General features: G+C 39.0%; 1 protein-coding gene across 1 annotated transcript; it reads left to right on the top strand.

Annotated features, from left to right (window-relative positions):
- The first annotated feature begins 7,236 nt into the window (after window positions 1-7,236).
- On the top strand, window positions 7,237-51,594 carry sorcs3b (sortilin related VPS10 domain containing receptor 3b). The gene is made up of 27 exons (XM_067610317.1): window positions 7,237-8,076; window positions 26,150-26,217; window positions 29,621-29,720; window positions 29,890-30,048; window positions 30,229-30,302; window positions 31,181-31,245; window positions 31,876-31,994; window positions 33,798-33,887; window positions 34,170-34,349; window positions 34,762-34,908; window positions 35,617-35,719; window positions 36,141-36,217; window positions 36,342-36,433; window positions 37,232-37,339; window positions 37,615-37,732; window positions 37,917-38,050; window positions 38,613-38,726; window positions 39,346-39,517; window positions 43,143-43,329; window positions 43,644-43,777; window positions 44,163-44,286; window positions 44,599-44,711; window positions 45,038-45,172; window positions 45,796-45,895; window positions 46,827-46,932; window positions 47,054-47,214; window positions 50,828-51,594. The coding sequence occupies exons 1-27, from the start codon at window positions 7,369-7,371 to the stop codon at window positions 50,890-50,892; spliced, it is 3,753 nt and encodes a 1,250-aa protein (XP_067466418.1). The 5' UTR covers window positions 7,237-7,368; the 3' UTR covers window positions 50,893-51,594.
- The last annotated feature ends 1,464 nt before the right edge of the window (window positions 51,595-53,058 follow it).

A 53,058-nucleotide genomic window follows, 5' to 3' on the forward strand; every position in this document is an offset into this window, starting at 1 on the left:
AGAATGAGAGGGAGACAAAAAGGAAAAGTGTGTGTATGGGTGTGTGGGCATGTGTGGTGAGAGGTAAAGGGGCTGTTGGTGGTAAGCAACTGCCTGCCAATAGACCCCAAAAGGTGGTGGAGCAGAGAACACACCACCTTTGGCCAAGTTCTTAAGTGCTCATTTAAAAAATCTCAGGAAAGTTGCAGAGGGTTTTAAGCAGTATTGACTTTGCTTTCAGTCTGTGAGGAAAGCCTAAAGGAAACCCACAGAAAGTCCCAGTTAACCCAAACAGACGAAATGTGGGACAAAATCCATAACACTGAAGACGTTTCTTTCCTCTGGCTTCTCTCTTGTCAGCGTAAAATATAACACAACGGTAAACTGATACAACCATTACTTGTTTATGATGTTGGAGAAGGGAAGACAGGGAAGGGGAGCTTTTTTTTTCAGTTTTCATTCCAAACACGTACTGGTGCCTTTTAATTTGCTATGTTACACTGGTATAAATCTGCCCCAGCATCATACTAAAGCTAACAAGGAGAGAAGGGATTTGGATGAACTCTGTCATGCTGTTTTTTTTTATTTTTTTTTTTACCATTTTTCTAATCTAATCTTTTTCTGTTGTTGTTTGCCATCCAATCCTGCTTGAACTAACTTAAATAAGAACACCACTCAGTTTTTTAAATCTATGTATGCATATATTACTCCCACAACATGGTCTGACATTCTAAGCAGTGTGTGTGTGAACATGCATGTCCTAAAGCTATAGTAGAAACCAGAGAATCAAGATTGCGTCCATAATGTAGCATGATGACTTACTGATAGCCAGCGGATAACTGAAAACAGAGCTCACTTTGTAGATTCAGGGAATGTTTGCCTTAACTTAAACATTAAAAAATGAGATTTATATTAGAATTAAATGAGCTGCACCAGCAATGTACTGTAGCAATTGTTCAGAAAAGTCATCTTTATACTGTAGGAACTGGCACCAAATTAGCATAGCTACCTTGTTTCTGCTCACCAATCCCCTCCTAATTTCACTCTCCAACATACTGTAATGCAATTATGCATAAGTATAGCTTCACTGTGTATGAATGGCTTCATTATACATAAGTATGGCTTTACAGATTTCAACTGATTCTCACTTCCTTTGTCTGCCTGACAATGAGAGACATTAACTGTAAGTTCTATTCAGATGATGAAATGTGCACAAAAGTGTGCATGGATGTCTCCCATGGGGGAAAAAAAGTTAGTGGCATTATGCTAACAATTGGGCTAAGGTTCAAGAGAGATGAAATGTGCATATATACAAGTCAAACTGCCTGTGTGCATGAAATTGCTTGTATTTCCCTTTAAGAGACAGATCTGGTATTTTCAAAGTGGGTCAAAGAATTTCTGTTTGATAGCAGATGGTGTTCGCTCTCCAGTGGCAATAAACAAACGTGTTCATTAGAAATTAACAGACTAGCTTCATAATTACGTTATTGTATCTGTTGGTCATAATTACTGGCCAGAGTGTGGTGGTATATTGGAGGAAAAAGGGTTTCAGAAATGTTATTTGGAGTCAAAAATGTTCACATGGACATATTCTGTCAGAGGTGGTTAAATAGATGAAAGAATTCATTCATTAATTTTTCCTTAACCCTACTCAGTGTTTTGGAGGACTGCTGCTTTTCCAATCATAAGTTTGGCTCAAGACGGGAAACCAGCCTGCGAAAGTTGTCAGTCCATCACATGGTTGACAGTCACACACATTCCTGGCAAGGCTTGTAAATTTTGAGTTTGCATTTCATCCAACAAGTAGGATGGAGTAGGACTGAGAGAACATTCAGAGTACTATATATATATTAGAAACAAGCCAACAACCCTGTAAAGGCACGGTGCCATCCTGGGTTAAAGAATAATTTTGTTTTTTTTACAACTTGGATCTCATTTGTGTAGTTTTCGCCATCAATCCTGTTGGTGATATCAAAATTGTACTCACTAAGTTAATTGCTGAACGTTTCCTCTCTAAATGTAATCGCTGCCTGGATCATGTTTCCTGGCAACACTTTTTTTTCTAGTGTGGAAAATGCCATAGTTACTGTATGTACCTCATGTTTGTCATAGGATGTGGACGGTGGGTATACAAAAAACAGGACTTGGGGCTCATATCCTGAGTCCTGTGTGTGTTGATATTTAAAGCACTTTGGTTAGGGAGAGACTGCAGTTTCAGTTAAATATTAATACAGTACACATGTGTCTTTTACTCTACCTTTTTCAATATTAAACCAATACCATGATCTTCCCCTCACCTTAACCAAGTGTCCTGAGTATCCAAATATTATCATAAATAACACCTATCATGCTTTAGTTTCTACCATAGCTTGTACAAATGGACATAGTGACATGACCCATTGGTTTGCATTGGAGCCAGTTGGAAGCCCAGAGTTGTAGTTTATGGTCAGTGCCATGGAAACAGGTTGGCACCAAAGCAAACGTGAGCTTACTGGGAGCACTGGGCACAGGTCCGTGATATTTTTTTGTTCCTAGGATGGCGAAGTCATGACCTGCCCTAATCTGCCTCTAATTGGCTTACGCTGATATTCTTACCCTAACCCTAACAAATCTCACTCTTCATGCCTAAACCTAAACAACCCTACCGATGAAGGCAACAAGTAATAGCCAATCAGAGGCTGAGTAGGGCGGGTCATGACTTCTCCCTTTTTTAGGGAAAAAAAATTGGCGAGCAGTGCACAATTGGGGCAGTGTTGCTAACTTAGTGACTTTTTCACTAGATATGGCGACTTTTAGGACACCTATAGCATTTCCCCCCCCCCAGAAAGTGGCAAGCGACATAGCTAGCCACTTTTTGGACAGAATTTAGCTCCTCTCCTCGAAGGGAGTCGCCAATACTTCTCAGTGAATGAGCGCTAATGTGGCTCTACACTTTCTCAGTTCTCACAGTGGACCAATCATCAGCCAGAGACATGAATGAGCTGTGAATGTACATACCTAATAACCAATTACTGATCCCCATTGTTTTTATTTTAGATAATTTAACTTTACTATCTAAGTTTGATTTTGTTGTTTGTCAAAATAGACAGAGTTAACAATAGTGAATTTATGGGTAGATTTAGATGCACATCGAGGATCTGCTTGAAAAAAATAGCTAATGATATAGCTAGTTACAGTCAGTTTAGCTTAACTTAATTTTCTTTAGATTTGCAAAAATGTTGTATGTATGTATATATAATTATGTCATGATGTCATATGTATGCAAATTAGCATGTGACATCTAGATGTCATCAAGACATCTAGCGGCTTTTCCTGCAGGCTTTATCTACTTTCCACTGAAAATAGTTAGCAACAGGGTTAAAATTAGCTACTTTTGCTAAGTTGTGATAACAGGGTAGGTATCATAATCAAGTAACATTAAACTTACTTAAATATTGTGACAATAGTTCCAGAGAGCAGCAGGTGAGCAAACTATCAATCGCAGCTGTCAATCAACACCCACACATCAGGCAGACATTAAAGCCTATTAAAGGTCTTCACCTCTCATTAACAGAGCAATAATTTCCAAAATGACCACTGGTATAATTATTAGAGGGCTTGAATTTAGCAATTGGGACCATAATGACTAACTGAAAAAAATGAGTGACTTAGTATTTCTTGAGAGAAGTTGACGCTTTTTAAATGAGAGTCTATTTGAGGCAGCATCTTGCGGCCGTCGATAGCGTTGCACTTTAAGCGAAAAATGTTCAAAATCAACATTTTGTGACTTAGCAGATATGTTCATTTTCTAATTTTGTTGATACAAAATGTAATTTGGGTGGCATCACATTTCCTATAAAATGTATTTGCTGTTGCAATTAACAGTTTATAAAAGTGATTTTTAGATGACAGGGTTGCAATGAGCGATTATTATATTTTGGATGTGCTCCCTTTGTTTTACCTCCAAAAAAATGGTTTAGATTATGTAGCTAAACTGTTGGCTTAGCACCTGTCTGATCTGACTACTTGTGTTTTTGCCCCATCTGACTATTGTAATGACGTGCTGCATTCCCAGATCTCAGTAATTACTTTGGTGAGCACTGACAGACACAATGGCCAAGTTGTAATAAACTGGAAAAATCCAAGAATGTTGAATGTTAAATCAAAGGATTTAACATTTTAAAGAATATGGATGAAGGAACAAAAACTGTAATTGACCCAGCACATCTGAGAATCTTCTGCAAAATGCCGCATTACAGCTGTGGGAAAGATGAGCTGCAGCTGTGGGAGATCAAGTAAATTATATTGATATCTTGACAGGCTCGTCCCTCTGTTCATCATGTACAGGAAAAGGCTTGAGAACAAAGACATCAAAGAGATTATAGTAATACACTGATTCACAAATGAGGAGAGTTGTATTTTCAGTGACAAGGCCAGTTTATTGCAGTGGCAAACTGTCCTAAACTACTCCTCCCGCTGTGATTTTAAAATGCCTTTCTTTCATCTAGACGATGAAGGAGAACAAAATAAGTGTTTTGCCATCTGCAATAAAAGAAAGTTTCTCTTTTTAATGGCATGGGTATTGCCGAGTTGGGAGTGCACCTTGCTGTTCATCTCCCGCATGCGAGTGTGAGCTGTCTGGGTGATGGCCATTATGGTTCCTGCTACTGCCTGTGCGTCTGCTCCACCGGGATCACTGAAGTGTTGGAACTAACAAGCTTGGGATGCAGACAGTGGATGCACAAATGGGATTTTGTCCTGAAAGCTTTAGAGTTGGCTCCCTGTCTTCAGTAGAAACAGGGGAAAGGATAGTGCCGTTTGCAGGGACTGTCTGAGTTATGCGCCACTAGAATGAGATGATTACATCTGATAATCTTGCTAATGATCTACACTGGGGAGGAGAGCACATAAAATTGAATGAGCTACACCGATGTACACAGTTTTCAGTCTCGTCCTCTCATCTCTCTTTTTTTCTTATTCTCTTTTGCTGTGGCTCAGATTTTATGCAGAATTTGAGATGTTCTCCACCCAGGAAGATATGCAATATTCCTTGTCATAGTTTAAGCACACCCAGGATGTAGGACACAAGCACGCACACACGTGCACGTGCCAACACACACAGACACATTAAAACAATCCCCCCAGATATTTTTTCACACATAAACATCCCTTTCTCTTTCTTTCTCTCTCTGTCACACACACATATATCCGCACGCCTAGAAAGAGACAAACTCACCAAAATCCGCACAATGCTCTCCCAGCCCAAGGTTAGTACAGATTAAAAGATGTCTTATTGACGGAGGAGGCTCCTCCTCTTTCCACGGCCTGTCAGAGTGTATTTGGGAGCAACCCACTTCATTTTAGCAGCATAATGGGTAAACAGAGTGTGATCAGTCCAATTACCCCCTCATTGCAGAGGCGTTCTGGCGGGAATGGCCTGTAGAGAGAGTGAGCTGTCTGGCGTGAGGCGGAGTTGCAACAGTAGCACCTGCTGCCCGGAGCTCTCACTTGTATGAATCTCAATTTGTTTGTACAGCCATGCCAAAAATGGTGACCAAAAAGTGAGCCCTCTGAGGACGATGGTACTGGCTAGCCTTCTGATGCTGTTTTCACTGCACTGTCTGTGGATCTGTGTAAGATCAGAGGGTGCTGTTCTCAGCATTGAACTCATGTCAATGTCAGTCCTTCCAGTAGATTGTTTTGTGCTTGCTTCTTGCTGTGCAGCTTTCAAGGACGATGAATTTCCTTATTCCCCCTCTACGCTATGTTTACAGCACAGTAGATGCATGCTTTTGCAGCTGAGAGTTCATCCACAGAACAGTTACAAGCTGTACGCTTAAATGTGCATTCTGAGAATGTCTGTGATATGGTTTTACCTGTTTTCAGATCCTGTGTTCACAACAAATGAATAGTGAGTAAGTGTGTGAGAATGAGTAATAGTGAGAATGAGTAAGAATACAGGAGAGTTGGCAGCACAGCAATATTCCCTCTTCAATTTTTGCAGTTCGTCTCATAACTAACAGTCACTGCCTGACATGTTCATGCAAGTGTGGAAGTTTGCGCTGCGTATCTTCAGGTCCTGGATTGGTTTAACCTTGACGGAAAGAAGTAATTGCTCTCAAGTTATCCTAGAATATGTGTAATTTCTGCCCTCACATTACAAGGACATATCTGGTTATATTCTTTATCCTGTTCTTATGATCTGAAGTTGTGCTTTTCGTCCTTGAAGGAGATGGAAATCCTTCTCTTCATGGTTTCTCCCTTGGGCAGCTGTCTGGCAGCTGATGCAAATGTATCTAACTTGTGTTTTAGCTCCTTATCACCAGGCATCATAATAAGTTCTCAAAGTAAAAAACATCCTTTTTTTTAAAAAAGACTGACGGACAGTTTCTGCAACAACTGAGAGAGCTCTGTCAGCAGGAAATAGGAATTGCCTTTCAGGATTTATTTGGCTCCACTAATTGAAACTAATACCTTTCAAATAGCATATTGATTTGGAGAAGGTGCCGTTTTTCCAAATGCACACTCTAAAATAAATTAATACTATGAAATGTGAAGGTGCTAAGATTAAAACAGAGTTGTTGGAGGCTGTGTGGCACCACAAGTGATGAAGATAACAGAAAACATATTATAGAATGACTTCAAAAGCTTCTTTCCACGGCTATTGTGCAGTAGAGGGCCTGAGGCGAGCTGTATTAGTGGTCTAAAAAGTCTTACAATGTCACCAGAAATATCAGGTGGAAAATGCTGCACCTCTGCAGCCCTGCACATCAGGAGGATATCAGTATCAGTCTGGAGCTCTATCAGGAAGTCCATCTGATTTCCCAAAAATGTTCCCTCACACACGTGCGCACGCGCGTGCACACAGTTGACAGATGAATCCGATGTTGATTGCTGCAAGAAAATGATTTTCTTTCTCCTGTCGTATCATGGGGGAAAAAAATGTTGCCACAGTGTGTACACAACACTGTTCTGCAAAACACAAATTACTTTTGCTGTCAACCGCTCCGAGTTAATCAAGTGCTGTTTTGGATAACTTTTATGGGTTTCCATAGACTAAGATGTTACTGAATAAAAACTCTGCCATCCCAGACGACAGTTAAATCGTGGAATAATTTCAAAATGTTTATGTCTGATTTCAGCATTTTAACCCCCCTTTTTTTCCCCCACAAACATCCTCATGAACAATGAGCTCTATCGGTTCCTGCAGTCACTCTCCGTCGGCGCGTTTGCCTGATGCGCAGCGCCTCCCCAACTGGTCCCTCACTTTGACAAATTCCTGGACGTGAGCGGGTCTGCTGAATGGCTTCTTGCTCGTACAGATGATACCTTGAATATCTTAGAAGTTGAATAGCTCCGCCACGCTATTTTTTTCTCCCTGCTGATAGACTATCAGTTAGGAAGGACAGAATGGGACTGTGGTCATTTTTGAGTTTCTCTCTTTTGGCTTTGGTGTTGCTGTACCCCTTTCACCCCAAGTTTGTGGCTCAAGCGGAAATAAGTTCTCCTACAACAGATAACAGATTTTATCGCCTGGAGATAACGCCGCTGGAGGCACGCGTAACCCGAAAATCAACGGAGGTCGAAGTCTCATTCAAAGTCGACAATAGCTCAAAAGTTTTAAGCGATTCTGAGACGGAATCGGTCGGTGTTGGTGCTTTAAATCTGAACAATGGCAACCAAGTGGGAAATGACATACAGAGTGGACTTGGAAATGAGTCACGAATCGGCATCAAAACGGTACCAAACTACCCCAGCCGTCTGAAAATACCTGTTAAAAAGTATGATAACATTTCCGAGGACAACCAAAGGCGACCTACAGCGAATATAATGTTAGAAAGCACATTTCCTGACACAAGAAAGAGGGCAAAACGGAGTGTGGGTGCAACATACACTGAAAATGTGGATAGGAGTGTAAGTGGAGAAGCGCAGCAGAGGTTTGTGGAGACTGTCCAAGGTATTTCCAACTCCAGAGCCGAGTACCGGCGCACTGGGGAGGAAGCCAAAGGGTCTAACCCGAGGCAAAGTGAGCCGCACCTGGACACTTCTACTTTTGCTCTGTCGGGAGACTCAGCACACAACCAGGCGATGGTGCATTGGTCCGGACACAACAGCAGCGTGAGTTTCAGTTCTGCAAAAACACATTTCACCATATTATAAAGGTTGTAGAGAACGTGAAAATACCCCCACACTGATTATAATGCAAAATATTATTTTTAAGTCTAAAATGCAAACTGAATATCTTTAATATATATACATGTATCTGTCACAATTTTACGCACACCTATCTCGGCGCGCAGGAGGGGATTTCACTCCAGCAAATGAATTATTCTAACAGTTCTATCAGTCTAACATAGTCTTGAATTGAACAATTTTTATATTCATCATTACATTTTCCGTTGTTGTCCATAGAAAGGTTATAACTGTGCGCATTGCGCGCCTGATTTTGTGGACGCCTGATGGTTATGACTGTGCACTTGCAGGATTCCCTCTCGCTTTTAAAACTACAGTAGAATCATTTATTTCAACAAATTATGTGTCACCTGAACTTTAAATCAACATTTAACCCCGCAGGTAAATTTATGGTGACACTGAGCAATGGGAAGGCGCAGGTAGTTTGGCAGCAATCACAACACATTAATTATTTATGAAATAATCAAGTAATGTCTCTCAGGAAGGTGCAAGCTACAATTAAAAGGGACTGTGACCAATCTGGCCCTTGATGTGACGCTGATGAGACACTGCCTGACCTTTTGGCAAATGAACCATGCCTTTGTCATTGACATTTGACTCACACCTAGTTGGTAGTTGTCTAATTGCCTGGACGAATACAGCATTGCAATATGTTTGTTGAAGAAATGGCGCCAAGCTTTGCACTTCAGAACAGATTGATGGGAATGCGCACAACTTAAATGGATGACAAGACATTGCAGCAACCACCCAGATCAGCACCCCCCCCCCCACCCCCACCCCCATTACACACACACACACACACACACACACACTACAGCTGCACGCACACGTGTGTGTGCCCTTTGTGATTGCACAACATTCACCCTCACCGAGACAAAGACATGGCGATTTTATCTCTTACTTTACATGTACAGCATGCAAAAGTGTTTGCAAGCTGCAGTATTTATCAGGCACAGTGATCTTAAAACTACAAACAGCCTTGTACAAAAGAAAGGAGCCACTCTGCCTTTTTTCTTCAGGTATGATCACCTTAATTTGCTGGGCACAAGGGTGTATGGCAGCAACTTAATCTGGGACCACATCTGGAGATTTGTGTGTCCCAGAAACACTTCATACATTATCCAAAAAGGTAGATATATTTTGCTCAATGGTTATATCATTCAACTTGTATTTCTCATCTGTTACAGTTTATTTTTGTAATCAATGTCATAAGGTTAGGGGCATCCCTGTCTTTTTTATTTTTATTTTATTTTTTTAATTTTACACAAACAGAAAATGCATATACAGTACTTACACACAAAAAAAAACCATATACCTTACATTGCAAACACAAACATAACTTTACAAATTACAACGGACATACCACATATATACATATATATATACACCTATATAAACATACCACATATATACATACATTTACACCTATACAAACATACGTACATACATGTACATAAATGTCAAGTACTTTAAGTATTTGTACAAATCAGCAATACAGGAATTCAAATTAAATACTTCATTCTATAGCAGCAACTAAATGAAAAAGCCAGATAATATTAAATTATGATATCATAGAATAATCACAACTCTGTTTTCCAAGGCATCCCAATCTTTGCCCATGTTGATGCATCATTATAGATTGTTTCTACAGGAATAAACTAGAAATGCACCAAGTAAAATCTGATTTGTGGGATACGTCTTGCTGTTGGTCTGAGATGTCTTCACCAAAGATTGTCTTTTGTACTGTAGCTCACTGTTCACTGGATCATCACTGATGAGCTTGTCACTGTGGCCAGTCAACATTTGAGATTTATACATCCTGAACTCTTTCTGTGGTCCCAAAAGTACAGCTGAAACTGCAGGAAGTAAATTGATAGCGTTTTATGACTAGATGTTAGAGCTCAGGCTATATTAGATTTTTTTATTAGATGTAAATGACTGATAATAAATCTAATCTAAAAGGGACATTTGAAGGAAAATTACTTCATTCCAATGGTCTAGGGTAGTTCTATCAAATATTCTCCTTAAGACTTTGCCTATGATCTGACCAAGATGTAAAATCCTACAGGGAGTGAAATGAGAAAGATGTGCAAGGTGATGGTGAAAGCGCCAGAGGGGATCTCCAGAGTTCAGATTTGATCAAGAATTTCATTGTATAAAACCTCAAATCTTTTCACAAATCAGTTTCCCAACTATTATTCGATTTCTGTGATTGTCTGAGACATCAAAGCCTGGAGTCATAGCTCTCTGGTCTGTGACTTTAAAAGAGATAACATTGATTGGACTCGACCATGGGAATAAAACATATACTAGATGAATTCCCTTTTAAATTCAAGCTTCTTAACTACATGTAGTATTGATTGACTGCATGTTTCTTGCTTCTTAAATCTGTCCTGAATGTGAATGGGGTTGAAGATATTAAGATTCATGATTTATGATGATGTGTGCCACAAATATGGGCAAAAATAGAAATTAAACTCATTAAAAAATACTACACACACTTGGCGACGGATGTCCTGTATGGCAAATCAATATTTCAGTCATTTGCCTCACATGGGTGTTCAAGCTGTGTTATGACTGTGTGGGTAATCTTTTTAAACAGCACAGGCAGCACATCCCACACTTAAGGGATGCAGAGACCCCCTCCCGCCCCCCTGAAGGCAAAAGTCTTAGTGTGCAAGCCAGCTGACTGTTTGTTGATCGGGGAGTTATTGGCAGCCAAATGATTTGAGGCTCCTCATTGACCATTTATGCAAGTGTGTGTTTCTCCTCAAAGACAGCTGACCAAACTGGGACACTGCGATGAAGCTAAGGACAGCTAATGAACGTCTTTATTGACATTACATCCCCCCGAGCTTCTGCTGCTGAAATAATACTGTATGTTGGTGTAAATAATGTCCATGTACCTTGAGAATAAGGGTCTGGTTATCTTCATTGGCTTGCTATTTGACTCATGTTGTGGGAACACTGATGAGGCCAGCTGTTCCTCATGGCCGTGGAGTAAAATCTCTGTTTTTTTAATGTTATGTTTCATCTTGGAGGTGGCGAGAGTCAAACCAATCTGTCAGCTCCGTCACATCGTCTTTTTCGCTGCCACTGGGAATCAGACAGGCCTCTCGGGCCGCGTCGCACGCATACTTAATCAGAATGAGGTGGTTATTGTTGCACATAATCTCATTGGTATAAATAGACAATAAAAAAGAGGAAATGGCATGGCCCCGGGGGACACCTGTGTTTAAAACCGGTTCATTAGATAGACAGCCATTCCATTTAACATGCCAGAGCTGGTTGCATAGAAACTCCTTGATCCATAAAATCAAATGGAATAGGTTCCCAGTTCACAGAGGCATTTGACCAGAGTTTGTGGGTGTTACAGGATGATGAAAAGTGCATTAGAAAGCTGCCACTGTTGAGGTGTTCAGATACAACAGAGGGATTTGTCATTGCATTTTCCTGGTTTTGCAGTTATAGTTTGATTTAATAAAAAAAAGCATATGATGCTTAGTCTAAGGGGCTGATATGTGACCTTGTAGAATCTTTTATTCATGCACTTTTTGTCATCCTCTGGTCCCTTGGTCTCTAGCTAAAGGGATTTTTGATCCGTGCATACAACATTTGATGAAAATCAAAAGGGGTTCACGTTTTAACATTTCAGTACAAATTGTTTCCCTCCTGTGGTACTTTGTATTAGAATATTTTGCAGCTCCTCAGCGGCTGGAAATTTCCAGTATACACAAAACCTTTCCAGAGTTTTTGTGTATATTAATATTAATAAACTATCAGACATTACTGATGCTCAGTTTGGATATTTATGTTTCAGATTTCTTTCTTAATATGGATTTTAAAGTGGTAGCTGATGAAAAAATAAAAAATAAAAAAAATAAAACAAATCAAGATAATTTCTTTTCCACCAGACATTTTCCCTCTACCTGCTTGTCCCTCAGGGTGTCAGCACCATACGTCTGTTCATTAATCCTGCTGGTCTCAAGCCTTTAGGGGTGCAATGTCCAATGATGTGATTGTAAGATGCTGATGGAAATTGCAGCAATCCTACGTGCTATGTAAGAGGTAGACTGCTGGTTACTACAGCAAAAGCAATTGCTCAGGAGCCTGGATGTGCAATTTTTAAACATTAGCTGAGGAAAAGAAAACATTTCTCATTGTTCTTTTGGCTACGGTTTTATTTTATGGCACACAAGATACAAGTTTCACCCTCTCTGTAGTAATAATTCAGTGAAATCCCAGTTTTTACTCCTCAAATGACATGCATGTGTGCCCTTTTTTCCATGAATCATTTGTGCTCAGGGACCATAATGCATCGCATCAACATAGGCTCTCAGCACTTCCTCAGCACTTAGACTGTAGTTTTGCCTCACAAAGTGCATTTTAAGTGGCAAATAAAGGCCTGCCTTCAGTTGTATGTTCAAGCACACTGTCATTGTTTGATTTCTTTCTGCTTCCCAATCTGTCCCAGTCTCTCTCTCTGTTTAACACACACACACACATGCACGCATACACCCAGCTTTTATGTTTCAATTTTAATCAAAGTGACAAAGCGGGTGCAGAATCATATTTGACAGGTTTGCATGTGATTAATTAGTTTAATAACTGTCACCGTGTGGTAGACACATACTATAGCTGTGATTAGGTTATGAAAACAAATTTATGCATTTTCTGATTGGGAAAATCATAAAATTGAAATTCAAATTGGGAGGTGACTTCTTTATTAATTATCATGGAGACAAAATGTGCTTCTTTATGGAAGAAGTTTTTATGCGTGATTGTCACGGCTGATTTTGTTGTCTTTAGTTTCACCACTTCTAAAATCAGGCAAACCAAGTGACCCTGGTTTGGTAACATTATGTGTTGAGACTCTCTGGGCCTTGAAGCAGTGTATTTCCTGAAGCAACATAGCAGTTACTATCATGTTTAAAGATGACTGGGATTGCTCAGGTGGCAGTCAGCTTAAATAATGGTTTGACTTGGCAGTTTACAGTGACAGGAATGTATTAGTTGCAGGGGAAATGGTTTTTCCTATCTAGTGAGATACAAAAGACCCAACATAAAGCACTACACACACACACACACAGACACACACACACACCGCGCAATCAGTAGAGATGATGGAAAACTTCCAAACACAAAATGACACATTTAGAAAATAGAATACTCACTCAATGGCTTTCCTGGAACAAATCCTTTAAAATGACTGGTTTGCTTTTGCTTTGAACAAAAAACATAGTTGAGTTATAGTCAAAATCAAATGAGCAAATAAATATGGATCTAAATGATGGCAGTTATTCAGAAATTATGACAAAATATTCATCAAAATCTTTGCAGAGGTAAGACTTGACAGACACTACATATCATTTGCATGAGCTAATGATTATATTGGAGTAAATAATAAGAGTGCCATGAGACTATAAATTATTTAAACAACTAAACATTGAATTTGAAATAACATCAAATTGTATTCTAGTTTTACTGCTGCTCCCATTTCATACGCCATCTAAAGCTGAATCCAGTAAGATTTAATTCTTGCTTTCATGCTTTTCCATCTTATCATTTTTATGTTTCTTTGCTGTATACTGCAGCAATTTCATTCAGTGGCTCAATTTTCCACATAGAGGTAATTGAAATTTCATATTATCAGATGATGTATTTGGTTGTGCTTCTGTTGCCTTCAGTTGCCCGAACATGTCCCTTTCTGACACGGAGATGCTCTGGAATAATTTTTGACCCACTGCAACCAAAAAAAAAAAAAAAAATGAAATGAAACTTTATGTGACAAATAGGGATCTATCAGTCCCTGGAACTGATATAATTGAAAAGTGGTGGTCCACATTTAATGTCAAGATTATACATTCTTAAATTTAATTTAATTTAATAGCTCAAAATGTCACACACACGATTCAGGTTAAAGGGCATCTGTCCAGAAAATCACTGAGTAGCATAACATTTTCATGAACATGTAATCAAATAAGCCTTATATCATAACCAAAAAAGCTAATATTAAACTGGTGTGACACACATTATCAACCCTGTCTCCTAGAAATAAAATTCATATTACTAATTTGCAACAGCAAATTCATTTTGAAGGAAACTTAATGATGCCCTTAATGACGTTTTCTATCAACAAAATGAGGAAATGTTGTTAATGAACATATCTGGCAAGTCGCAAAATGTTCAATAACAATAACATTTCATTTGTTTTCTTACAATATACAATCTTGCAATAGAGCTGCAACAATTAGTTAATTAGTCGATCAACAGAAAATGAATTGGCATCCATTTTAATAATCAATTAATTGTGTGAGTCATTTTTCAAGCCTCTCAAATGGGAGGACTGGCTGCTTTTCCTTGTCTTGCGTTATTCATGTAGTAATTTCAATACATTTGGGTTTTGCTAGGACAAAACAGAACATTTGATGATGTTATTTACATTTTTTCAGTGGTGTTCACAGGCATTTTTCATTGATTAACTGAGAAAATAATGGCGAAAAATAATAAATAATACTTTTTCATGTTAGGCAGTCAAAGCAAATGGAATAATTGTGGTGCCTGAAAATCATTCAATTCAAACTGGGAGACGACTTCCTTAATAATTATCATAAAGGCAGTGTTAACACAAACTGTGCTACTTTATGAAAAAAGTCTTGTAGATGTAAATGCACATACTAATTTTGTTTGTGATTTCACAGGACTAAGGTTAGGGAAAGATTGTGGTCTTGGTTAAATACTGAAAAAGCCAACACTGATGTGAAGCATGAGTCATGATGTATTTACTGTATCAACATTTAACCAAAAACGAAAGTGCTGTTGTTGCCTTAAATCTAATACACAGGATGTAAACCTTGGTTTCTGATGTAAAGAGACCTGTGTTTACTTTGAACACCTACCAGTGTCCTTAGATTTGCAATACAACACTCAGCATTTTTTGGTAATAACAATGTAACATACAAGGTTTGTCCTTCAGTGAGAGTGATTTTGGCCCCTGTTTTGCTCTGTGGCTGAATACAGTACAAATGCAGGATGAAAAATAAATAATTCATTTTGATGAACCTTCGGGTCCCTGTTTTATTAGTATGATTAGGCAAAGCCAAAACCACAGGTAAAGAAATTAAAAATAATCTACACTCTGTCTTTTAGATCACAGCGCTATGACTTTGTAACGGAATAATTATTTGAATAGTAGAAAAAAGCTTCAGCCTATATGAAATGAAATGACATTTGATTTTACCGATCATCAATTATCAGTCACTCCATGTCGAGCCTGAACTCAGTGCCCAGTCAGTCACAATAATAATACCTGGAGAGGAAAAGGAGCCAATTCACTGAACAGTATCTGTTACTGTCTAGATGGTACCAAAAGTAGTAAACAAATTGATGAAAATTGCCCAATCTGGCAACACTGATGCCCACTCTCCTCTTTGACCACCTCTGTATGACTTCAGATCATTACAAGAACATAGCATTTATGTTCCCTGGAGAAAAACTAAACTAAATCTGCCCACTAAACATAATCCTAAAAGATTTTATGTTTCCTTCAAAACATAACTGACAAAAAAAAAATATGTAGCCTAGTATAAAAGTGTGATTTCTAGGAGTCAGGGTTGACATCATTCACTTCCGGATACTTACAGTAGTTCATCAAAACCGATGTTAACTAAATCTGTAAGAGTAGCCAATTTCCTCCTCAACACATTATGAAAAATGCAAATAAGTGGGGCACATTCAACTCATGATCTGAGTCTCACAGCATATTTGGCAGCAAGGGGGTCATTTTAGGTGGAGGACTTTCCTCTTCCAAAATCTCGATTTGGACCCACTACTGCCTTTGGCTCCAGCTCACAGCCCCCCGGGCAGAAGCCGAGCCATTAGGAGCCAAAGCTGTGAAAGAACAGAAGAGAATGGAAGAAATGCCTGAATGGTGTTATATTGCTTAAAGTTATCCAAAATGCTAACTACTTTTCAAACTTATCAAAAAATAGTTCATATTTCCAAGATTTTATATTATCATAAATTCACTCTGGTAAATTTCCAATCTTTGTTATAGACAATGGCTTAGTGAATAACAGAATTACACACCAACATTACAACTGGAACAAGGATGAATAAATGTAGTCATGCTACTTCAACCTCTGAACACTAAATACGAGCAAACAAGAGAGCCACAGAACAAGAGACCTGTATGGGTAGAATGCTAATGCTGTATTTTTGGCTCTCCACACTGCTTACAATGCATAAAATTAATTTTAAATTGCATGGGATGTGACTAAAACTTTGTCAAATGTGTCGAAACATTTAAATGACTTCTAAAATTGCCATCACATTTGTCCTTGTATTCCGCTTCCCTTGTTTTTCACCTTTTGTGCAAACCACATGCATTGTGCTGAAACATCGACATCAAGACACAGAAGAAAAAATATGGACCAGTCTATGTGTATGTTTCAATACGCAGTCTATTAAACATTTCTCTGACTCTTGGCCTTTCTTTAAAGAAATGAAGCAGACCAATTGCAATGTTTTATCCCACTAATGGCAACATTTTATTGTACATTGTTGTATGCCCACAAAATCTCTTCACAATAGAGCTTTATTTGTGGTGAAACCCTTTTACATTCAGTCCATTTCATTAATTTCCCCCCATTATGGACTGAATTGATTGCTGAAACCTCTCAAGCTCAAAGCATCAGGGCTATATGACCAAAGCTCAGGAGTCAAGAGGATAAGCAAACATACAGACAGCAGACTAATGCAAAAGGGACATTTCACTGGGGTTTACTTGATGAAAGCTGTATCCTCGGAGTATGTTTTCACCTGCAAAAGAACAAACAATCAATTTGGTCCACAGATAAGATGAGGACAGAGTAAGGCCTCTCTTCGACTGCACCATTTCTCTTAAAAGACGTTTGTCTTTCTTGTTAAGTGCTCTACTTCGGAGTTGTCCTCAAAGAGCCACAATCAGGATGTTGTGTTTTTATCCCTCCGCCCACTTGCAGTGTATCTTGATTTTGCCCTTGCTTCTCTTAAGCCTTAAAGAAATGTATGCAAATTTGCAACCAATACTGTATTTCTTTTCTCTGCAGGTGTTTGCATCAGATAATTTCTAATGGATGCACGAATATATTAATCCTTAATCATATGGGGAGAAAAAAATAAGCTGCAAAATACTTCTACAATGTCGGATGTATTGTGACACTTTTCAGCGACAGTATTTTCATCATTTTGATGTACAGACTTCTCTCTACATCTACACTTGTAGTCTACATTTTAAGCACGTTTTTCTAGATGCCATTGGCTCAATAAAGGAGTCAAAACAATCCTGTTTCCTGTGCTTGGCGGTTGATTTTTTAGCACAAGATTTTCTTGTAGCACAAGAAATGAAAATTAAAAGTGGCAGCGCTACAACAGACCTGAAATGTTCTCAGTGTGAGTAGGGGATCTAGGACATTAATTAGCTAGTTGACTTTAAGAAAACACAGTGTTTGTCAAATTACTCAAACGACTGTTTTGCCCTTGGCATCTGTCTTCCTTCCTTTAATGAAGTTGAGATTGTAATGAGCTTAACAACAAATGAAACAGGTTTTATTTTTGTGTCCTTAGGATTGCATCTGCATGAACAGTCCAATGAAATGCAGTGTAGTGAGGTGAACAATGGAGTACGAGCTTGCTTTTTTCATATTGCCTGGCCAGCTTTTGGTGTCTGAGCCACTATTCTAGATTTTTCACCCCGCTTCCTCTTCCAAACCACTTGCTGCTTTCTATTCAAATGAGTAATGGCAGAGAGTCAGTTTTTACACTGTGACACAAGTATGAAAATTTATGTAAAAGCTGGGCATCACCCTCATCTGGTCTACTAGAGACACCATTTGCTCTCAAAAATCATTTTTCATAGTTTAGAGGTGAGCCCATCTTGCTGTTTCTGTTTCTAGACGTGTTTTATTCTGTAGAAAATTTAGGATATATTGTTACGATTAGTCACATTAAATATTATACACGATGTATAAAAAATATACATGAAGTATAATTTCATGCCATTGGCAAGATGGTGCTGCTTGAGGACACACAAACAACCTTGCTGAATTTGCCAAACTCACCTTTCTACAAAAACCCAGTTTGTGTTTCAAACATATACACAAAACCAATACATTGCATTGTTAGATTGCTTCTGGTGTTGCTCAAAGAGCCGCCTACTGTGCGCTGCAGCCATACAAATCAACCTTCAATAATGTACCACTCTCAATACATGGAGTCAACATGCAACGTGCTCTTCTAAATAATGGCCAAGCTCCTTTGCCAATGAGGACAAGTTTCAAGGGGAGAGAGAGATCAAGTCGACCATACTGAGAGATCCTCTACTTGATGACAACCTTCCTGTTGGCTGGTGATATCCAACTAAACCCAGGGCCTCACGTGATCACCAGTGGCGAACTGCTATCCTCTCCGGGCGTACTGGACTCCCACTCTGCTGTGACCCTGTCTTCTTCTTCTTGTTCTGTTTTGTTTTACAGTGTTTGGCATCCACAAATGTTGCATTACCACCATCTGCTGGAATGTAAAAACTTCGTAGTGCAAACTATTTACAGTGTCCACCCATTCACGACATTGTCTATTCTATAACCAAGACCTAATTGCCTGAGTTGATGCAAATCCTTCCCACAGTGTAACATTTAGATCTTCTCCAAATATGTCTATAACATTCAAGTATCTCCTGGCAGTGTCCAGCTCCATCTTGATTCTTTCTGACTTCCCCTGTATTCAGCAGTGCAATTTATGACCATGGCAATGAATGCCAAAAATCTTTTCTCCTCTGCTTTCCATGCAGATATTATAATCAGCTCCATTCCTTTTTTGCTCCGGTTCTTTTTGCACTTCCACCATCTTGTTATTTTTCTCCATTCTCTTAGCAGCTTTGACAATCCTGCTTCTCCTCTCATCTATTTCACTTTCCCTTCCTTAATTTTTCTTGGACACTGTGCTGACCCCACATTGTGATTTCCTCTGCAGTGCAGGCACTTTGCTTGTCCTTCTACTTTGCAGCTGTCCTTCCCACACCTCCCACATCTTCTGACTCCTCTACATACTGCAGCAACATGTCCATATTCCTAACAACAAAATCATCTGAGAGGAGCTCTGTCATATGGCCTCACCCTATAACACACATAATCAAGGTACACTCTTTCCAGCAATTCCCCTTGAAAACTCAAACACACAGAATTACTGTCCTCCCCTTCTTGGAATCTAGTCGTTCTGCTCGCCTCACACACACCTGCATCATCCCCAAATGATTCAGCCTCTACTGACAGTGGTGAACCACTTACCACTCCCTTCATCTTTGCTTCTAATCCAGGTGGGAAGCAATTCACACTGCTACCAACTTCAAATGCACAAATCTTAAGGGCTCTATATCTCTGGCGCTTTGAGACATAATCTATAATAACCATCCAACTTCTAGTTATCCTGATCAATCACACTGCTCCAAGTTTTTCCCCTACAAACTTTCCGACCACCCATAGGTCCATGAAAATCCCATCTGTGTTTGTCATGGCTGTCATCCCAACAAGATACATCTCTTCTTTTCTCATTATTATTATTATTATTATTATTATTATTATTATTGTTATTAATGATAAAATGATTATGCAGTAGAAGACATCTTCATGATGTGACCCTCTAGTTGTACAATAGTACCCAAGAAACACAAAACTACTTGAAAAATGTACACTCAGGCCCACTGTACCCGTGCATCTTGTATATATGCACAGCCCAGGTAAATAAAAGAACATCTGCGCTCAAGGCTTGTCAGATTTTGTTTAATTCAATCACTTGATGGATTCAAAACCCATCTATACTCCGTTTATTAAATCTGACAAGGTCACAGAAACTGACCTGCAGACAGCTGACATAGAAAGGTGGCATATTTTGGTTAAAATCAGCTTATAAAAGCTCAAACGTAAGAAATTATTTAATTAGTGTCGACACATTTCAGCGAGTTGTCAGACATTTTGATGTTTTGGTTAGAATGAGAGGAGGTAAATAGACAAAGGTTACTGCCGGGAGATGGCTCTCTGTATGGATGTGTTTACCCTACAGTACAATATGTAAAAGCGTATGTGTATTCATGAGAATGTAAATGTGTCTCATTTTAGCGGTGAACTTTTCAGAGGACACTAAAGGTAAATAAAATAGAGATATGTGTCAATCCTCTCTGAGAAGGAGCTGTTAGCCGTGTTCTTACAAAGAACCTTACATCATTCAGTGTTAGCAACTTGGGGGTCCCTTGGAAATTAATTTAGATCCTTCAGTTGTCCCCTCCAGTTAGGTTCAAAAACAGTGCCAGATCTACATGAAAGTGGTTGTATTTCTCACATTTCTAAAGATTTTTCCCTTCTTCCTGTGATGTGTTACTCCTGAGCAGAAAAGAAACAACAATCTAAAGGTGTGCTGTTTAGAGTAAGGGTCGCTTTTTTCCCTTGACTACCCAATTAGACAGAAATAATATTTGAGGGGTAATGTCTTAATGATGCTTTACTGGGGGCTGTAAAAGCAACAGGTTCAATTTGAATGAAACTGTGCTTATTTGCAGCTATTCCATTTTATTAATAGCCATATTGCAGTACAGTTCATAGCTAAATTGCAAGCTATGTAGACAATCTTCTGCCCACCAACATGGTGAGATGCCTCTTACGTCCATGGGAAGTACTTTTAAAATTTCCGCATTTCTCTTTAAAAAACCAGATTGATATGGAATTCTAAAGATTTGATTTGGCCCAACAGTCTGTTTCTGTGAATGTGCAGTACATGCATGTGCTGCATGCTTGAATGCTTGCAAGAGACATTTGCATGGAGCTGATACAGTATATCACAATGACATTATGGATGTAAGATGCCTTTTTCCACGGAGGCTGTCTATTCAACCATCTGAAAGAGTCAAAATCTTTGCATGGTCAAACAGCACCTGACTTTGACATGCCTGTAATGTTTTTGTTTTTAATTTTCGCTATGCACGGGTTCCTCATGAAATCGCTGGATGTAAAAAACAAGTATCTGGGGAGCCTGTTGACAGAGAAAAAGACAGAATGAAAGAATGAAAGAAAGAAAAAAGGAAGCAAATAAAGGAAAGAAGGTGACAAGAATAGAATGTTAGGATAAAAGGATGACTAAACCCAACTCCTCAGAGAGTGAGAGCCAATCTGAAAAATGATTGGTTGACTTTCCTGGGGCAAACTCTCTTTGCTCACATCAATAAAACATAAACATGAATAAATCCACCGCTTTTGGCCTTCCAGGGTCCTTACTTAATTTCATGTATGCAAGTGAGCGATGATATGCATGGAAAATTGTATTTACCTAGAAGGCTCAAAATAATTCTGGAAGCCATTTTGTGTTTGTTTGTGCCCGGTATTTACATAAATGCAAGGCTGCACCATAAACTCTTAGAATTTTGTGTTTAATGCAGCTTCATTTGTTGGGCTCTTGTGGTGCAAGTCATGCGTTCTCCCCGCTGGTCTCAGCATTTGCATGTATAGTAGTTGCTCCCTATTGACTTGAGCCACAGATGCACAGCCTATCAATAATGTTGAAGACGTGGGAACACATAGTCTCCAGTGATGTACTCTTGATGTATCCACTTAGGGACAAATCATCCAAACAGTCATCTGCCTCACTAGTCTATTGGTCCCTTAGGTAGATCTTCACTGACCCAATTCAATGGGTCAGCTTTTGTTAATGAGCCAACAGCACAAACACGTTGACGACAGAAAAGAGAGAGCTCCTAATGACAATTATAGCTTGGGTGCTTAGAGGCCTTTTGTTATTATGTTTTGTTGCTTGGGGCTATTTTTAGAGGTTGTTTTACATCCTCAAGTAAATTTGTGAATGTTTGATTAAATTGGATCTACGTGCAAAATGGCACAAGTGATTGAAACCCATCAAGCTGTGAACATTTATTCACTGTTCACTCAATTAATTTGCTGTGCTGGATATTTGCATCCCTTTGGTTGGGAATGAACTGCTCTAGTTTGACACTGATAAAATCAACTCCAGATTCAATTTACCTTGTAGTATTTATGACTTCCCATGACACAGAGTCATTGTTGTTAGCTAAAGAGAACCGAGGAGACAAATGATCAACAATTTGGTAGAGTTTTTCTCTCCTATCTATTTTTCAAAGTAGGCAATTAGGCCTAACATCACAGCCATTTAACTAAGTCTGTACACCAAATTGATTCAGACTCTAGCGTTGGACCTTGCAGACATTGTGCATTTAGTTATGCAAATGCTTATCTCTCTGTGTGATTGGTTAATTAACCTGTAATGCAGATAGTCCCAGCCATGCACAGTGGCCGTTTGATGGCTAAATTGTGGGTCAATTGGGTTTTTAACATTTTCAAAGCAGACTTAGAGGCATGTCTTTGTTCCTTCGAGTCTTGTGTGGCTTCTCTCAGTTTAATGACTCGTTCCGTGGGTCCCATAAGGTTAATGTGTTTAAACTCACTGTAATTGAGCTTTTGACCTATCTTTCAGGCTTTTTTAAAAAATTCATAATATGCCATGTTTCTGCTCCTTGATTGTTATTCCTTCTCCCTTCCTCCATGCCCTGCCCCAAACTCTCAACCCTACCCCCCCTTTCTATCCTGAGTTATGAGCATCCCCATGGGAAGTCATTTATAATGCCATTGGAGTGACAATAATGTGTTTGCACACCATTTCACTCTGCCCTCTCTGCATTGGCAGGCTTTTATGGACCACATTTTTGTTTCCCCAGAAACACATTGTCCAACCATCCTCGGAGAACATGCAAAAGCATTTAGCCCAAACTGGAACTGGACATCTTTCAATGAGAAAAATACATTATATAACACTTCATCTTTCATCAATATTCGAGATCAACATTTGTTTGTGCTTTTGCAACTAAAGTACTTCACTATTTTGAAGCTAAAAGCAAGACGGAGGTTAAAAGTTGGGGGGGTAAGAGAGGATGGTGCGGTGCAGCCACTGACTGCATTTCTTTTCACTGTTCACTGAACAATTATGTTCAGATTTTGCTGTCATGTAGGTATCATTCCACATGAGATACAGACACAACTCTTGACAGCCCACATGGATTTTTTCAGATCCTGCAACCAGCAGACTGACATCTCTTGACAACATGAGAATCACTTGTCATTGGGATAACATACCCATAGACATAAAACACTAGATGCGACGTGTCATAGTGACTTGCCATTCTGGGATGGAAACATATGGCAGCCATCTTACCTGGGTCAAGTTTTAAATTTGATTTAATTGGAAACTATGTTGAAAGAGGCTTATGTTGTATTTATAATCTTTGAGTATTATGGCCTATATTGGGAGGCAATTACAATCATATCTCTTCCTCTCTCTCTCTCACACACACACACACACACACACACACACACACACTAACTCACTAGGAAATACTTGCTGTTTTGCCGGGGTTTTTTTTGGTCAACCAGCATGGGGTTTGTTTTGATGATGAGAGGAGGGGTTAAAGGCCTTGCTAACTGTAAATGAGGAGGTATTTTTGTGGATAAAGCAAGTTTTGCCTTCAGCAGAACTCCTAATGGACTCATCACAATATCTTTTATTCTCATCACAAGGTATAGTCATTAAATTTACGTTGATAATGCAGAGAAATTGTGGGAATTTTGCAAAATTGCAAGCTTGACCGGAACTGCTGAAGTACAAATCTCCTTTCTCCAACTGGATTACTTTACCTAGATGTGGTGAACATGTACGTTAAGTGCCCCCCTCGGCCTCGAATGACAATATGTTGGCTGTTGGTTAGTGCTCCGTGTTGCTGTCAAGGATGTGGCTAACGTTACTGTTGTGTTGATTTCCCTGGGCTTCACTTTTTCAATTTCACCGGAAAAAAGTGCACTGCTAATGTCAGTTGGCAGCTAGATAGCTAATAAGCTGCTCAGCTGCAGCACATTAAACAGCATGTAATCATACCTGCAGATGTCACCTCGGATCCGCTAGATGCTGGTTTGGGCGTCATCAATTGTAAACAATACCCAGGTAAGATAGTGGATGGTTATCCTGTGATTTATGATGTAATGTCACATCTAATGTTCTATATATATATGAACATACCATACGTGGCTGATATTTAAGCAATATCACACGAGAAGGAGTGCTGTTGTACTGAATATCAACATGGCTGTGATTCGGTCGTAGGTACGAGGCTGCACATAATCACGGCTGTACTGATAGTCAGTACAACAGCACAACCTCAAGTATGATATTGCTTTTACACAATAGTTCTACAAGCGCCATTTATTAGTTAACAGTAATAATTGACAACAGATTATGATTTGTTTGTTTATTTAATCATTATTTGGCTCTGCCAACACAAATAGTTCAGCGACTGCACTGTTGCCAAGCAACGCACAAACAGTCACTTGACAGTTGCTTTGGTGGCATGTGTGGTTCCGATGAGTTAACAGCTTGGTCAGACAGTACGTCATTTCATGTTCTCCATGGATGAACTCCAATAACTTTTTAGTGAGCTTTCAGACCCGCAAGACAAACAAGTTTTTTGTTTACTGGTATATTTTTTATCTTCCACGTCTCATTATAAATCACAGTTCATATCGTAGTCTCCGTATGTTTATATAAAGCATCTCACCTATGCCCACTCACCATGATCTCCCTCGCCTCGAGTCCCGCATCAAACAGTTTCTGTATGGCAGTGGCTCACAGGCTGTAGTTGGTGTAAGACGTGTGTGTCCTTGCCACTTTGCACATCCTGGGTAACATCTGTGACAGCTGGTTTACTCACAGTGGAGTATACAAGAAACTGTCTGTCGGAGCTGTTACCCTCCTGGGCTGCAGATAGAGGGCTTTTGCACCAGGCGGAAGTTTGTTCAGGAATTTTTTGAGAGATGCTACCGGGCAGAGGTGATTTCCTCACTCCTCAAACATAGCGCCCCTCAGATTTTCTATGTCTTATCTCCAGTGGACCTTTATGAATTTTTGTTTCTTCATTGAATGTTACGGTGAAATACTTTGCTCCATTCTCGTCACGTTTTAGGATGAATGAGTCAGGTTTGAGATCCTGATTCCCCTCTTTGCCCCTGCACCCGAAGTGCAACTTAATATCGTACCAGACCTTGTTCAATAAACCTTTTGGATTGTCTGGAATTAGTGTTGCAGTATATTTTAAGATGTGCTGGTCTTCAGGTGAAATTGGGGGGTGGGGTGGCCTTTTAATCATTCTCTCTAATCTCACCTTTGAAAACATTATTAGCTGAAATGAATTCTGGGTCCTGCATTAAATACAATGAATGGCTAACAGGAGGCTAATTGATATAATGATTTAAACCAGCCTGAAGCCCAAGGTAGCTGCTGATGCTGTAGAGCTCACTTTAGTTGTCCGGATGGATCCATAAAACTGCCTCAAGACTGTAATCAGCTTGGTCTTCTTAACGGATTGAATGTCGATGTTTATATTTTTGAGACTAAGCCAAGTCTGAAAGCAGTTCAAAGCCATGTTGTTTGTCTTACAGTGTTAGCTTCATTTTTGCTGTTCTCTAATTTGTCTAGGTCGGCTGATGTCATATGAGAGGTTTAAACTGATGTATCTGGGCTTCTTTCCTTCCCTTCGTCCTCTTTTGACGACCATCCATAATTTAACTCAAATGTTGTTGGTGGAAATATGTTGATCTTTGCGGTGCAAAGTTTGTTACAATCTAAGCTAATAATGACTGCTAATGTAATTAATGGTTATTAGAACATCTGTGAACCAGAGTGATACATGTATAGTTAAAAGTCCCAGTGCTGTTGTTCTCTATATCAGCTCTCATGGAAGGCCTCTTGTTCAATCAAATTACTTATTAAAAGGATGTTGTATTCATTCCATGTCATTAAGTGTAGACAGGTAATGTATGCTGGTGAGGCGCTTACGTAAAGGGTTTTTAGTGCCGTCCTCACCATGTAATTAAATATGTCTGTCGGTGTTGTGTTATAGGTGATCCTGATCTTGACTAAGCTGTATGACTTCAACTTGGGGGCTGTTACTGAGAGTTCTCTGTGGAGGTAAGTTTCTTGTGTTGATTATTGTTATTTTCCCTTTTCCATCCAAATAGAAAGGTTATAGCATCATTGAAAGAATTTTATAAAAATGCAGAAGCATGGCCCTAAAAACAATAAGAATAATATATTCATAGAGGGTGCATTATACTGTAAGTATGATTTATAGTGCACTCCCTTGCTAGGATATGAACAATCAAGTTACTCTGGAAGCCAATATGAAGTATGTTTTAATAAAGCAATCTGAAGTAGTTCACAATGAAGCATGCTCCTCTTTACTTCCCGTGGTCCCATAAATAACACAACTAAGACTGCAGCAACCTTTTAGAAAAGGCCCGACCTGTTAACTGTCCATCATCTGCAAAGAAACTGTTTTTTGAAAGGCTGTTTTTGATAGATAAACTGGAAGAGTAATCTGAGGGATTCTTTGATTGAATCTGTGGTTCTTTTTCTCTGATGTAGAAACTTCCTGATGGAGTTTTTGATTGATTGTCATCTGTAACCTTTTGTTTCAGAAGCAATTGACATGCAATTGCTACTGTATAGCTATAGTAATTCCATTCAGTATGTATTGAGAGGTGAGTTACAGTGCCCTGTCAGGTCATAAATAAGAATAGAATTCATTAAGGATTATAACATAGAGCCCAATCCGGCCTCTGATAAGCCTTTTTTCTCACCTCTCACATAGCCTGCAGAGAACTCATTTCATTTTGAAATACACGTGAAAAAGAGACCATCAGTCTGCCAAGCATAGAGTTTGAAATTAATATCTGTTTCACCAGAGGGGCCGCTAAGATTTACACCCGACTTGACACGTTTTGAAATCCCATATTGTGTACAGGAGGTCTTCCATCATCAAGGTGTCTGCTTAACAATGGCACCACGAGTAAATTAGAGTATACCTCAGGGGGTGCATGAAGGCTCTTAGTATGGGTATTAGAAAAGCAGAGATTTGAATGTTATGAAAAGAAACAGGAGTAAATGATTCCTGTGATAACACAATAAATGATCTATGACTACAGCTCCAAGCCACTGTTGGTGGCAAAATGCAATGTGCAGATCAATGGGTGACTTGTGAAAGCTACCTTAACTCGCATCAAGCCCCTTTGTGTTTTGAGATGACTTCCCTTCTCTTCTAAAGAAACATTACAACCATTTAAGAGGCCTTCTTGCATAGTCACATTCAAAGGCCGATATCCCAAACTGAAAGGAGTACTTAAGCACAAATACAAATGTGTTTAGGGGAGAGTCTTTGAAAACAATGTCACCAGCAAATGGGACCATTCAGATTAATGCACAGACAATGATAGCAGACACTGGGTATCTATCCAATTATGCAGTGAAATTACATTTGGAGGCACTCAGGTAGAACTGAGAGCGTGGATTGGATGTTTGTGGCGAGGAGAAATATGAAGATTGGGATGACAAACACATCTACCCTTGTCATAGGATGCATGGATTTGTAAAGCACAGGCAGTTTTGTGAAGTACCAGCCAGCTTTACAACTACATGTTTATTCCTGCTGTCATTAAGTACTGTATGTTGCAACAGACTTAAATGTCTTGTTTTATTTAAATTCAGGCCATTTAATTAATTAGTGTAATTAAGTTTTTTCTTCTTCTGCTTTTTTATAAATTATTTCACATTAAACCTGTATATGTCACCTTTGTATTGCTAATTTGTTGTTCTATAGCAACATAATGACACATTTAATTTCATTGCTGAAGAGAAACCTGAATAACAGAGCATGAAATTAAATATCTAAATCAGTTTGAGAGAAAAGGCCATTCTAGCACCAATTAAAGATAAAAAATGTATGAAAGGGGATTTCATCACTGCATTGGAAAGGATGTCTTTATTTTCCTTCCTCACTGTCTTCAGTGTGAAAGAATCTACCAGCATGAATGGAGAGTAAAACCTTATATGAGCTTACAATATGTTCATTGGCCTATTCAAGCACTATGTCCGTGCTGGATGTTTTAGCCCTCTAACTTACATTACTGCTGACCACTTTCCAAAGCGTACCTGAAGTTCATAAATTGATTTCCTACCTTGCAGGCAGCAACTGGTTTCATAATATGTCAGCATCGAATAAGTATCAGCCTGCAAAGACTTGCTTGACACGGTTAAAATGAAGGCTTAGTCTGCATTACTGTATGTGTCGTTTGTGGGAAAACTGCCTAATGAATATCTCAACCTTTTCAATGCAGGAAGCTCAGACTTGCATTATGCTTCCCTTGATATCCATATTTTCTTGTTGGTTGTCAAAATGTGAATCCAACACTTTTATTTATTGTTTTTATTAGAGCTTCCTTTAATGCAGTGGGAAGGAACTTTCACATTAGCCCCTGTGTGCTGATGTACTACAACTTTTTCAAATTGTTACTTTATGCTAAATGTACCCAGTGTCACTGTTTCTCACCAAAATGCATTGTGTGTATCTTCAAGGTTTAAACATGTTAAATGCATTTACTCTCTCATACAACATTTGCAAAACTGATTATTTGAATGTTTTCCTGCATTGTTTACATCCATGTTTACTTGGGTTAATAGAGTTCTTGTTTCCTTCCTTTTGCTGGCACACTGCTAAATTTTTTTGTGGCTTATTGCCACCAATTATTGATGAGTGGTATAAGAGTCATCATATATATATCCTTTTCATTTGATAGACATGGCCAATCTTGGAGATAAATGTGTTTCTTTCTTGCTTTGACTGCTGCTTCACCTTCACCAGTTGCCACCTCCCTTCTGTGTATATTATTTCACCTCTTCATCTTCTTCTTCTAGCTGTGTTTTACAGCTTGCATGCACTACACATTTCCATCACCGTCTCGTGCAGTATGTAGTAATTTGTATCGTGTCACATGTGTGCTTGTACATGTGTGCGAACAGCGATGAATTTAATCCCTCTGTGTGAGTAGCACAGTTAACAACAACAGCATATCTCTGCAACTCTAAGTGACTACTGGAAGGCTCTGCTCTTTATTCAGCCAACACCCTGTGCAGAAATGTGCTGGCTGAATAAAGAGCAGACTCTTCCATATGTGAGTTTGCATTATGTTTTTTTATGTATAGCACATTTCTTGCAGGATTGCAACTAAGTGCTTTAAACGAAAAGCAAAATAACACATTAGTATGAAGCTGGTCTCTGCAAGTTGATGTCTAGTTCAGTCTATACCTACTATGAATTTAAAGCAAAAGGCAGCATCGATGGTAGAAAATCAATCTAAAATCGCATGGTATGCTTTGGCGATGCAGTCATGTAAAGAACAATTGATTTGCAGTTAATGGGCTAAAACATGCCAAAGCACTGGCATGGTGCTTTAAAATTTGTCTCAGGCAGGTCTGAAATGGATAAATCACAATATCCTCAATTTTTTCATGTATCATGTTTTTTCTATGTGTCCAGGTCCACTGATTATGGAAGCACCTACACTAAACTCAATGACAAAGTGGGTTCAAGGACAGTTTTAAGTTACCTGTATGTGTGCCCTACCAACAAACAGAAGGTCAGCATTTCCTTGTTGCTTTTATCTCTCTTTCTCATCTCTTACAGGCTTAGTCCTGAACAGTCAAATTACAGTTTTTTTTTTTAAATTGCTGTGAAATGGTGGTATCTCTGTCTCTCTCCCTCTTTCTAATGCCATATCCCTCGTCTGGCCCTGGTCTGTACTTTAGATAATGATGCTTAGCGACCCAGAGGTAGAGAGCGCTGTTCTCATCAGTTCAGATGAAGGGGCAAGCTTTGAGAAGCATCTCATTAACTTCAACATCCTGAGTCTGCTCTTCCACCCTGCACAGGAGAACTGGATACTGGCTTACAGTCATGACAGCAAGGTAGCGTCTGAGTAAATCAACAATGAACTTTTAGGTGTTTGACCTGTTTATTTAGTAATTTTTAAATGTAGTTTTTATTGGATTCTGACATGGATGTGATGATAGCTGTGTAGCTCATTAACATTATCTTCCTCCTAAAACTTTAAGTGAGATGAAGTTTGGCCTAATTTTATCTTGCAGCTGTACAGCTCAATGGACTTTGGGAAGAAGTGGCAGCTTGTTCACGACAACGTGATGCCCGGCCGATTCTACTGGTATGATTATGTGGATCCCATTTTTGAACTGTTTTGCACAGTGATTGATTGTAATTTGCATAATTATAGTGTTCATGACCCTATGCTGTCAGAAGGATCCAGTGACCTCTTGTCAAAAACAGATCTCCCATATGGCAGTCAAGCATAAAACTGATTACATCCACGTCACGTAGACCTGAAGGAATAGTGTGCTTCTTTTTCTATAGCACAAACATGACATGCTGTTTTTGTTGTCGCTGTCATTTAGTAATCTCAACTGCTCGGGCACAAGGCGTTGAATACTGATGTGAGCCCGTTTATCCCTGTTTGTCATAGTACGTGTCAAACCCGAGTGTGTTTTTTAGCTGGGAAAGAAAGGACATCGGTTGGAGGACATCCTCTCCACATGCATGAACAGCCAGACATTTGATAAATAAGAATAGCACAGCGGGCATAGTGGTGCCCGAAACAATGCATTATTTGTGCTCTTGAAAAACATTCTTTCATGCACATTATGGCAAATAGTTATTTTTCAAAATGGTATTGCAGCCACCTACAATTTCATAACAACACAAATTTGCTATGGTAGATATTTAATGGAATAGCGAATGTTTTGTTACCCCTCCACCTTGTTGTTTCCTCTGCTGATGCTTTTGTGAATTGAGATTAATTGCCGCTGGTGACGCAGATTCTACACTGACTGATTCACAGGAGATAAAAATATGTTGTTTCACAAAACAAGGCTGTCCATCTACAGCTGTGATACTCAACCTGGCCTCCCCATCTCCTGTTCTCATTCTCATTTTTACTCTCCCTCCCTCCCTCCTCCCTCCTCCCTCCCTTTTCTCCTCTACTTCTTTCTGCTCCTCTTTATCTTCTCCTCCTCCCGCTCTTTCAAGGGCGGTAATGGGTCTGGACAGAGAATCAGATGTGGTCCACATCGAGACGCGCATCGCAAAAGGCCGTGAGTGCTGCACTTCTGTCCGCAGCAGTAGCAAGACCCACAGGACCCTTTACCTCTCATTTAGAGCGAGGTCACCGGGAAGATGAGACCTGTTCTGCTCTTCAGATTGGTCCCTGAAGTCTAGTATAGCAGAATAGGTGTCTCCTGACAAAAAATGGAGAGTTTTAGCGGGTTGATGAATGTTTCTTCTCCTAAATCTATCCCCTGTGTCTCATAGGCAAACCAAAACTCCCCCCTTCTAAACAGCATGGTGTATTCTGTCAAACCAATTATGGGGTTTTCCTGCATTGGGAGAAAATATTCCTCCTGTGGTTAGAAAATCTGTATCTGAATTAGCATACACACCCTTCTTGTCTCACATAATAACATTTTTGCAGCTTGACACACTGCAACAGCTCCTACTGTATTAGTCTTGCCACAATTGCAAAAAGGCGGACTGTGTAATATCAGTGGTCAGTATTTTCTTCATTATTTAAACAGTTACTCAACTTTAAAGTTGTTTTAGAACTGTGAAGTTAAAGTATATTTAGCATAAACATACTGTATAGCAGCTCCAGTGTATACAAAGCATTGTTTCAAGGTAAATGGTTGTAATTTACTTCTGATTGATTTCCTTTTTCCTCTTTCCAGGCGCTCAGTACGTGAAGTGCAGAGCACAACGATGCACAGAAGCCAACAGACAGTACCTCTTTCCTGGACATGTAGACACCAACTCACTGGTTGTGCAGGATGAATATGTTTTCACACAGGTTTGCATAGTAATAGATGGCTTGTTTTGCTCAGGTTTTGTAAGTCAATACTTCATAAATTTAGACCAGTTCATCTTTTCACACGAAGCCTGCTCTCGCTGGGAAGTTTGCTTTTCTTGTTTTTTTTTTCTTTCAGATCTGTTCATCCTGCATCCAATTCATGCTTTTCCATCAAAACCCACATAATGGTTTTCCCCAACACACCTGTTCCCCACTTCCCCAATGTGTGTTTTGATTATGTTTTGTCTCATTCATGTCAAGACACGCTCAGTGTTTGAGTTTCTGCACAGACATACTCCATGCCTGAAAAATGTGTTTGCTAGCTGAGAGCACACGGCAAAGGAACTGTGAATAGACAGGTTGGTGTCCTTATTACCATTCGCTCTGACTTTGACTCCAATTAGACAGCGGCAGTCAGGGTCATTATTAGAAATTTAATTTTCAAATGCCCTCCTTTGTCATTGATTTCCACCCACAGCTAAGTCATTTTCTTTCAGTTGGTGAGCCTTGATGCATTTGGTCACGTCTGTTAGAGTCTTCCCAAGTTTCAGCAAAAGAAAAATCAAGTGACAGTAGTTTTCTGGGGCTCAGTGTTTGTAGTAAATCATTCTGCACTCTTTCATTTTGAATAAATGCCCCTAAATGTTTGCTGTTCGCTTTTAATTTATTTATCCAGACATACAGATTTAATCTTTTGATATGATATGATGTTGCAGCAGCAATACTTTAGCGGTGACCCAGTTTCACTTTCAACACACTTAATCCACAGACTTGATTGAAATGGCTGCGATGTAAGAATGAAAATGTGTGGGAAAAAAATATATCACAGCGTGATTCAGAAATGGTGATTCAATAAAATGCACAAATTGCATTTAGCTGAGATGAGATTGACCGTCAAGGCAGAGGCAGACACAAGGAAGATGATGGTGAAAATAACTGGACACAGAGTGTCTGCGCGGAGCTGTGGTGGCACAGATGACTTTCTTGTGACTTTCATTGCTTGGGGCAGTTGGATTTAACTTGACAAAGAGTAATGAGGTTATCGATTGGGCTACAATGAAATAAGCAGTCTTCAACACCTCCAAAGTCTCTTGGGAGAGAAGGAACAGCCAAGTGCAACATCCTCAAAAATGTGGCTTGGGAAAATGCAGCTCATTGATTTTCGATAGATTATTCCATTAGAGCCCTAATGTAGTGTGTTGGGGGACAAACACCATCCCTCTAGTTGATTAGAAAATAAGCAATCAAGTAGTGTTGCCCAGCCTGTAAGTGGATGGGAAAGTGGTAGTGCATTAAGATCTTCAAGACGCACTGTAGATAAAGCCAACACAATTTTCAGTACCTCTTAGCTTCAGACTAATTGAGATAATGACAATAATTTCTGTTGTGCTAGTAATTTTAGTCTGTATTCAACACTGTGGAAAGCAGAGTAAAATTACAAGTGTTTTAGTCAGCGTCAGTCATGCGTTATGAATTAATATTCCTCCTTCAGGAGATGTTTAGGCTTCATGTCCTCATTCCACAACACAGTCACATTTAGGATGCTGGCAAATTCTCTAACATGCAGTTTGTCCCATCCCATTTTTTTCCCCCTCCATTTTGCAGAGAGTCTACATAGTCCTTTCTATGTAGGAAAAAATCATACTCATGGTATCAATCAAAATGAAAATATAAAAATAAGAGTCAGAATCCTAAAATAATTAATAGCAGTAACAATAGTAAAAACAAGGTGCTAGATGTAGTGACTCTAAAAGATGTCGTCTGTTTAGAAAGTGACAAAGCTTCTTTGACTTCACTGTAAAGGTAACTAAGACGGGACGAGCCAGCTACTTCGTGTCCTACATGAGAGAATCCTTCAGGCGAATGAAATTACCCAAATATTGTCTACCTAAGGTAAGCACCGAAGCCAAACAATGAGAAATAATAAAAGATGTATTATCATAAAGCAACAGGATTATTGTGTTTACTTTGAAATGCTTTTGTTTCCTTTTTTTGTAGAATCTAAGTTGTACATCTGCGTTCTTTTGTGATAAGGAATGTCACACTTTATCAAATGGTTCCTCAGAAATACTTGGCCTCCCTTTCAAATTGCTTTTGTTCGCTTGCACCAGTCATTCTCTCCCATTCTATCTTTTTCCGTCTGTCTCGCTTTCTCTCACCCCCACTTCCCTTTAGGACATGCACATTATCAGTACAGATGAGAAGCAGGTATTTGCTGCAGTCCAGGAGTGGAATCAGAACAACACTTACAGCCTGTATATCTCAGACTCCCCCGGGGTCTACTTTACCCTTTCATTAGAGAATCTGAGAACCAGCAGAGGACCCGCCGGTAACCTTCTGGTTGACTTTTATAAGGTGCGTAGTTAGTCTTGTTTGTGGGCTGCTGCTGTCACTGCGACGCTAATTCCCCTTTCCAGTTGTAACACATGGTAGTCGAAAACATCTGTCAATTTACTAAGCTATGATTATAATCAAAGTAGGGCTGCAACTACAGATTGTTCTCATTATCGATCATAATCAGCAGATTACTTTTCTTGATTTTCTCAATGTGACATATTCAAATCACTCTTTTTGTCTGACCAACAGTCCAAAATGAAAAGATATTATTTTTAAAAACATTTAAGAAGCCACTAAAAAAAATATTTTTGCTTTAGAGGTGACTCTAAGATACCTTAGACATAAATGCAATTTGTAAAACATGCATATATATTGCACAAAACTTTAAAAGTATATTAAATTATAGGCCTCTTTCTATTTTACTGTATAGGTTGAGGGGATACACGGCATGTATCTAGCCAACAAACTGGTGGACCATCACATCAAGACCTTTATCACATACAACAAGGGACAAACATGGGCCCTGCTGCCAGCTCCTGCCACTGATGTGGTTGGAAATAACATTCACTGCATTCTGGTAAGCTTGAGCCTTTGGGCAGGAGTGAATGGATGCTCTTATTCATGGGAAATGATGCTTATGACATATATCATTCATCAAATGTTTCAACCTCATCAGCTGTGCTTTCAACGTTCTTTGATTTAGAGCCACATTTGCACAAGTCCAGGTGCCAGCTTAAGCATCAGTTTGCATTTTTAGCTTCCTAAATAGCCAAGGGGATGCATCAAATCCAGTCAGTGTGTTCTTCAGAGACTGTTTGAAATAATGTATATTGTTCAGTTAATAGCTAGTTACGATCTTCCACTGTGTCGTACAAATGACCACTATGCTCTCGTCTCTTTTCTGACCCCCCTCCAACCTCAGCTGTTTGAAAAGCCTTATTGATGTTTTCACTGTGCTTTAGTTGGAGAGATGAGTGAAAATGATTTGAATCAATTTTGCCAGTTTTATCAGTGCATCTTGGGGAATTTTAATTACATGCCTTGTTTGCTTTAGAATGAAACAATTCAAATGCCCTCTGTGTCCTCTCAGCCATTTTCTTTTCTTTTCTAGCAGAGGAGATGGGAGGAACAAAGTCTTTGTTTTATAAATGGTCTGTGAAAATGTTAGCACTTTTCTCTCAATGGGAAGTTTGAAGGCAGAACCAATTATAATTGCTTTTGTTAAGATCTGTCTGATACGTATTGCCTCAACCTGTGCTATATTGGAATCCATTTTTGTTGACAGCCATTTTGCTCGCTGCATCTTCATCTGGAGATGTCAGAGAATCCCTACACATCTGGACCAATCACAAGCAAAAAGTCTGTACCAGGAATCATTGTGGCTACAGGTAGAGTAACCTGAAGGATTTGATTTATAGAGTAAACTGATCACATTAGATCTGACAGAGGTGGTTAGACTTTGCTCATTTCTCATCAAATGAAGTATCCCTAGTTTCTCAGGTAAATGCATCGTAGCAGTGCAACCTCAAAAACACACACAAGTAATCACACAGTGCCCTCTTTCTGTCATTGAAATCAGACACTGAAACTTCAACCCCTCAATCTCATTTTTCAGGTGAGATGATTAGGTTGCAGCAAGTCATAAAGCTGTCCTCTGGTAGAGAATAAGGACATGCACAGATTCAGAAAATAACTCTTAACGATTTTATCAGGTGATTGTTCATTTACGTGTGTTATGGCTTTGCAGTTAGCAGAGCCTTTGCTATGTAAATAGACACTGGGTGAAATTATTCATGTTTTTATACTCAGGGAATATTGGAACAGAGCTGTCCTCCACCAACCTTGGAATGTTTATAACATCTGATGCAGGAAATAGCTGGAGACAGGTGAGACCCATCTGGGTCTACACACAGCATTTGTTTACCTTAAACAGATGATGCATTCATATTGAAAGTGTTCTGTCATTAGTGGAGCAAATGTGTTTTTTTTTTCTATGTGCACCAAATGAAGATTTTTGATGAAGAACACAACATTTGGTTTCTTGACAATGGAGGGGCTTTGCTGGCAGTATTGCACGCAGCAACACCGATTCGACACTTATGGTAGGTATCTGTTAGTTGACATCGTAATTACTGTACTGGAGGTATAGATACTGAAGGTGTTGGAGTTGTAGTGGGAAATTATGTGGGTATAATATCCGCTTTGGGGGGGGGTTTCACGCAGCATATGATTACATTTAATGTTTTGAAATGCTGATGGGCCAAGTTTGCATGATTATTGTATCGGCAATGCAGCTTCAGAACTGACAGAACCATTTCCACCAGAAGAGTCTGTTACAGCTTTGTACTCTTGGTTGGATATGATGGTTTGAGTGCTTTTATGTAAATCACAAGTAGAGCAGGGTGGAAATATGAGACTGAGCATGCCCTCATAAGTCCCTCATATTGTGGGAGCTTTGTAACGCTATCTACTTTGATGTCCCTGCACACTACAGCCCTGTCAAAAGTGATTAAGCTCTGAGAAAGGTGATTTGAAACCCCCCAAATCTATTTCTAATGCTACAACCTGAGCCATATCTCTCGTTTCTGTTGTTTTGTCACCTTCAAAAAATTTACCTGGGCTGAGGAACATTTGTTCTATTGTTCAGCCTGTTGTCGAGATAATTTTTCACACTGGAAGGAATCCAAGGTGCTTTCATTTTTCAACTGTGGCAAAAGCTAAATGAGCTGAAACCTTTTATCATATTTCTTACTTTGTTTTTCATCGCTTAACTTGTGATGTTTAATGGTATATGCATACAAAATATAGTATATTATCTGCCCAAATTGATAAACATGGATAGATCGATGGATAGACAGATGTTTATGCATTGACAGCTGTTGTTTTTATTTTTAATTCAGGATCAGTCTTGATGAAGGAAAGAAATGGGACAGGCACAGTTTCTCCTTGGCACCTCTGTATGTGGATGGAGTCTTAATGGAGCCAGAATCTGACAATCACATTATCACGTAAGCAGAGACACAGAGTGCAGTCCAGGAGGAATAACACAAATATCAGGCTGCAAGAATTAGCTCCTCTGTCAATGTAAACAAAGAAAGGTCCACTTGATTTTCCCCAGTGACTAAAACTGGCTCCAACTTTGAATCAAAGAGAATGTTATCTTGCCTGTGAGCATGAATGACATTCAGATTTACATGTGCTATTGTATCGTATAAGAAACCTGTATATCTGCATCTGAAGATAGTCTCCTCTGAATTTTGCATTTTGGTGAATCATCCTCCAGTTTCTTTGGACACTTCAGCCATCGGTCAGAGTGGCAGCTGATCAAGATCGACTACAAGGGCCTCTTTAGTAGGAGATGCATGGATGGAGATTATCAGACATGGCACCTGCACAACAAGGTATCAGGAATATTAAACATTATTGATTTATTGTCAACTTCAAGAGACAGCCACTGTCACTGTAAACACATTACTCTCGTATAATGCACGAACAAGAATCTTTCTTTCTGTCACTCTTTTGTTTCTTTGCAGAGTTTCTTTCAATCTTGTGAAAAACAACATTATTTTTTTCTTTCTTTGATAGGGAGAGCTGTGTGTGATGGGTGAGAAGCAGATCTATATGAAGCGCAGGCCAGGCAACCGTTGTATGCTGGCCCAGGACTATTCGAGGATCTATTCCTCAGAGCCATGCCTCTGTACTGCCTATGATTTTGAATGGTAATGACTTCTTCTCTCAGCTTTCCCAACAGGGAATATACTGAGCTTTTATCCTCAGTGATCCTTAATTTCTTTCATTACATGTTTACCAAACAGCCCTTGAACATCTAATTCAATTGTACTTCATTATGGCTGCTTGTAGACATTTGTAATCGAAAACAGAAGTATCAGTTTTCAGAACTTCATATGCCTTAATATCCATCTTACATTGCATATTTACTGGATAACCAATATGACTGTATTCATCGAATCTAATTATAGTTTAGAAATTGTAGATGGGAGTTAGGAACTTTTCATCATGCTACTGTAATTTGCATGTCAAGTGACTTATTAGAATTCAATTAATAATGAATCGCTAAATGAATTTTAAATATCTTTTATCCATCTGTCTGAAATTCTGTTTGATCCTGCTTGTCTGACAATCATGTCTCTAGTTATGGTCTTAATATATGCCATGCAGCTCTAACTGCGAAGCATTTGCCCCACTACAAAAGCTTGTAGAAGCTAGATGATTTGAGTAGCAGTGTTTATCATTTTATGAAGTGTCGTGTTTTTTTGGCAGTGATTACGGATGGGAACGCCAGGCGAACGGGAAGTGCTCCCCTGCTTTTTGGTTTAATCCAAATGGTGCGGCTAAAAGCTGCAGCACCAGCCAAAGCTTCCTTAACAGCACAGGGTAAGTGGCCTCCAATGCTCAATCCATCACAAAACAATATTATTCCATTCCAGCTTGTTTGTCGAGTTGTCTAGAACACAAACAGAAAATAATAGTTTACTCCCTCATGGACCTGAAAAATGGCTCTGAGTAGGGCTGAAAAAGTAACCCAGAATGTGTCCCAATTTCATAATACATAATCATGCTGAGCTGGTTTTGTCTATGTAACCTGTTCACACTCGAATAGTGACAACACTGGGTATACTTAACGCCAGTATGCATACAAAATCAGTGTGCCATTGATGGAAGTTATTGTCCCTCAATGAATTGCAGAAATGATGAGCTGCTCAGAGCTGGAAGAAAATCAAAACAAATTTCATATGGTGGTGAAACAGTGCCAGAAACACACTTTTAAAAAAGTATTACATCTTTAGAACATTTAGCTTTCTCTTCATAGTGGCTTTCCAGTGTTTCAGTTTGATTAGATTGATGTCCATTAACACAAATCATGTATAATTTGGTCTTAGTAGAAAACAATTAAGTACACACCTACAAAAACAATATACCATAGTACATACTATATAATATGGAACTGGGACACAACACTTGTCTCCAATTTTCAAAACTTTATGCTTCAAAGGTATCGGAAGGTTTTGTCCAATAACTGTAAGGAGGGAGGGAAGAACGTGTACTCGCCCAGGAGGCAGGCGTGTCGTCCCAGACCACCCAGAGGCCTCCGGTTGTCCACCAGTCAAGGAGAGCTCAGTGCTGCTGTTGGAAGCAATGTTACTTTCATGGTCTACCTCGATGACGTGAGTCATATCACATCAAACTGTCACTGTAACGTTACATGTAGCTGAAGCAGCAGTTGTACTACACGTAGTAATTGTTTTAAAGGGTAGGCCCAACTAAATCACAAGAGTCTACAGCCATGCTAGCTGCTCTGTGTGGCTGTACTCAGACACTGTGGTGCTTTGAGCTACAGCATGCTAACATGTTCACAGTGGATGTGCCTATCATTATCACCATCCTGAGCCGTAAAGTGGCCGTGTCATGTAGTAAAGTGAATATGTCATGTAGTAAAGTGGGAGAAGTGCAGATGGACCCTTCTCATTCGCTGTTGTGAATTCTCTGGAAAATGACCTGCTGTGCTGTATTAACACATGAGCTCAATTGGACATTAAATGAACTAGAGCTGGCAGGGTAAAGCCTGTTTAATGCCAGATCCAACTGATTTGTACATTTGTGTTCTCACATACAACTCCTCCAGGTAATGTCCAGATAACTTCAGGGTTGCATTGCATGTGTGAAAGTGGGTTTAGTTTAGCCTGTTAGCATGCTACAACACTTGCTAATTAGCACTAAACACAAAGTGCAGCTCAGGCTGATGGGAATATTATTAGTTTTGCAGGTATTTAATCATTAACAAAGTATGAGACACATTGAATTTTTAACCTGATGATGGAACTAGATGAAAAGTCAGAGGATCACCAAAGTTATTAGAATTCATCCTGAGGGGAACATGAATTATTTTAGTCATTAAAAAACAATAAACAATCGACAAACAAATGAAGGTAGGCAAAGGAGCTGGACCAGATGGAATAAGCTGAGCTATCTGCTGTGCTGGACCTCTGCTAGATTAATAATGTTATTGGAAAAAGGCATCTCTTCTGACTGTAATAACTATCCTGGCATAATAGACTCATGTTTTCATACCAACCCTCTAGAGAACAAGCAGAGACCCAGCCCCAGAGAGGCTGCATTGAACAAGTTTTGACACTTGCGTCGCTCATAGATTATTTTGTGAGAAAGAAAATTAAATTGCATATTGCATATATAGACCTCTCTAAAGCATGTTTCAAATTTTAAAAAACATTGGCTTCAGTACTACTATGCTTAACATATAGAATCACACCAAGCCTTCTGCAGTCCTCAGTATGTGTGTGACAAGGATCTTCATGTTTCTTCTTTGTGCTGTTTACTAATAAACTACTATAATGCTAATAAGAATGCAAGAAGGTGGATTATTAAAATGGCTTCATGTGTGAATGCTAATGAATGACATCTTGGCAACAGCAATAGATAAATTGATTGAAAAACTTGAATACCTTGAAACCTGTTGTAGCAAATACGGCATGGTTGTAAATGAGAACAAAGCAAAGTTCATGGTAATTATGGGCTCTCACAAAGATCGACACCAAATCGACCTTGGTTTTTTTTAGTTAGGCATTACTTATCTTGATGTTATATTTATCTCTGATGGAAATGCCCTGGCCTCATTGAAACTAGATGTTGAGATGAAAGCAAAACAATTAAACAGACTAATGATCATCTTAGGTGCAAATTATGATGCCCCGTTCAGTGTGAAAAATAGTTCACTTCAGAAAGTGTTTGAAGCTGCTATTTTGTATGGATGTGAGGCTTGGCTCAAAGTGTCTCTGAGATCCGTTGAGACACTACATGACCCTGGTGAAAGTTTTGTTTGGAGTGAGGACCTCCACGCCCAAACTGACTTTTGTATTAGACGCAGGGCTTCCATCAGTGTATGCTTTAGTGAGACAAAACAGGCCAAATTCCTACAGTATGTAAGATGAAGCATTGGCTTGATACACATGATGATCTGTTGTATTATGTAGAGAAGCAAATATAAGACATACTGTAGACTAAACCTTGAATTAACTGTCCACCCACTGTAAACAGTAGACCCTATACTGAAGATCACAGAATTATATTTACTAGGTTCTTCCTACCATCACACATTGTACACCTGTGTGCACAGGCATTGTGCAGGTGGTATATATATACATAAAACATGTACTTTAATGTCCTCATACTCATGAGATTTGAGTAAACTTTGGCCGTAACACAAAATTATATTAATTCACTGTTTATGGGCATAGACAAGAGTCTTAGATGTTTGCATACTTGCCTAAACATTAGCCTGAAAACATGACTATGTTGTTGGGTAATTTTATTTTTATTAATGTATTATATATAGCATTGAACCTAATGTTTTTATTTGTAAATGTAAAGCAATTTTGTATAATTGTATTGTAATATTTAAGTCACCAAACTAACAACTAAATGCCAAATAACATGGCAAACACAGTTGTCACGATGTTTTGCTCAAAATCACAAATATTGTCCTCCTGGTAGCGCTAGAGGAAGAGTCAGGAAGTCACCAGAATGAGATGGATTTATCCTCTGGGAACAATTATGCCTATGTCTGTACCAAATTGTGTACTAATTCATCAAGCAGATGTGGAGATATTCAATTGGAGGAGTGGCACTAGATAGGATGCAGGTGGACATAGGATATCACCAAAGTCATTAGGGTTCCTCCCCTGGGGACTGTGAATATCTGTACCACATGTCATGGCAATCCATTCAATATTTGTCGAGATATTTCACAAAAAAACAAAAATGCCAAGCTCATTGTGGTGTAAGGAGATCATTAAGGTCTCCGGCATAAACTGTCTTGAAACCATGAATGCGTGTGAAATTCTGTGGTAATTCATCCAGTAGTTGTTCAGATATTTCAGTCTGGACCAAAGTGGTTGACTAACCTCACAGACATTGCCATCCTTGAAGCCACAAATGGCTAAAAACATATTTTCCCACTTAGGCTACCTCTTGTGATAGTAGAGGTAGTATTTACACAAGTTCAATTTGTATTTGCCTTGGTTCTTAGACATCTCTGAGATTTCTGCTTCCACTCAAGTACTATGGCAGTGAATATAATTTATTTGTGGTGAATTAAAAAAAATGTGTTTCTTTGTTACTCTAGATAATCAACACGACTTCACTGTGAGCAGTTTTTACTGGAACTACTTTCTACCAAAGAAATAGTCTCTATAAACACTGTTGACAGGGTGTTCTGTGGATTATCCAGAATAACTGGGACACTGCCTTGGGAAAGAGAAGTTCCTGTTGATTTTTTAAAATGTAATTTTTCAATGCTGTGAGCAGCACAAATGAAATTCCCTTGACCTATTGTGTGAGTGTGGCAGAAGGAATCTTTGAGAACAGATGTCTCAAAGCCGGGGTAAATGAAACCAAAACTGTTCTGCGTGGCGAGATATCTCCAGGGGTAGAGTGGAAAAAAGTGTAATTTGGGTGAAAAACACTTTAATAATGGGAATATGTTTCTTCGTTTTTAGTGATCTTATCATTGGCAAGATGGCACCAGATTAACAACTTTCACAACCTCTTTTGTTGCTGTAGTTCTCTGTTTACTTCCCCTGTTCTTTTCTCAGTTGAGTTTCTGTCTTCTTTGATTCATATTCACCTACCGAGTATTTGTGACACAGCTCAGAGGACATCTAAGCCCAAGCGCTTTAATAGTGGACTGTGCTTACTTCACTTGTATGCGGTCTAACAGAAGTATCCTGACCTAAGCCTTCATGACAGATGCCATGTCTTACCGTCTGTCCACAGGGAGACTCACTGAGGACCAGCATCCAGCTAGACTTTGGGGACGGCATCAGGATCACATACTCTAACCTGAGCAGGACTGATGATGGCATCAAGCACATCTACAGAACGACTGGGATTTACCGAGTGACAGCTTCTGCTGAAAACAGCCAGGGATCTGACAGCAGCATGCTGTTTTTACACATCACCAGTATGTGAATAAGAAACATCATTACTCATTCCTGTGGCAGTGCATATAGCATGAACCTCCTCTCTTTCATGGATAGTCACATCCCCACTCTGCTGAATTTCATTTCAGTCATGGTTGTGTTACTTTTATGCATTTTAGCTTTGGAAAATGCAAACGCGTACACCGGGAGCTAAATGTACATCAGCTGTGATTGCAATAATATTCAGTGTTTCCTGAATTTGTGTGTGTTTTGTGTGTGTGTGCGTTGATTTGTATGCACACATGTGCATGCATGTATGGATGGATGTGTGCTGGTGTATGTGTTGCTGCCTCAGGTCCAGTGGAGCGTGTATATCTCTCCGCTCCTATTGTAACCATCAGGGGGAAGGAGGCTAATCTGACTGCGGTGGTTTGGCCGAGCCACACCAGAACATTGACCTTCTTCTGGTGGTTTGACAACAGCTCCGAGGTGAGAAGCCTCACCTCCTCCGCCTCCTCCTCCTCGCCTCACTATTGTTCCACAGACACATTTTTTTCCTGCTTACTGCATTATTTTCCATTCTCCTAGTCCTCTCTTGATGTCCTTGTGTTGTTGTTTACAATCCAAATGTGTAAATCTACAGCGCTTTCACACAAATCATGTAAAATGTGACTCCACGTGACTGCCCTGTCTTCCCAGAGGATCTAGCAGTAGGATGGGTGGTCATATTTATTTATCACGCTGATTGTGTTCACTGCAGCACCGCCTCATTATACAGTATGTCAAGGGCTGCATGCACGTAGTATTCTATATTCGACTCGGGCGATGCAGGTTTTTCTGTGTAATTGTCTGTGTTTTTACTTCTGAAATTCAGCCCATTATAACCTTGGAGGGAAGCATCTCGTACACGTTTCAGAGAGAGGGAAAAAACAAGGTCACGGTCCAGGTTGCTTCTGGGAACGCCGTAATGCAGGATTCAAAAGTTATAACTGTTAAAGGTGAGTGGGGAGGACAGTCTTCAAAGCACTTTAATTAGTGTGATACATGTTACATGAATATGCAATATGCTATCTCTGGGAAAGTATGATGTCTCTCGGTCCAAGCTGCAAGCGGCACTACACTGATGTGAACGTGGATTTATCTAATGAATGAAAATGTCACGGTAACCGAACACGGAATCTTGAGGAGCAATTAACTTCAAGGCGTATGTTGCCAAATGAAAAAAGACAAAACTGCACATCAGATAAATCAAAAAGGAAACTAGAAGTAGCATTCATATTCTAACAGACATCACTTTGCCTTTTTTCCAGAGTTCTTCAGGTCGCTGCTGTTGTCGTTCTCTCCAGCTCTTGACGAGCACAATCCTGACATTCCCGAGTGGAGGGAGGACATAGGCCGTGTGGTGCGGACAGCGCTGTCACAGGTACATCACGTCCCTATTGCCGTGAGATCTTTCCTGGAGCCAACATCAGTCTCCAGTGGCTTTCAGTGTCATTACTATTTTATACCTGAGTGCAGTATTGATACAGCAGTCATGATGTTTTATGGCCCATGTGTGAAATTTGTTCTTTTTTAGTTTACCCATGATGACAGTAACCAGACACAGTTGTCTAGTGTGAATCTGAATTGAAGCTGACATCTAAAATGTTTGCCATGGGACTTTATTGTCCAAAGCTTAGAAGTAACAGCACAAACTTTAACCTCCATGGTGGATTTATTCCTGCTTATTGTGTCATCTTGTGGCTGCAGGTTTCTGGGGTTCCTGAAGATCAGCTTCTAGTGTCTCTGTATCCTGGACTTCCAACCGCAGCTGAGCTCTTTATCCTGCCTGACGAGCATACGTCAAGTGAGCACAAGAGGAGGCGTGAGGAGGCACTAGAGACCGTAAGAACCAGTAAACCATGTTTCACACCCACTGATATGACAGATTAAATTATATTTTGTGATATATGATTAGGTATGAAAAAATATGCAGTATGAATGCTTTTGCCAAAACATATCCAGCCCGGGAAATAATGTGATTAAGTGATGTTTTGTTTTTTTAATGTACTTTTTCATACTGCAGTAGCTTCTATGTAAAGAAACCAATGAACCAAAGGATGATTAAAGGAATAGTTCAACATTTTGGAAAATCCGTTTTTTTGTTCTCTCGCTGAGAGTTAGATAAGTTAGATCTACAAATCACCAACACATTGTGACGTGTTAATTAATAAAATTAAAAAGGTTTATTAATAGATTTTTTTTTTTTGCTTTTTATAGAGATGGGCTAATTCACCTCACATCTCACTCATGATGCTAAACTAAGCTAATCACCTCAGGCAGACATGACAGACATATCAAACTCTTTGTATTTCCCAAAATATCAAGCTCTTCCTTTAAGAAAGTGTCAGGTATATGGTCATTATAAAATTTTAACCTTAAATATGTTTATTTTTGTTTATTTTAACATAATGTCTCATAATGTTCTCTGTTTATTTTTGTGTGTTTTTCTTAAATACCTCAAACAGATATCAGATATTTTTGTCACTGCCCTGAACCAAGGTCTGATCCAGTTTGAGCTGAAAGCTGATATTCGCATTATTGTGTACATCACTCAACAAACTTTGGGTAAGTTTGTTTGTAGCATATTATTTCTGCTCACTTGGACCAAAGCAGTTGATGCATTTAAAAAACTTTTGCAGGTGTATAAAAACAAAGCTTTTAAATAGGCCTTAGGCGAAATTTATGCCTTGTTAGTACAGTATGTCTAAACATCCACGGTGCGTTTGTTCTGCTGCTTGTGCTTGTTGATGTGCAAAAGATAAGCCATGTGTCTTTCTTGGGATGATTTGACATTGAGTTCTGCCCAAACACTGAAAAAAAACAAAGCACAGATTCCCTGAATGAGATTTATATGGTACAGTATATCACAGGATTTAAATATCTTTCACAGTGCATCAGTTTTGCACCTGAGGCGGGGAGACAGTTGTTCTGTTTGAAATTAGCCGATCAATGACATGATTGACAAAGAAGGCGTTTGGTATGCACTGAGGAAATCGGCAGGGTCACTGTGTCATTAACATATTGCAAAAACGTGTCGATCAACTCTGCATGGCTTTACCCTTTTCATCCACCAACGGATCTGTCTTCATTTGTGTCTGCATGCAAAGGTCTGGGTTGCCTTTAAAATGATCCAGAAAGGTCATAGACTTCATAGGTTTCTTTCTGAAGGAGAGAAAGATAGGCGATGAGGGGAAATACTTTGAATATTGCATCTCAGCATTTAAAAAGCCATGACTATGCATAAGGTACCTGCATGACGGACCCCAGGGAGAGTCAGCGGACCTCCTAAAGGTTCTTTTTAATACCCTGAGGGGATAACATGCAGAGAGCAGCTCTTCAGATGGTATCTGCAATTGTTACATGACATTGGGTAATGAAAGTGATCTCCTTGAACTAAAACATGGCTTAGAAAAAAGGAAAATGATTCAGCACATTTGTCTTTGTGACTTTACATGCTGTCAAAATGTGACACTCATTTGATGTGTCTGTCTTTCAGCACCACTTGTGGATTCAAACTCCATCCACAGTGGGTCAGCCATGCTGATGCTGCTCACTGTGGTATTTGTTGGTTTAGCTGCATTTTTCATCTACAAATTCAAAAGGTGTGTTCACTGGAGTATGAAAGTGCATTTTATTGAATTAACCCACAAATTAGAAACAATTTGTCTTTGTTTTTGCTGGTGAAAACCTTACATAGTTGCGCTGCTATCTTCCTGTCATTAGGAAAATCCCTTGGATCAATGTCCAGACCGAGGACAGTCATGAGAAGGAACCAGAAGTGATCAGTACAGTCGGCCAGAATGACAACATGTCCAAGGTCAAGCTTAGTGAGTTTCCCTCTCAGAAAGAACTCATGGAAAAGGAGCTGGAGGCCAGGAGCAGAGGTATGTCAGCTACATGATTACTATTTTACCACCATTTACTATGATTATTTGTTACAGTATTTTAAGTGGATGTATTTCAGGATTTTGAAAAAAAGACTACACGACAGCTGTGAGGCTAATTTTTATGCCAAAACTAAATTAAATACAGAATATTAATATCTGTGTACAACTCAGACACATTAGGATTTAAAGGATGACTGCCACTGTAAGAGACTGATACTGATTAACATTTTATTGCCATAAAAAAACGTGTCACTGAGCATCTGTTTTGAATAAATTTTAACTGTATTTGGTGCAGTGCCAAGGATTTGATTCATACAATAAAAAGACATGTAGAAGCTTTTCTTTGACTGATGCTACTTTACACCAAAGCGCAGCACACATCTGAGGTGCAAATTGCACAACTACAGCGTCTGCACGTTAACCAGATGTCACGATGACAAGTTAACTTTCTGATTGCTGTGGCTGACATCCACTGCGATGTCTTTCAGATGAGCACTATTCAGTCCCCGCAGACAGGGTAGACTATTTGACAAAGGTATCATTGCAGTGCTCTTGACACAGACATGTGGGCTGCAGGCCTTTTTTTCTGGTCACTCAGCACTTTGGCTATTCTTCATTTCACAGCTGTTTCTGCCTTCTTTCCAAGTCCTTGCTGATCGGGAACAAATTAACTCCTTTTTGGTTTTTCAGAGTGTTTATTTACAAAAGGGCAGATCCGCATGGGGCCTTTGATTTCAGGCTTGCTAGATTAAATGAATTCACAACCTGCTGTTTAAAGACTTCATTAATACTCTGAGGCTTGGTTTCATTCTCATGCAGTCTGATTTTGGCTAGGATACAAATGCTCCCAATCCATCCAAGTATACAGTAAGGTCTAGATCTATCATCTGTTTTCAAATGAGCTCACTATTGCAGGTTACTCTCCAGCTCACTGCAGGAATAATCATTCATCCATTTTGAATTTTGAATATTGCCTTCATTGGTTTATTTGCAGAGTTTATAAAATATGGAGGGTACTTCTTGTGACTTATTGTTACAGTTTCACTATGAATAATGTGAAGTGTAGATTTCATTATATTTAAACAATACCTACTATATCCCTCCCAGAATATTTCATTGCCTTTAAGGAAGGTCTTGCTCCAGCTTATCTGAAACATGCGCCTCACCAGGGTTAAAACATTAACTGGTTTGAATTTAATTAATGTCTGAGTTCAGTGATTTTATGTGTTCTCATTTTATCCCAAATAGCTTCGCAAGAAGAAGAAGAACCTGCTAGTCATTGATAGTTCTCACAGCTCTGCCATAGTCAGGAAGTACAATCAGAATTCATGAACATTAAAATGAAGATTTGAACATTTAAAACTAGATTTGACAGATTAAAATCATTAATTTAATTTACGTTAATGCCAATTGGTTCTGAATGATTAACATGATGGCTCACATGGGCTCATGTATCATACTAACTAGAAATGTGCAGTTCAGTTGAAATGTGAATTAATTAAACTAAGATTCAGGATTACTCTGTATAGATTCAACATGGCAGGAGGTTTTCAGAACAGGTTTAGCAATGAAGTCAGTATTTCCCAACTTCAGACACAAAATAAATCCTAGAAAAAATGGGCTATTTACATAACCACAGTTCTATGAGAAGTATGAATCAGTCTCTTGCTTCTGTGAGGAAGAAGTTAACTTTTTTCAAATAAAGGATGGTGTAATGTCAGCCAAGTATACAGAGGGCAGTTCTCCTCCCTTCCCCCTGATCAGCTCTTTCGCAGCCAATCTGGGCTGGCGTAGTGTGATAGATGAGCTCCTGAAGCTCAGGAGACATCCGTACAGATTTAATCTTTCAGATCTTAAAGGTAGAGTCAGTCATTCTGCAGAAAGATTGTTAATATTTGAATCAAACACCCAAACAAATACACCCCTACCTTAATACTCGTTCAGAAGCTCCGCCCCCCAAATTCATGGATGTACATCGCCAAACCAACCACCAAAAGAGAAATATGGCGGATTCCAGAGCGATGCATCAGCTGTGGAGTCACTTCTGTTCTTCTCACACTTTATCACGAGCAGAAAGAAATTTGGTCTCATGTGAGCACAACAGTCCAGCCACACTCTACACCTCTCTGCAGCCTCCACACTTCTCACTCGACCTGCGTTCAGCGTCTCTGTCCACAGAAGCAGCCGTCTGTCAGCTGCAGCTCCTGGAGAGTTGAGAGAACAGCGGCCGGACAAACTGCCTTCACCAAGCTGACTGACAGCAGAAATTTACTGAACCAAAATAGTTTGCATGTCAGCTCAATGGAAAGAAATCCACAGTGTTTGTATTTATGATTCATTGATACAGTTGATAAGTTGAAAACACATATACAGCAGGATATTTGTGTGATTTAAACAGCTGCCTGCTCAGATTACGCTTCACTAAACACGACAGAAACAGACTTGGAGCGTAAAAAAACGTGGGGGTCTCTGTGTCTCTGATTCAGTGTGGATTGACACATTTAATAAAATGGAAGCATATCTGTTCCTAGAAAAAACACTTTCTATGTGAATTGGCCACGGCCTCTCTCTCTCCAGTTCACCAGCCCTCCTCCACCATTCAGCGGGTGCTGGTGACAGGAAACTGTCATGTCCCCACACAGACAGTTGCTCTGATGACTTCCCCCTGTCCTGTGCATGAGCATGAACGCTCCCTGCTGCTGATTGGAGTAGTGTTTTGTGGCTCTCCCCCGAGCCGCTGTGTTTACATGCCAATTTACAGAGCCAATGCTGTGTATGGACACCAGATTTTTTTTTCAGCGCACACAGAAGGGACAGCTAGCAGATCATGAGGTATTTGCTGAATTTGACAAAAAGTGTATTGAATTAGAATCGCTGACTCTACCTTTAATTTTAAACTTGATTTTATGAATTGTGATTTTGCTACAGACTTCTCCTAACAGAACTATTCTAGTCTTAAAACATGCTTCATGTAAAAAGTAAGTTCACATAGATCACGTTTTCTTTGGCAAATCTGGACTGACTGCCAGATCTTTACCTTGATGAATTTACTGCCAGCTTATTAATTATATGGGCAAACATGAAATTGGCTTTATGATGCTTTATACAAATCACTGAATTTAAACTACTGGTACAGTTGAGAGATAAAAGTTCTGCCTTTTGAATAGACCAGTGTCTGCACAATCTGAACGAAGTCTTATCATCCCTCCATCACCAGCTCAGCCCTGCTTGGATAGGCCGTGTTCTCACATTAAGACAAGAGGGGGCTTATTAACCAAAATCCATGAGTGATTAATTTATAGTTAAGTGTAGAAGCTTGTTTGATCTTCAACTACAAAGATTAAAGAAGACTAGAGTGAAATTTGAGTTGTTTGGTTCATGTTACAACCATGTATTACTTTGCAAAATCACTGTCATGTAAATGAAACCCAAATATCACAGATTTACACTCAAAGTTATATTTGCAAAGGAGATGACTTCACAGACTCATATCAAGTATTTTATTATCATATCCTTAAAGCTAAACTAACAACTGGTGATGTGCATGATGCCAAAGCAGTTGACTATCCCTGTATTTAGTCTGTTTTATTATTTGTTTGCATGTTTACAGGAGGAATTGGAAGAAATATGGAAAGAATTGTAACAAGGGAATTCCCAAACTGTACTAATGTCTAAGACATGCACTCTGTTACTGAGTAAGTACAGATTATTGTGTTTCAATCGTGCTGAAATTGTTTGCTTTGTTGGCATTGTTTTTGTTAATATTTCACGCTGTTAGCTGCTGTCATTCAAAGTCATGTTTTTTTTTAACTCACATAGATAGAGTAAGTATCTACTTTATAATACAATGATTAATCGATTAGTCCAGACTTGAGGGCCTCTATTTTGAGTGCGGTGAAACACCACAATTGGATGAAAACTGCAGCGCCCAGCAGCGTTTTCACACAGATGCTCACAATATGTCCAGTTATGTTAGCAATGTTCAGCTGACATTGTGCATTTTGGGCGAACGCTTTACTGCCTGTGACAAACAGTATCTTCATTGTTCTTAATTTGGATGATGTCAACATAGGAAGCACAGACTGAGTTGCTTTAATAAAACACAGTGGGCTGCTATAAAAACAATGCGAGTACACCATCAATACCATGTACACACTGGTAAGTAAAAGATATAGTATGCATAGGTTTTACTGCATACATATATTTTTTGATAAAGTTTGATAAAAGTCACTTTAAATTCAATATTTAATGACAGAGAATGATCATGACTTACTAAAAGGATATTTAGGCCCTCAAGGAATATTATGATAATATCATACAGGGCTTGAAATGGTTTAATAACTAATTTAAAGTAAAAAAAAAAAAAAAAAAAAGTTACAGCTCTTGGTAATAATGTTTTCCTCTTAGCATAATGTTTGCCTATAACACAAACAAATTGAACCATCAGGCTATAAAGTTTGTCAAGTGAAACCTTTTTATTTTGTTTTTGTAATTTTGTTTCTTTTCTGTGCAACTCAAATAACAAAAAGTTAGCTGCTAAGGCAGAACACATGTTGCTTATATGTCTGTCCATAAGACAGAAATATAATTAAAAAGTAATCTTAGGTTTAATTATCATTTCATTATGACAAGGGAAATGGGATTTGTTAAGCAAACCAATTCAACTCCATGCTCTGCATAAACATAAATATTTACCGCCCTATAACTAGAGGCCTTTTGAGTTTTAAATATAATGAATATATAATAATTTCTAAATCTGACTGTTGTGAATGCTTATAAGACAGATATGTGTAATTGGTTTTACTCTGTAAGATAACATGGTGCTTTCAATGACTGTTTCTCAGATGAAGGTACACAACAGAATATGGTCTGAAGCTGTATGGACATGAAGGTCTGGCCTTAGAAATGGAAATATTGAAAACATGTACATAGAATAAGATGGAATGTAAATCTATACAGTAGCTTCATCCCTACTTTATTGTAAAGTCAACCCACTGAACAGGCGGTAGTATGTTTCCATGACCTTCAGTCCCACAATAAGCTGTATGTCCTATTTTATACTTACTTTGCTTTCAACAGTAGCATGCCCTAATTAACTGTGATAAGAGACTGAAGACTTATATTAGGGTGAGCAAGTACTGTATATATCATGGTGACTTTAAAGTTTACTTGACTCAAATTATTAAACACCTTGTCTAATAGTCTAGTTGTGCAATTGCCAAAAAGTTGTGCATGATCTATAATATTGTTCATTTTTGTCAAAGATATAAAATCATCTTGTTTTGAATCATATTTCTTACTGTGAACAAATTGCCATTTTGAAATTGTTCTAAATAAATGTATTTTTATATGGAATCATGTTTTTCTTCTCTGCATGCACCTACACTATGTGTTGTAATGGAATATGATTAGACAAGATTATAATATGGTTTATACTCTTCTTGTTTCTCCAAGCAAAAGGATGCCAAGACAGATTGTTTGGTTGTCAGTAATGCCTGTCAGTGAATGAGAAATGTCTTCATTGTCGTGACATAAACCTGAAAACAAATGGGTTCACGAAGCCTTGTTTTTACAACGTTGTCTTATCTGAAACACAGGTGCCTTGTAGCAGCCAGTGTATCAGTCTCAGCATACCTCTTTTAATGATCTCTCAAAGGCTCTGAAGTAGACTTTAATGGGCAGAAGTGTGATAACACCCATGTGAAGATTCCCATCTGACACTCAGACTGAGCTTCACTTTACCTCTATCACTCTATCACTCAGGTTGCCAATTACAGATGGTTTCTATTTAATGGGAACAATTACTGAAGCTGTAGTCGAATGATGAGAAACAGATGATTT

Source organism: Thunnus thynnus, chromosome 14 (genome assembly GCF_963924715.1).
Source record: "Thunnus thynnus chromosome 14, fThuThy2.1, whole genome shotgun sequence".
Classification (NCBI taxonomy): Eukaryota; Metazoa; Chordata; class Actinopteri; order Scombriformes; family Scombridae; genus Thunnus; species Thunnus thynnus.

Excerpts from the sequence above, each read along its gene's own strand:
- sorcs3b (XM_067610317.1), top strand. The coding sequence starts at position 7,369 with ATGGGACTGTGGTCATTTTTGAGTTTCTCTCTTTTGGCTTTGGTGTTG. Across the intron at positions 30,049-30,228 it reads CTTACAGTCATGACAGCAAG|CTGTACAGCTCAATGGACTT; the intron begins GTAGCGTCTGAG and ends TTTATCTTGCAG. Across the intron at positions 43,330-43,643 it reads GCTGTTTTTACACATCACCA|GTCCAGTGGAGCGTGTATAT; the intron begins GTATGTGAATAA and ends TTGCTGCCTCAG.